This window comes from Heterocephalus glaber, unplaced genomic scaffold, assembly GCF_053883595.1.
Source record: "Heterocephalus glaber isolate CG9 unplaced genomic scaffold, H.glaber_assembly_v1.0 deba00001586, whole genome shotgun sequence".
In the NCBI taxonomy this organism is placed as follows: Eukaryota; Metazoa; Chordata; class Mammalia; order Rodentia; family Bathyergidae; genus Heterocephalus; species Heterocephalus glaber.
In genome coordinates, this window is record NW_028258364.1 from 12,548,632 (window position 1) to 12,620,720 (window position 72,089).

The 72,089-nt window shown below is 33.2% G+C and overlaps 2 pseudogenes; both read left to right on the top strand.

The window, feature by feature from the left end:
• The first annotated feature begins 7,340 nt into the window (after positions 1-7,340).
• On the top strand, positions 7,341-8,354 carry LOC101725571 (dnaJ homolog subfamily A member 1 pseudogene; annotated as a pseudogene).
• A 4,961-nt stretch (positions 8,355-13,315) lies between these two features.
• On the top strand, positions 13,316-26,913 carry LOC101725942 (transmembrane protein 39A pseudogene; annotated as a pseudogene).
• Positions 26,914-72,089: the final 45,176 nt, after the last annotated feature.

Genomic DNA, 72,089 nt, shown 5'->3' on the forward strand with positions numbered 1-72,089 from the left:
TCCCCAAGCTTTGTCCTAAATTTAGTCTTTGCCTGGAATAATCTGCCCCAGATAACTGCAGAGTTCTTTATCTTCTTCAAACCATGCCCAGCATTTCTTACCATAGTGAAGTAAAAAACTTACCACTCATGTACACTTGTAAACCTTTCTTTAGAAATCTCTTTCATGAGTTTTCTCTATTAGTAGAGTTCATCATCTGCTAGCATTGTCTAGAATTTATATATGTGGTACATTTATTATCTGTGATACTTCAACTCATGGTATAAATAAGAAATAAGGTAGTTTTGTGGATTGTCAAAATTGTCTGGCTTCTGTTTTCTATATTGAGTACATATTACTTTTATGGCTTAGATACTCCTACAGTAATCAATGGACAAGTTTTTCAGTTTACTCAGTGTAATATTTTTGGTGAATTGTACATTTGATGATAAAGAGTAATTATTTAATGTATTTGTTAAAATACAAAATTAATTTTTAAAATTTTGCTAAAGAGTTAATGTGAATAGAGGACAAAAAATTGCTGTCAGGTAAATTATTTTAATTTTGAGGTAAAAAATTAATTTAGCTTATTTATTTTAGAAATTAATGCATAAGCTACGCTTAACTAATAAGCATTGGAACATTTCCTCATTTAATGAAAAAAAAAACAAAAAAAACTCAACAGTGAAGGCACCTGAGCACATAATGTCCCCAATCTCAAAAGATTTTTCCAATTGAATTCTTTAATAAGATATAAAACTATACTGATATTCTATTTCCTATAAATTTTGAAAATATTTTCCTTTTCATAAAATTTATCTATTTACTCTCTTATTAAATTTATTAGAATGTTTTAAGAGTTAATTTCAATATCATTTTGATACTTGTAAGATCTTTTCCATGCATATCATCCCTCCCTTACATCACAGGCATAGTTTCTGACTGTTATAGAACTTCCATCTTTTATGTTGTTCAGACTATCTAAAGTTAACTATTTTCATTGATTTTATCAAAGAACCAGTTTGTTTTTTTCTTTTGTCCTTTTGTTATCTTAAAAAAATAACTTTTGGTTTATCTATATATCTGGCATTCTACTTATTGAATTGTAATTTAAATTTTTATTGCTTTTTAAGGCAAAATATGTTTATTTTAGATGCTTTCCTATTTCTAATATATTTCATTTTAATTCTATCCAGATCAAAATACTTTTAAATTTGCTTTTGGTTTACTATTTGACAAAAGAGATTATTTTAAATTGCATTCTTTCCAAAATATATTTCTTTTTTTGTTCTTCTAATTTATTTGTTAGAGAACATATTCTGTCTTACCCATTACTGCTAAATCTATTGAAGGTTTCTTTTCAAAATTTTCTTTGCAGGTGATGAAAATTAATACCCTTGAAAAAATTAATTTCTGCGTCTTCACATGATATAAAGAGCAAGATAGCTCTCCTAGGTCTTGTTTTTATAAGGGGATACTAATTTTGTGCTTTTAGAAAGAAGTTTCAAACTTCTGCTCTTATGACCAAATCACCTCCCTAAAAGCTTCATTTCTTTCTTTCTTTTTTTTTTTTTTTTTTTTGTTACTAGGAATTAAACTCAGGACCTTGCACTTGGCAAGACAGGTACCTTGCCACTGAGCTAAATCCCCAGCCCAAAGCTTCATTTCTTAATACTATCATTTTGTTGTTTAAGGTTTCAAGATAGGAATTTAGAGGGAAAAACTTTTGGCACCCTGTTGACTTTAAAATCTCATAGATACAGTCATTTTTTTCTCAAGCATTCACATGCTAGTATTCGGCCAAAAATGCCATCATCGGGCCAGGGATTTAGCTCAGTGGTTTCTCCGCCTGTTGCGCAAGCGCAAGGACCTGAGTTCGCTTTCCGGTACCAAAAAAAAAAAAAAAATAATAATAATAAAAAATGTCATCATCTATCCTGTGGATCTGGGGAACATTCTCCTACTGTCTCTGTAGATGCCATCTTCAGATATTTAGCTCTACAATTTTTACTCTAACCAGCAGTTTTTCAATAAACAGAAAAATAGACTCCGAGTTACTCTTTCGCTCTTTCACAATATGGAAATCACGACAGAAAGCTACACATATCTTGTACATCTTTATTTGCAATGGCATGGCTGCCTGGAGGTCCTGAATGGATTAAAAATGTTTATCTTCCATGGTCATTTTGACTTTGTGGAAGAACCAGAAATTGCAAGGCGCCAGATCTAATGAATTCAGTGGATAAAGACACACTGTGTTTCCATGAACTTGATTTTCTACTGAATGGCATTCAACAACAGCATTCACTAATTTGAACATGCCTTAAAAAGACATTCACAAAAGTAGATTTCTACAACTGCTTTAGAAAGTGGCAAGAAAAATAGGATGAGTGTATTTCATTGAGGTGGAGTGCATTGAGAGGGATTAATGTCAATGTGTATTTTTTCACTTAAATTTTCAGCATATATTCTATCGATCTACCATCTTATAGTTTTTATGTAATTAGTTTTCTTTATTATTTTTTCCACTTTGATGCTTTATTTTTATTGTTTTGTTTAAAATTTCATTTTATTTCAGCTACTATATTATTAGTTACATGGTTTGGCTATTGGGTGCTCAAGGGCTTAAAGTATATACACAGACTCTTTCAATAATATTAAGAGTATTAATTGTTTTTACCCGAGACCTAAAAAAGGTAAGAATACTCTTTTTGCTAGCTATTGTTGAAACGTGTTTTACAAGTATTGGAAGTGCAATTACTGAAGAAAATGCACCAAATTAGAAAAGTAAAGTTTTTAAAATGACAATATAGCTATGTAGAAAATTTTAAAACGTCTAATAAAAAGCTAAATAATGTATTAAGGTGGATAAGAGGATAAAAGAATTACACAGAAATACATTGCATTCCGATAGATTTACAATTTTCATTCATGCATGTTTAAAAGAAGAATTTCTTAAACATTAAGAAACAGTCAAATGTTAGTTTAACTCTCTTACTATTAAAATTGGAAAAATTGAAGCAATGAAGTAACATAATAATTTATCATATCATAGTGAATGAGACAAAGTTCAAGAGATAATGAGGATTATAAATGAATAAATTAGTGAGAGAAGATAATATTTGTAATAGAATGTCAGCCAATATAAAAAGAAGAGATGGTGATTTACTTTAAAAGTAAGTACCTGATAATCATTATAATAATCTGTCCTTCAGCTAGGAAACATCAGTGGATGTGAAATCTAGTATGTAGCTACATATTTGATGACCAGTGGGATATTTTCACAGCTTCATATATCTCCAAATGCCAAAGTATGCATTCCTTATTATAAATATAGTGCATAAAAGTATTGCAATAATAATATTATTTTTGATAAAACTACCAAGATATACTATTTCTCCTTAAACATATATCTTATGTGTGTATACTATACAATAAAATATTAAATTACTATAAATAATCACTTGAAGGACAAATGAGTGCCACATTTGACCTGGTTAAATTCTGTAGGAAGAGCAGAGTATACCATGTTTGTGATTTTATTTCCAAACATAAAGATCTTATAAATGACTCCAATTGATCATTTTTTATGGCTGAGTAGTACAGGATATTGAAAACATAGTAAGTCAGACATAGAAAGTTAAATATTGCATTTTGCTCTAATATTAGAGATCCAAAATATAAACAATATAAAGACCAAAATGAAACAGACATGTTAAGAAAGAGGAAGATACAATCTCTAGAGTTAGAAAAGCAACTTGGGGAAGGAGAGATAGGAAAGGATGAGGGGGTTATGGGAATAAAAGTCATCCAGTAAAAATGATACATGCACACACATATATATATTTACATTTATATTTATTTATTCATAAAGAGAGATATAAAAATATAGCAATAAGAAAAATTTAGAAAGCAATAACCTTGTAACTGAACCTTGCAATTTCAGATTAATGATTTTATTACAAATCTTACTTTTAAATTTCAAAAACAAAAAATACAGATCTTCATATTTAGCTAATAAAAAGGTAAATTAAAATTGAGATAAATATTAAAAATAATTTTCACTTGCTTTGTAATAAAAAAATCAGGATGTTGCAAAGATCAAGGAATTGTGGAACATTGAATTAAGAAGCCAAAAAGACAAGATCCAGAAAGAATAGTGTTTGCTGGAGTAGATCACTTTGGTATAAAATTTTGAGTTTTTGGAATGGAATGAATTTTTTCCCAGTGAATGTTCCATAGCAGTTCCTTGTATTCTTTAACAAATATTCATTAAGTAGGCATGGTTTCATATAAATGTTAAATTAAGAAAAACCAAGTAATCTCCAATATGTACAAGGTGTCAAACTGGTTTCTTTTTCACAGTTCTCCAGGAAAGGTTTTTTCCTACCATCATCCATAATTAAAAAAAAAACAACAAACAAGTCAATTAGATTAATCTATGCCTTAACTGATGAAAATTACTCTATAATCTTCACTTATTTTCCAGTGATGTTTTGCTGCTTTTGTTTGTATTTCCTTCATTTTTTTCCTTTGGTAAATAAATTTGAAATGGTTACCTTTTTCCAAAACACCAAATAGATTCTAGACATAAATTATGTAGTGTCATATACTTGGCTTTGTTTTAGATTTGAGAGTTGATACATTTTTAGAAGGGGGATTCTATGTGGTTTTCTTAAAATAAAACACATTTAGTTTAAAAAATAATTACCTCATGTGATTTTTTTCTTTCCAAACCTGGCTATGCTCAGTTGTTAGAGATAAAAAATGCCTCTCTTTAAACTTCATATAAGTGAAACTTCATGTTGAGCTTTACAACACAAAATTCCTGAAAATGGGCTCAATATGTGGCTTGTGTAATGCTTCATAAGCAGTTTTCAAATGACCCTGGTTAAGTCAGAGAGAAATCTCCAAATATGCAATTTTGCATCATTTTAAAGCAATAAATTTATTTAAAATATAACTGACATAATATGAAAAAAATTAAAAACTTGTTTCCAAAACTTGAGTTTCCTCACTTGCAAATTACAATTTTAATAAAATGAAGAGATAGTCACTAATCATGTTAGCTTTTCATAGTTATATTGACTCAGTTGAGCTTTATCAAGTGATGTTTTGGTGTAGCTATCATTCTGTTTATGAAGTTAACGGATAACATTATGTTATATGGTATTATCAATTTAATATGTCAATTTAATAGATACAAAAATTATATTTTACATATTAGTACAAGAAGTTTGTAGTAGGTTTTAGCATCCTGCCCAGTGTACAGCACAAGGCTGAAGAAAGACTCCAAGACAGAATTGAAGAAAAAAGTGGATAGCCAGGAGGGCCAGTGCTGGGCAACCAGCAAAGGCCCTGGTCAGCCCAGGCCACTGATTTCTATTGGTAATAAAATTGGGGTAAAGGGGAACTATGTGAGGGGATGTGCAGTTGTGCAGTTGCTATGGATACTAATGCAGGCAAGGCTTGTAAAGGAAAAGACAAAGTATTCTTGAATTAGGAACAGAATAGACAAAAATATAGGTTGTGGTTAATAATTAACTTTCTCTTTTTAGTAAAGAAAGTTTTAACTTTGGGAATGGAATTTGGGTTTGAGTCACTCTGACCTCAGCAAATAAGCTTTGGCCAGACTCACTTCTATGAACAAACCAATTGTGGGGTTAACTCTTTACAGTCTGCACTGCTTACAGCCAGCTTTGAGCATAATCAGTAAGGTGGTTCCCCACATATTATGGTTTATTATAATTTTTTATTGTTTTACATCTGATTAGTCTCAGTAACTTTATGTCTCTAAGAAACATTAGTGATGTGAATTCAATTGAGAAAAATCAACCCCCCAACCCCCATTGTAAAAGACACTTGGTGTAGTCATGACAACAGTTGTGCTGCAAGTTCACCAGAGGGTAACTTACAAAATCCAACCAGAACTTCCTTCCTCCCCGTTAACTGCTTCTCTGATTGTGCTGCTGGCTGTTTCCCTGAGCAACCTGGGCTTCTGTTTCCCTTCCAATTAGCAAAAGCCCCTTGTAAGCAAAAAGTATAAAATGGAAGCAAATCCCTGCTCAATGCTCTGGAACACAAAGAAGTCCCTTCCTGAGCCATCAGCTATTAAAGCTGATTTACTCCTACTTTGTGTCCGAGTGGTCTGTCAGGGTATCCCACCTTTTCTACTGCTTCACAATCAATTATGACCTTGGATTTAAACTTCTCTCAAAAATAAAGCTGGCAAATAATTACATATACTTTAGAGACTCAAATATTTTCCCAGTTTCCTGATAAATTTAGATATCAGGAGTAAATAAAGCGATAAGAACTATTGTCTTCCATAACTATTCTTACATATATTCAATTATTTACAATCTACTTCCCATTTAATATTGTATATTCAAATCAAGGAAAACCATCTCACATGTGCAATTGTCTTAGTCATTTTCTCATCCCTGGGATACAATATCCAGCAAACAAACTTAAAAGAGGAAGGATTTATTTTGGGTCATGATTATAGTCCATGGTCAGCTGACTTCAAAGATTTTTCAAAGCTGGCACTGTTTTAGGATAGAACAGGTAAAATTTTAACAGCAGTATCCAGAACAATAATGAAAGAATGAAGGAAATAGTTTATTAGACATTTTTTTTGAGGAATAATAGTAAAGACTTTAAAGACAGCATTACTTTTTATTGATGTTTTATGAACTTCCTATATTATCTCAAAATTTAATCTTTTCTAAATTTTTTATTATTCATTTTGGACTTTAAATTTCTCTAAACTCTTAAATTTCCACTACTATGAACAAAGAATAATTATTTTATATTCATACTATCTTATATATCAGGCTAAATGTCTAGAAATTCCTTGAAATCATTTCCCCAATTCATAGCCTAGTGTTTTATGCTTAGTGTATATTTCCTGATTTAATAACGATATATATCAGGTAGGATGCTATTCCCTGAAAGCTGAAAAAAGACTTAATATTTCAGTTTCCAAGAATAAGATGCCAAGATGGGGGAACTTTCCAGAATTCTCTGTGAGAGGTGGAGGAGCAATGGGTGCCAAAGCTGCACACAGTAGCTCCTTCCTACTTCCCCCATTCTGGCTCCAACCCATTCACTGACCGAAGAAAATGGTGAAAGAAACCACTTACTGTGACATTTTGGAGGTTAAAACCTGATCCTATCCAAGAAGAATTTAAAGTGGCTTATAGGAAACTGCCTTGAAGTATCACCCTGATAAGAACCCAAATGGAGAAAAGTTTACACAGATTTCTCAAGCTTCCAAAGCTCTCTGATGTCAAGAAAGGGGAATTATATGACAAACAAGAACAGGGAATTAAAGAGGGTGCAATTGGTGGTGGTTTGGGCTCTCTCATGAGTATCTTTGACATGTTTTGGGGGGATGAGGATGCAGAGACAAAGGTAAAAATATGATGCAGCAGCTCTTGGTTATTTTAGAGTTTAAGGCATAGGTGATCTATATAATGGTGCAACAAAAAAACTGGCTCTTCCAAAGATTTGTGATAAGTGTGAAGGCTGAGGTGGTAAGAAAGGACCCACAGAATGCTGTCGCAACTGCTAGAGTACTGGAATGAAAATAAGAATTCATCAGATAAGACTTGGAATATTTCAGCAAATTTAGTCTGTGTATAGGAAGAGTCAGGGCCATGGCAAATGCATCAGTCCTAAAGATAGATGCAAAAGCTTCGATGGGAGGAAGATCATTAGAGAGAAGATGATTCTAGAAGTTTATATTGACAAAGGCATGAAAGATGGCCAGAAGGTAACATTCCATGTTGAAAGAGACCAAGAATCAGGAGTGGATCCAGGGGTTTTCACCCTGTTAGGTTAGAGGGACCATGCTGTCTTTACTTGGTGAGAAAACCTTTTCATGTGTTTAGACATACATCTGGTTGAAGTACTCTGTGACTCAAAAAGTCACGCTCTGGACAATGCAACCGCAGTCGTCACCTCTCATCCATATCAGATTGGCAAGCATGGAGATTATCAAGTGTGGGCTAAATGAAGGCATGCAAATTTATCATGGACCAAAGGAAAAGCATAGCCTAGTCACAGAATTTAAGGTAAACTTTCCTGAAAATGCCCTTCGCTTTCCTGATGAAATTTCTTTGCCAGAAAAACTACCTGAGAGGAAGGAAGTAGATGAGACTGATGAAATGGATCAAGTAGAACTGGTGGTCTTTGTTTCAAATCAAGAAAGATGGCACCATTATAATGGAGAAGCCTATGAGGATAATGGACTTCAACCCAGAGCAGTTGTGCAGTGTCATGCCTCTTAATGGGACCAGCGAATAGCACTCCTGGCTGGCATTTTATGTACAGTAGTGACTGAATGAAGAACTATAATCACATGCTCAATACTTGCTATTGCTTTTCTTTCAACATTGAATTATAATAGTGTTTAACAAATTAAATGAATAATAAATGCAAATATAAAAGCTCTGACTTTGCCATGTATATATGATGTCTTCAGTTTGCAAGATGAAGTTTAATAGTACAAAAAGTAAAAGTTCCTAACCCAGGCATCTGTTAGACCACTGATTTTAGACTGAAATGCCAAATGTATGTACTGATTTCAGTGTATAACCCTTCATTGTTAAACTATGGATTAAAACTGTAGGCAAACAGAAAGAGGAAATAATTTGTAGAGACTTGTTAGTTTGTCCAGGTATTTATACTACGTGGGACTCATGACATTTAGCCTGTGGTACCAGTGATAGAAATGATACCCTTCTAAAGAAGGGCTTTGTCCAAATATGCTGCTGCTTAAGGCCTTGCATTCCTGCAATTGCATTCCCTTCTGCTGTGTCATCTTTTAAAAATATATAAAGGTATGTTGACCAGTTAAGGTTTTGTTTTTTTTTACTTCTCTTTAGACCATAAGCCCTTGAGTGGTGACTTTCAGAGCTGGGAAACTGAAATTAAAGAGAAGAGACTACATGGAAAGGTGATTTACATGTATAATGTAGGAAGGTGTTCCTTCGGTACGTTAATTGCTTAGTTTAATCCATTTAACTTATGTTTCAAAATAACTGTAATTGAATGTTGATAATATAGTAAATTATGATGAGTAACTTTACTTGTATTTATAAAAGTCATTGTATGTTCACATGCAGAAATATGAGTATCAGAATTTAAGCACTTGTTGAAATGTATACATGTCTCCTCAATATACTGATTACAAAAAATTCAGATGCCAAGATGGACTTACAAATGTAAGATTTAATCAGAGGAAGTGGCACTGAAGGATGAAGAGAAGATGGCACAGAAGGAGGGAGAAGAGCCCCACTTCAAGGCTGATACTTACAAGAAATAGAGAGTAAGAAGGGTGATGGAGAATGAGAAACTTGATATAGCTGTAGAGACTCAAGAAACTCTCTCAGGCTGAAAGAGCCTAAGAGCAAATATTGACCTTCACAGAAGTCCATGCTAACTAGAAAATGCCAGCCCATATTAAACCTGTCTTGCTCTGCAATTGTCAGTGATTGACTTAGTGAGAGCATACCATCAGCATTACCACAATAACAGCTCTGAAAAAAGTTGACTAAATGGAGCCCAGCAACAATCCTCCTCCTGGAAGTATATCTTGTATAACATTGTGGGGAAAGCACACCAATGGAGAACATATTTTCATGCGTCCCTCTTATGATGTCATAAGAACATTTCTTCTCATTGGTTTTTATACTGAGTTGAGTCATATCCACTTCTGTTTTTTATCACTGGGAGAAAGAATCAGGATATCGTTGACTCATCTCATCAAGCTTGAATTCAGATATGACACAGTCAACCTTGAGGAGTAATGAAGCATTGAGAGGTTTGGATACACAGATGTTCTGTGTCAAGAACAAAAATAGAGAAAATATATCCTGGAAATTCAACTGTAGCATGTACTACTAATGAAAAACTGGAGAGTCATTTTATTCAATGTTAAGATTTTTCAAAATTATCTTAACTGAAGCTGGCACAGGGGCACACTCCTATAATCCCAGCTACCAGGCGACTTGGCAGACTGAGAAAGAATTGCAAGCTTGAGGCCATCTTGGGCAACTTAGTAAGACCCTCTCTCAATTTTTAAAAAATTTTAAAAAGAATAAGAGTATAGCTCAGTGGTTAGCACTTACCTACTATATGTGGAGCAAAACTCAATACTACCAAAATAATAATAATAAAAATTAATAAAAATTTAAAAGAACCAAACCTGTTACCTGCATACAAAATTTTTCCCATAAAATAAATTTAGACAATATTTATATTAGTCTTTTTCTTTGATGTAAAATATATATATACTAGGCTACAAAATATTCACAGAATACAGATTAATATGATAATTTTTTATGCCTGACTCACAGGAAACTTTAATTCATAATTTTTTTATAGTTATTTTCTTTGCCTTTATGCCTGTCTAAAATCAAAACAATCCATAAAGTCACTCCAAGAGACATGCGCTGAGGTTGGCACCTTCACAAATTGAAAAGAATGTGTCTCTGAATCACCCTGCAGGAAACTAAAATAGCATCTCTATTGTGAAAATGAGTAACTATTTTCTGCTTTCCAGATTTGGAGATTTTTTGTTTCACTATAATTACTATTGCCATTATCACAGGAAATAAACCATGATAAAAAACAAAAGGAACAAAACATATTGACATATATGAAGTGTTTTATTTCCCTACTATCATCTACTCTAAACTTCATTTCTGTGGAAAAAGAATAATTGTTTTCCAAACCTGGCACAAAGGGTGGTGACTTATCCATCTTTACACTCTCTGTACATTCAAATTGTATTTTAATACTGTATATTTAAATTGTTAAATGTAGGAGATTTTAAATTTATACTTGTATTTTCAATAGTCATGTTTCTAGTAAATATATCATTACATTCTTGTGGTTTCCTCAAAATAGTTCTGTATTTTAGGTTTCTATTTTTTAAAAATTTTCTTTGCATTATTCTGCTAGAGATTCACTTTTTCCATTATAGGTAATGCCGTAAAGATTTTATTACCTACATCATAAATATTTACAAATTTAAAATGTGCCTGTAGCATACTCTTGCTCTTCTATATAGACTAGGTTTGTATCCCTTTCTATGTAAGACATTGTTTGGCAGTAGTCAAATAATCATTTTAGTACTTCATGGTATCTTTCATAACATTACCATGTGCAATTTTAGTCGGATAGGGGAAAATAAATAAAACATATTTAATTGAATAAGGTAGAGATACCTTATTAAATTGTAGAACAAATATTGATAATTTTATTTTTATAGTCCCTGAAATGGAGAATCTTAAGCAGTTGATAAGTATTTTGGCTCAGAAACTATAATAGTCATTATTCAACAGAAAGTGTATTTTATTTGAGGCTGATTAATATTTCAGAACTGAAGAATAAGACCACTAAAGTGATTCCACATTTTTAGTCCATCTAAGATCTTATTTAACTTAAATTTCTGAACATCTATCTCAGCAGAAAAACACATCCCCACTCCCAATAAATTACAAAAGGAAACATGACCACAATTAATATACAATTGAGTATTGAATTGTGTTTAAAACTTCAAGATACATTAAAATAAATACCATAATGGCAAATAAAAATATCTTTATGTTCTTGGAAGTTTTAAAATGCTATATTTATAAATAGTATATTGTATGATAAAAGACATCCTTGGATAATGTAACTATTAAAAAGAAGAATTAGGAGCTCTTACCATTGGCAAAGTTTAATTTAACATATGTTTCAGTCATCTTACCAGTAGGCCATTTGCATCCACAGCTCTAAACCATTACTCTGTTCAACTGTAACACATGTACCTCTCTTTTCCACTTTAATAAAATCTAAAAATCATATTACTTTTGAAGTTTGGTGAAATTATTTATTGCTATACATAAAATCTGCACTTATATTTTTAAGGTAAGTACTTGAGCACAAAACTATTTTGAAAACAAAATAAAATTATGGCATTGTTCACATAAAATATAAATGTTCCTTTTAAATATTTCTTTGAGTTATGTGTATATGATTGAAATTTTTAAAAATCTTTAGAAAAAATCTTTAGGAAAACTTTTAGGAAGGAGATATAAAAAAGAAAAATTATAAAAATTCACAAGCCTAACTTATTCCAGTATGTTGCCCTGTGGAACCTAAGATTGTGTGTCATTCCTTTCAGAAACACTACCACTAAGCAGCAATAAGGGAGAGAATTATTAAAGAAGTTATCAGACAGGAATTAGGGAAATTGGTTTTTGGAGAAGACCCATTGACACTTGAGAATACTAACTCTCAAATAGAGACAAAACTTTCAAATTTTATTCTCTTTGTCTTCTCAACGTACATCCTGACCATTTTCTAGACACTTAGCAAACTACAGTCTACATATACCAGTCTCTTTGCACCTTGAGAAAGCACTGTAACTGATGGGATGAATTACGTGTAAGCCTATGTAATATGTGAACCACCCAATTAATGGCATTAAAAGAAATGAGTGCATCGTTTTATCCTTCTTACCACTGTTAAGAATTCATAGGCTGCTTTCATATAACTCATGCAGGAACAGAAAAGAGCTTAGAGATCTAAAAGCTACAAAATAAATCAACACCATGGAGTTATCATAACATTGCTAAAATTCAAACAAATTTGTGCATGAAAAAGATAAATTTTCTTAAGTTGTTCTTGTTTTCCACTGGCTCTAAGATGTCATTTACTATTGCGTTAAATATCTTCAAGAAGCAGCTTTTAAAAGTTTCCAATTAAACTATGCCACATTCCTAAGTATTTTCTAGATGCTTCAGACAGGATTTTTAATTTCAGCAATTATATTTCAGGTACATAAGCACATTTACTGATTTCATATTTCCTAAACTATCATGTGAAATATCATATAAAAATTCATGACTCAATTTATTATTCTTCACATTTAGGTATGCCTTATTTTAATAAAACATTGTTATTATTATAAAAATTGAAAGATTCTTAGGGCTAAAATAATATTTTTTATAATTGGGCACTATTATACCTTCAATTGGAATTCCATTTAGTGTTTTATTAATTGAAATACAATGTGTATTGTGGATATGTGAAAGACACAAATTTGAAACATAGAGCATAATACATTTTCACAATGTAAAATGCAGGTTTTATCATAATCTGTATAAGTATGCATTGACTATAACTAGAATCTGAATTCTCTATTGCAAACCTTCCCTGTCTTTATAATAGGCAACCACTGTTCTTTTATCTTAATGAAATAGATTAGCTTGATTACAATAATGAATTTAATGAAACTATATAACAGATAATAGTTTAGTGTGGTTTAAAGAGCACAATGCACAGTATGGGCTCCCAGACTGCTTCTCAGCTGCACCAAAGGTGCAACAGCAGCAGTGACAACAGGGTCTTCAGCAACATCTTTAAGTTCAGAGCCCAGCATTTCTACAGGACCAGAGCTGCTCAAGTTGGGCTATTGGTTGGTCTAGTCAGAGGCCCAGACTGCTCCACCTTCCCAGATTTGTTCTTTCACTTCAGGGGTGTGGTGGCTTCTTTAATTACCTGCTATCAGGAGTAACTCCAAGGGCTCTTTTTGCTCTTTCAACCTTTCCAACATTTTTGTAAATATCTTCCACATTATATTGTCACTCCTTTGAAAATAGTTCTACTTTCTGAACTAGTATAAAATCCAGTTTCCACCTTTTAGTACAAAACTATTGTATCATCCTCTGATCATGTATCAATATATGCCCACGTTATAGTACTCTACAGTTCTCTCATTTCCAGTAGTGTTTTTACTGTAATTTTCTATTCTTATATTATTATATATCATTATACATATATATATATATTTTAAGCACTTAGGTTTTCACATATAAAAAGGATTTTAATGTCCCTCATCATTTTCTGTATGATTAACTACATGTTTTTTGAATGTTTTAATGTGGCAGTGGTCAGTTTTAACTCTAATGAGTGAGTATTGAACATCTTCTTAATATGATAAACATGAGGCAACACTGTTAAAGATTAATGTTCTAATTCATTCTCACCCATCACCATTTCTATTTGTGTAGACTGTCTACTAACTTCAGTTCCTCAGAGCAAGTTGCTTAACCTCTTATAGCAGAGCCTCACTGTCTCTCTCCTTCCTCCCCTTCCTTTTTCTAGTCTGCCACATAAAAATCATTTTCAGTAGATGCATCAAACAGCCACTTCCTTCTATGATTTTCCTCAATTTGCAAAACTAGCTTATGTTCATGCTTTGCATCTACAATGCTATTCCATCTTCTTATAGTTCACTGGGACATATGCGGTACTGTTCTAAAATTGTGATAGTTAATTGTGGTGTCAGTTTGAATAAAACATGCCTAGTGTATTAGATTAACACAGTGTTGGGTGTATCTGGATGATTGAATTACTAAAGAAGACCCATCCTAGATTTGGATGGCACCAACCAATAGGCTTGTACCCTGGATGAAATAAAAGGGGAAAGAAGGAAGTCTTGATTTTGCTTCTTCAGAGAATCTCTCGTGGTTTCCATAGCCTTTGGACTTCCATGTCCAGGCTTCCAGTGTAGTCTACTCAGCCTTCCAATGCAAACCTTCTAACTTTCCCTTTTGGACTCAAACCATACTCTGAAGTGAGCTGCAGACCTTCAGGTTTTGACCGTATCCTTCAGCTCTCCAGCACACAGATGCCCCCTTTACATTCATCCACCCCAAATCTACAGGCACCCATTGTATGCATACTTCGTAAATCCTTTAGATATAATATATTATGTTAAAACTTGTCCGCTAGTGAATCCAACTGATACAGATTTTGGTAGCAGATGTGGATTAATTTGTATTCCTAAAAGAAAATCTCAGTATCCAGCTCAACAACTGGGGCATGAAGAACATTATTTCCCCATAATTTATACAAAGTACTAAAGTAAAGGAGGAAAAAACAGCCTCCAACCTCTTCCAAAGTTTCAACATGCCTCTCACATTGGTTCCTGGATTGGCATGGTTTGCCTGCTCTGTGACTCCTTCTAGTTGGTGCAGTTCAGGTGAAGAGTCCACAGGTCAGGGCTACCTGCTGCTTTCTCTTCCTCATCCCTGGTACAGGTTGTTATTGGTGGTCCTTTGGCATGAGCATCTCTGAGAAACACAATTAGAGGAAGTTTACTTAAAGCTAATTATAGAATTTGTTTACATAGAAAGATGTATTTCTTTTCTTTGGAGTTTTGCTTAAACACTGCTAATATTTCATGGTAAGACTAGCTTCCTGATTAATAGTTATTTTTATAGACCTTTAAAAATTGTAGTTTCTTCCAGATACCTGAATTCAAAATATTAGCAACTGAAAATGCTAAATTAATAAATAAAATGTTGATCTTTTTGAAAGAGAAAATTTTGTCACCTTAATGTAAAAATCTGTTTTAAACATTATTCTTCCAAGTAGTTTGCCAACAGATTTCTCATGCATACTTTCGTTGAATGGGAATTGAAGTTATTGAAATGCAGAAATGAGTTAGTTTTTAATTATGCTGTGAGTGATGCCCTGGAGCATATTTACTTGATATTTTATCTATTGTTTAATATTATGCTCCATGAATTACTTATAAGAAAGGAAGATCAATATCTTTGAAAGTACTGAAAATAATTATATAATTCAGCTAGAAATTGCCTTGTTCATTTGCCAACATTATTATAAGTTCTTGAAAAGTAAATAGCAAAAATAATTTTCAACTTCTATGCATATGGAATTGTTATTTGTCTCAAATGCCTAAATATTTTCTCAAAAACTTTCTTATTGATTTCATTTTATGTATTAATAATGGATATTCTAAAACAATTATAAATAATACTACTCCCTCACCTTTCAGTCTTCCTAAATATTTGCTGAAAATCTCAATAACTCATGAATAACAGAGGTATTTGGTACTTAATGCCAAAATTATATTTGCTCCTTCAAGCTCAATGCAAAAGAAACTTGGAGAAAACTCATGGCCATCATTGTGTAAAGCTGCCCATATTTGCTTCCCTAAAGAGAATTACTTGCCTGATATTACTTGAATCAGAAATCATTTCCCTCTCATTGAATTTCATAAAGGCAACTGAATATTAGGGGCTCAGAAACCTTTATTAAAACTTGTTGTTATGGCTTGTATCTAGACATCCCCCCAAGCCCTTGTGAGCTCATCAGTGGGGCTTTTGGGAGGTGGGTGGATCATGAGTGTGTGATGCTGGGATTAAGGGTAGGCGATAACTATGTTGGTTTACCATAGTTATGGATTCGTATATTGGAAAGGCTCACCCTGGATGTGGGTGACATCACCCAAAATTCCTATAGCCTGGATGGAATAAAAGGAAGAGGGAGGGTTGCTGATGCTTCTTGCTGCTTTGCTGCTTCTTGTCTACCCTGCCAAGGGCTGTTTCTCATCTGTGATATCCCTTCACCATACTGCCCTGGCTTGGAGCCAGCCAACTATGGACTGAAACCTTCACATACTGTGATCTGAAATAAATCTTTTATCCTCTGACTTGGAAGTGTTGAGTATTGTCTCATCAATGAGAAGAGTAAAAAAGACACTTGTAGATATGTAAACTGAGGTAAAATAAAATTTTGAACTTTATGTCAAACAATTCCTGAACTGAGCAGCTCTGAATCAGAAGTGTTTAGGAGATCCACTATGGAAACACAAATGAGAGGTTTTTGTAGGAGGGACAAAGAAGTAAAGCAAAGAAGATAAATGACTCGGTGTATATTTTTTCTGAGAAGTTTGTTTTAATAGAATTGAATATTTAATTTTCCCCCACAGTAAGCAAAACAAACATCATTATTATTCTTCATATATCAAATTTAATTCTTGGAATGTAATAAAGTCTGCTTTGGAAATATTACATAGAAAAAGGCTGAATTAACAAACAATGCATTGCTTAGTTTTTCTCATGACTACTTGGCATCTACTTATCTGATAGCAGCTCTGTGGGTTTTGAGGTTTTTGTTTTTGTTTTTTTCCTCCTTTTACTAGAGGGAATGCAAAATGGCAATATTATCTTTGGAATAAATAAAGAAGACAGGAAATAGCAAAAGAATAACTTCACATATTCTTAAAGAGACAAATAGGTAAGAATATATTTCTGGAAAAAAGTATACTTCAGATGTGCTTTACTCAAGGTATACTCAATCCCCCCCGCCTCTACTGGGAATTGAACTTAGGACCTTGTGCTTGCCAGGCAGTGGAGTGCCACTGAGCTAAATTCTTGGCCCCTATGTGTTTTTTATTATAGTACCCTTACTGCTTCTTCTAGGAAGAGTAAAGCTTGAGGCTTGTTTTCTCCTACAAATGAATGAGGTGCTATGAAGAGTAAACCTGGGGAAGTCAAACACTGGAGCCAAGAGTGATGCAGCACTTTTGATTAATTTACCAACACATATTCTAGGTAAGAGACTCACCAAATATTTTGTGTCCAATTTTTATACCCCAAATAGGTTCTCTGAGGACTTACCATACTAGCATAGGAAATTTGAAGAAATAACAAATTATGTAACATAAATAGACATGCAATATAGAATGGTATGAAAGATATAGCTTGGTCCTAGATTTTTTTCCCTTAGAGTAATTCCTTCTATAAATAATAACTTAATTTTTACATATAGCCTTACAACTGGGTTTAGATCCCAGAGACAGTTAATAACATAGCTTAATAAAACTAGATTATATATTTTTGTAGTCTTTTTGTCATTCCAGACCACAAGAAAGATGCTCAGGTCAGATTATGATGTTCTTAAATAAACACATTTTCTGAGGCTTAGAATGTAAAGCACACAATTAGGGCAGCAACAGTCTTTTCAAAATGACTAAAACAAATTTTAAATATGAAGTATATATTTTTGTAGTATTATTTGATCTCTCCTTTTGTGACATCACTAGTTCAAAATTATAAATTTGTTTGCTGTCTCTGGTTGTTTAAGCTCTTTTTTAAAATCTAGCATTTGTAAGAAGAATTTTACTCAAGCTAAATTTCACTATGTCTATAAATCAAGCAAGACAGTTCATTTATGAGGCCTAATTTAAGGCATAATAAGCTTTGTCTGCTCAGGGATTTTTCAGAACTACATACCATTTTAACTAAAAATTACTTAGACCATATTTACCTTAAAGTTGGTTTAAATGTGGGATTCATATGTTTTTTATAGAAAAAAAGAAATAGATGCTATAATAATTGTTTGAAACCATTCCATCAGAATGTTTTAAACAGGCTAAGTGGGCAGAATTACCAAACACAAATTTTGAATACACGAGGAAGCAATTTTTAATTCACAGCAAAAATAGTAAGGAGGCCAATAGGATGCATACTTAAAAATTGAGGTCAAAAAACTGAAAAAGAAACTAGAGTCACTACTTAATCTATAAATTAAATCACTTTTGGAAGTATTTATAATCCTGTTCTACATGTGGGTATAGAGAATTAGTTCAGCATGTGCCAGGCCTTGATTTCTATGCAGGGATTAACACACACAAAAGCCATTGTACCTCAAAACTAATTTGTCATAAATCAGCTAATATTAATAAAAATTATAAATTCCAAAACTCTGTACAAAAATGAAGGGCATAATAGAAAGTCAGAAATAAAGCTAGTGGAAAAAATATCTGATTTTGTGGATGTGTGCTTTGGTCAGGAGAACTGAAGATTTCATATGTGACTACCTATGCAGCATTATGATCTTGCCTCATTTAATATTCAGTGCATTTACAAAAATTAAGAGCTAAACTATTAGCTTTAGAAAAAAATGAAATATTAATAAAACAGTATAATAAAATATTATTTTTATTTATTTAGACCAGAAAGAATATTTATAAGACCACTGAGGAAAAGAAAATATAGGAAAACTTTCTTAGCAGTATACTAAAAGTAAGTATACTCAGTGGTCACACAGGTGTGATTCCCAATCTCTTAATCCATATTTTCTATTCATTTACTAACCTACTCAACAAAATTTTAGAACTTGCTTATTTGGTTGTTAACATAGATCTTCATTTTTAAAATAACAAAATGCTGAAACCTATTTATCCAGACATGTGAGCATCTTGGTTCAAACCCTACAATACGACCCCATACACACACACACATACACATAAAGGCTGGGGCTTTCTGGCAGGGGCACTAATGAAGAACTAAAATATACATACATTTTAATACTTTTAAAGTTTTTAAAATGTAGTTTTACAAAACCTTTAAAAATAGCAAACATTTGCCTCTTGTCTTTAAAGTTTTTCCAAAATCCTTGAAATATATCCCATTTTGAATTTTCATTAAGAACTCTAACAATATAACTATTTTCCACAAACCCTTATCTTGATATCTTGACATAACTCAGATATTTTAATTGTTTTACTTTGGATTTAAAAAACATGTGATAATTATATTTTATAATTCTTTGATTATCTACATTTATGTAACTCATTTAAGTGCTAATGATTTTAAAATAACTTTTATTTTCTTTCAAACCACTGGATATATGCATTGGTTATATTAGTAAATGGTATAAACAAATTCAGCTAAAAGATATCACTGATGCCAAATTCTATTTTGAAAAATAAAATGTGACAAATCAAATAAAAGTAAATGAATTATTACTCAGACATCCATTTATGTTTCTGGTATAGATTTTGACAGGATGTATGAGATAAATGTCTCCAAGGGGCTTTACTTCAGGATACAAAATCTCTTTGTTATTTTTCAATAAGCTATTTTTATAAGCATCAACATGATTTTAAAGTCACCATTTATGAATTGGCATGAATGTGTATTGATGTTTGTAAATAAAATTTTAAATAATGAATTTAATATCCAGAATATTTGATTTAGTCACTTTTAAATCATGTAATATTTGACATCTTTGTATAAAATTAGCAAGCATTTATTCCATATATTTATAGGGCTTTACATGATCATAATACTTATACTTTCTGTTTTAAATTTTGTTTTGAAATGTGTTGTTTAAAAATTTCAAGTTTAATCTAAAAGGTCCACTTTAGTTAATATATCTGTGGTGTTGAGCTAAAAACCCTACACATCAATGTTTGAATTATATCAATTTTATTCCAACTACACTTCCACCAGTATAAACAGTTAGATTTGTGTAGGATAAAAAAACCGAGTAAGATGAGCACATATTGCTTTTCAATTAATCAAAGCCTATGAATAAGAAACATCCCCTCAAATGCTGTGAATATTCAATTAGGTGGATAAGACTGTGTGAGCAAAAACTAACAAAGTGTTTGATATCTTGTTAATTGAATTTGCTTTCCTCATGATTGACAGGCTATTGGCTAAATAGCTATAGGGAAATACAATAAGCATTTTCTAGAGTTCAGAAATCCACTTGAAGGCATTTTTTTTGAAATTCTAATTTTTTTTTCCAAATGTCCATACAGAAAAAGAAAATGTTCCTTACTTCAAGGAACATGGCACTTATTGTGTGGAAATTGGAAAGAAATTAAGAGGAAATGAAGTCCTCCATAACATGTGTATAAACTAATTTATCCTACAGAAATGGATTATCAAAATGTATTACTAGGACCTCTTTTCTCAATGTTATTTACTGCCTAAAATAATATTTAAACTGACTAAGCTATACTTTTTCTATCATAAATTATTTTTAGTTGATGTACTTTCAAGTAAAGCTTATGAAGTTTCTTGCTTAAAAATGTTCCTTTTTATGTATTTCAATTGAAATTTTCGTACAATATTAGTTTTATAGTAGATTAAATCATTTATGATAATTTTGAGAACTTCTGAGCTTTTACATATTCTAAAGAGAAAATGACAGAGAAGACAGTTGCAAAGAATATATAGACATTAGTGATTAATTCAACTATACAAGACAAATATCTATCAATACTTTATTTCTTCAAAGTCTAAGTAAATGCAGGTTAAGATGCACAGGAAGCCATGTATACTCATTTTCCCTAAAGTATCTGTCACCCAATAGAAAATAAATGCAGGTCTGGGGATGTAGTTCAGCAGCCTCAGCAACTTCCTGGCAAATGTAAGGTACTGCCTGCTACCAGAAAAAAAAAAAAAGGTAAACACAAATACAGTGAAGTTCTTTTTGGACCAAATACACCATTGAAACTACATCAGCTTACCAAGAAGGAAGAAATGAATGAAGGAAGAAAAGAAGGAAGGGTGGAACAAAGGAAGGAAGGAAGGAAAGAAGAGAAGAAGGAAGGGAGAGGAGGGAGGGGAAGAGAAGAGACAACTAATAAATTAGAACATTATTTAAATACTGTTTTATGATATTTAAGTATTGGTTGTAATTTGGTCTTGCATTACATTTAATTACCTCTTAGGGGAAGAAATAGAAGAATTAATCGAATTCCAGTGTGAATGGAGGGGGCAAAAGAAAAAATAACAAAACAAAACCATAACCAGTTGATAATTAGTTGAAATAGTGAAATTATTTGTAAAAGGCTCTTTATTTGGAGGGCAATTGAGATTTTTTTAAAAAATATGTCCTGTTTTACAGATTTAACTTAAACGCTATCTCAGAACTGACCTCAGGTAAGTTGTAACTACACTAAATGCTAAAATTGGGTAAAATCTACAAGAGAGGCCGAAACAAACAGTTAAATGCATAGAAGAAAAACATAGTTTTTTGAATATTGAATAAAGTTTTAGGTAATCACACTACTTAATAATAGTACTTCACTTCATGCAAAATTAGAAGGCTAACTTAAAACCTTTAACAAGATAATGTCAAAATATTATATAAATGTAATAATTGCTTAAATTTCAGAGTTAAGCTTTGTGTAATGAAATCAAATAGACACAAGAATGCCTAGAAGAAGAATGGTATTCTTTTTTTATTTTTTTTGCTTAAATTATTTTATTGGTACATTTTAGGTTTAAACTCCAAAGGGGTAGGGGAAGTAGGAAGGGAAGGCGAAAGGAAAGAAGGGAAAGGAAAAATTACAAGAAAAGAAAAAAATGGAAACAAAGTCTACATAAATTGGCATGGGTGGAGGGGGTGAAGGGTGAACAAGAATGATATTCTTAGTCTTTTGAGCAGATATGGTGTAGGTTAAGAGAAATAGACACACATAGGATTAGATTTTATGGTAAAAATGCACTTCATGGGGGGCAGGAGATTCAGAAAAATTATTGTAAACTTGGAAATAAGGAAGAGTTGGGATATAGCCCAACAAACATCATACATTCTAGATGCAATTAAGAAAGTAAAGAGATAATTACTAAGGTAATGAATTTTCAATAAGTCATTGAATAAAATTTTTTTTGACATTCAGGAAATTGACAGGTCCTGACAAGTCCTGATAAATCTATACTAGGAATAATACCAATTTAATGACTCTTAAGAAAAACAGATGATTTATCATAAAGAAAAACATAATAAAGCAGTAGAATAGAAAGTTCCAAGTACAGCAGAATAAAAGTCAAGATAAAACAATATACACAGCACTAATAATCAAAAATAGTCATCTCAGGACAAGAAAAGTTTTAAGAAAGTACAACTCTTAAAGAGTCTAAAAACCTCAAAATAGCTCAGGAAAAAATAAAGAGCTAAAATATGAATGTGGGAAGAAAGGAGCAACTGTTAGTAGAAAAGTGATTACATGTGATGGCCAACTGAATGATAACTGAGAATTTTAAAATGACAATACTCCTCTTATTAGTACATATAATAATAACTCATTGTAGAAATAAATAGTAATTTACCATTAATATAATTAAAAAGCATAAGTCACTACAGTTAAAGATTCTTTTCAAGGTCATCCATGATTTCCTTGTTGCTAAAATCAAAGTTGATTTTGTGCTCTCATTTTTTTAAAGTATCAATATCATTAAGTTTAGCATGTCCTTATCTTTAAAACAAAGCAAGTTTTCTTCCTGTTTCACATTATCTATTATACATTTTGACCTTTATTTACACTTTTGGTTTCTCACACCAAAGTAGTCAGTATTTACACATTTGTGTCCTATTTATTTCACTTAAGAGTATCGCCTCAATGTGCATCCATTTAGCTATAAATGTCTCTAATTTCTCACTCTTTATGGTACTAATAAAATAATAAAAAATAAAGCAAACAAAATGACAAAACAAAACATAAGGCTTTCTTCTTTGACATTTAAAGTATATCTTCTCTTGGCTTTCTGCATCTGTTTTTGTGGGCTGTTAGTGTTTGGAACTCTTCAGCACCCACAATCACTCCATTTATAATTTCTTGTTGACTGATAGTTTAAAGTACCCCGTTTATACCAAGAACTTGCAAATATGTGCATCTAGATCTGACTTATTCTCTGAATGCCAGGCTCTTTTGTCTAATTTCCTGCAACATCTTTGGGAGGCAAATAAATATCTCAAAATTGGAATATGGAAATTTTATTTAAGTCTTACAGTTTGCTGAGACCAAAAATCTTGTAATCATTTCTAACTCTTTCCTCTTTCCTATATTTCATTTCAACATTTCCACCAGTCTTATTGCTCTGTTTTCAGAGTATCTGTAATTTAACCATCTCTTTAGCTCTTCTAGAAGCAGAATCTAAAAAAGTATTCAATCACAAGTAACTGGGGATGTAAAATAAAAGAGTTTTTCTACTTAAGACTAATACTCATTTATTCACACATTACTTCTAAAAGGTTATACATTTATTAACTTAATTAAAATTATAATTTACAACTACTAATATATATCCTTCCACACTTTAATAAAATACACACATTTCTGTTACTCAGAAGCACAACTGAAGTTGTATTTCAGAGTTAATGGCTTCCAAAACTCCTGTTCTTATCTTCTGTGTTAAATGTGAGACACTACACATAGACCTGCATAGCCATGGTTGTCTGCCATGAGTCAGTCAGAAAAATATCTGATGAGACAATGGCAAAGATACTGAGATATCTTCCAAAGTGGACACCACTGATTCTATGAGGAAGAAATACTGCCAAAAAAGCACTTTTTAAATTGTTCTGAGAAATATCCATATATGTATGCCATTTTCTCTGAAATTATTTCTGCACAGTAATTTCCATAAATAGACCTTATGGATGAAGCTTATATATTCTGCAAGTCCAGTGTTTCATGGGGAAATTTTTTCCCTGGTTAAGCTTTTTTTTTTTTTTTTTTTTTTTTTTTAATACTAGTGTCACAGTTCAGTGTTGCCATTATAACAAAATACTAATTTATAATTAATTGATATTTATTTCTCACAGTTCTTCAGGCTGCAAGATACAATATTAACATACCAACAGAATCAATTTCTTATGAAGACTTACTACATTAGTAGCATTTTTTTTTTTTTTTTTTTTAGGTACTGGGGATTGAACTCGGGTCCTTGCGCTTGCGCAGCAGGCAGTGAAACCACTGAGCTAAATCCCCAGCCCCTGGTAGCATTTCTTAAAGAAGTCCACCCATATGGTGGAAAAGGCAGAAATGCAAAAGGGACAAATGCTGTATGCTGACATGGTGGGAGATATAGAAGGGCAAAGAAGCAAGCTGAATCCTCCGTTTTTAAAGGCCTTTTAGATACTACAGTTTCTTTTGTCAGGATGATAATTATTAAGTAAATGATTAGGAGATTATGTCTCAATACATAAGACACTTTTAGTATTTCCAAGTTCTTATTGAATATTATCTGCAAAATCACGTAATTATCTACCTTTCAGCTCAGTATGGTGGTTACGAGTGCGTTGTTGCTTATTTACTCTCCCATAATCTAATGTAAATAATAAGTCTATAGAAACAACAGTCAATGGTTACACAAAGCACATTGAGTAGTCAAATATCACCATGTAATAGACATAAAAACATCTTATTAACATTTTTATAACACTCCCAACTGAAATAAACAGACCACTTTCAATTGTAACATCTGGTTCTAAACAATCCTTGTTTGGGTGATAATTTTTTTTTTAAATCCTGGTCATCCTTCATCTACTTTTCATCAAGTAACACCTGTTTCTTTAGAACAAAATGTATGCATGTTGGAAGCGTGACTGATGCTTACTTGTGCTTAGTTCTGTGTGAAAAAGCTTTACATTGGGTGCAATTCAGAGAGACAAATGGCTTCAGATGTTTTGAATGGATGCCACAGCAGTGGTTGGAATGCAGCTTCTTCTGATTTTTAGAATATTTTCAGTCATGATTTTTGCATGCAAAATTTTAAGTCAAATTATAGCTGTATGAAGACATTTTTCTTCAGGAGAGAGTCATTTCTGTTTTCATGTACTCTAGGGCATCTTTATGTTATTCTTTATATCAATCGTTTATCTTCATAAAGAGTTTTGTTGTGAACAATTACTTACTACATCAAAGCATAAAAGAAAGAGATACTGTTCATCTATTCTTGAATGCATTTCCACCAGAGTCCCTTAGGATAATTCTGGTTTCGATTTAAGCTTTTAAAATTTTTGCTGAATTCAAATCACCTCATCATTTTTGGAACATGTGGAAACAAATACCCACAGATGTTTGCCTGAAGGTTTAAGCATATTTAAAAGCAACTTAATTATAAGACACTATGAAATTCTCCCAATTAATTTGGAGGTAAATATTCTGCATCTGCTTAGTCTTTTAAAAAACTTAAAGAAGTATTTACTTTATGGTTGTAAATGTTTAGTTTCTAGATTAAAAATAATATGATATTTTTAAAAACAATGCATGCTTTTGATAGTATTTATCATTAAAATACAAAGCATTTAGCATTAAAATACAAATTATTGAAAATATGCTTTATTTTGTTTTCTATTAATTTGCCAAGGCATTCACATACACTCCTTCACTTCTTTTTATTAAAACTTAGATACAAAATAGACATACACCTAGAATTGGTTAATTTCTACTGACTTTATGTCAATACTTTACATAAAATAAATTATTATACCAAAAGAAATGTAATGCATAGAAAGTGTAACATTTCTGAATATCAGGAAGTATAGCATTATATACAGCAAAATCCCACTTTTGTATAATCAGAGGTGAGCACTGAGTCTAAAGGATGAGATCAGAATGGTGACTGTTTTTTCTCTGTTCTTTCCACTGAGATACCAAAGCTCATCTTCTTCTCACGGACTTCCAGTATGTGGTTCAGCAGCAGGTTGTAGAGGAAAGTGCCTCAACCAAAGCCTTCCTCTCCCATTGCTGGAGTTTAGAAGAACAGTGGACTAATGTCATCCTACCCCACCACAGCTGTGCCCTGTGTCCAGATCTCGTTCCTAATGAAGGAGAATGGTTGAAAGCAGATTTCAACCACAGAATCAAAGAACTCTGGACAACTCTGTCCTCAGCACCTACTATGCCACATGTTGAGTTTCCCCCCATGTGATTTGTGAACAGTATGCAGCACTGTGACATAGGATGGTTCTGTAGGCTCCTTATCATATTGTGAGCCAGTGCTTCTGTCTTGCTCACCACGCAAGTGCTGCTATCCAAATACTCTGCTTTGGTTTATAAATCAGCCGCACACCTAGGTGAATGACAGAAGCAGGAACGTGGGTCCTACAGCCAAGCTCCATAGTACATTTGGTCAGAAAATACAATATGACCACAAGGGGCATCAGTGGCAGCACAGCAGGTGCTTAGATAGAGCCTGATCATGCAGCAGTGACTTCAGATGTATCCCATGCTTATTTTATTTCCTGTTTCATTGTCCTGCTTGTTTGGGCTTCTAAATCTACTTAGCCGAACTGAGGGCAGTGCTGTCTTCTAACAGCTCTATTCCACTCCAAGGTAGGAGAAGCAGAACCATGCACTTTCCATGTCTCTCACCTTCTTCTGCAGCTACTATATTTTATTGAAGCTTCTCCAGGAGAGATTAGTCAGGGCATACTCCTTCCTGCCCGTACAGCAGGTATGAGCTCAAGGCAAAAGGGGCTCCTTATCAACAGAGAGGGAGAATGAAGATGAATTATTTTCACATGTTATAATTTATTCTTGCAATTTTCATAGTATTTAAATATTTTATATTTTTATACCATTATGTTTTGAAAGTCAGAAGGGTAAGGGATATCAAATATATCTGTTAAAAATGTAGGTATCCTCCCAGAATACAGTTTATGTTCTTGATTAGATATTTTTAATAAAAATCTGTCTGGATTACTTTTCCATAATATCATTTAAAAATATTTGTGTTTTTGTTACTGTTCTCTCTCTCTCTCTCTCTCTCTCTCTCTCTCTTCTCTATAATAGATATTCCAAATATTCATTGAGCTTTCAAACTCAGGCCCATGTTTGATCCTTCTGCTATTGGCAGAAGTAACTTGTCTTCTACTTTCCAGAAAAAAAATGCTACTTCTTTTATTTCTATTTTCTTGCATTATTTGCATCGGTTCTTTGCTTTTTCCCCTCCATCTCATAGTGTGTGAAAGCATTTCTCCTCCTCATAAATACTTTACCAACAGAATTATATCCCATCACTTACATTTTTCTTTCCTAAATATTTTAATTTCCCTTCTCTTCCTTCAGCACATGGAACAATTTGAAACGAAAGGAAAAGCATTCACATGACCAGAATCAGATTTTTTAAACCAGAGATAAGCAAACTGTATAGCCAATAAATCAAATCCCAGTAGCTAGCTGTTTTTATAAATAAAATTTTATTAGGGCCCAAGGACTTTCATCCTTTACTTATTGCTTATGACTCTTTAAACACTACAAAGGCAAAGGTGGACTCAAATATTTGCAACACAAACCTACAAGTGGAAAACATCTAATTTTTTGTCCTTTACAGGAGGAGTTTTCTGTCCCTTAGATCCTTCTGCTTAACTAGTAAGGTTTGAAGACTCAGAGCACCTCAGCGGGCCCTCCTCCTGCCCTGTAAGTTAGACATGGCGCAAATCCCAGAAAACACTGACCCACTCTAACTCACGGCACATAATTCACCCCAGTTATTGTTCATCATCTCTCACATTCTTTGAACAGTGGAATCTTCTCAAAACAGAATCTTAAATAATTACTCAGCTTCATATGATGCTATCATTACTTTAGCTGCTTGATAACTTCATGGGGACTTCTGGACTCAGTCATGATTTTGGCTACACATTGGCATTTCTTTAATCTAACTTATAGCTTGTTTCATAAAATGCTATCCTTTTTAAAAGAATATGTAATGCTTTTTAAAATTTTTGACATCAATTTATAAACTATTTGGTTACGTATCAACTTTGATACTAAAATGGAGAAATATTTTGAGGTTTCTGAACTCATTGTTTTACAAAGGGACAGTTCCTTAAAATAGTACAGAGTGATTGGACTGTGAAATTATATTTCACAGAATGTGAAGCTTTACTAGTAAGTTGAAGAACTTAGGCCAGCATTAGGCATAAACAAAGCACAGAATAGTGGTCATCATACACAGTTCTCCCCATCAAGGAGGGTAGATGAGACTTCTAAGAGGTGTGTGGATATTAATCTCGTACATAGAGAGCATTGCCATTATCAAATATATTGATTTTTTCACACAGTAGGATATATAGCATTTTTTAGAGGTCACATTCCATAAACCCATCCGTCCCTGCTTTGTTAAAGAGTGAAAAATTCTAAACAATCAGGCCCATTTTTCTAAAAGTACTTCATAAATAATCACTTTCTTGCTAGAAAAAATTCAGACTCCTTTGGTAGGAATTCTGTCATTAGTATGTGTGCCCATTCACATGAGCACCTGCTTTCTTTGGGTTCTGGGAGGTCATTTCAGTAACTGGAGAGAATGACAGACTTTTGACTTCAAATTCAGCTTCTTGCCTTGGTTAATATTTCAATGCCAAATGTTTCTACTATATCCTTGCTATTGGTTTAGAACATTTTCTGTCATATTTTACTTACTTTAATTAATGTTCTGACCTCAACTGGAATCATTCAACAGAGAATAGGAATTCCCTCGACAAAGTATGTTGCCCACTAATAATAGATAGTTCTATTGATGTTCATTTACCAACTCAATTACTTTTCCCTCCACCATCTTCAATTATTTTCATAATTTTATATGTCTGTGGTAGCATTTAATTGAATATTTAATTTTTCTCAGATAAAATTTTATGAAAAAACAGTTTCAATAAATTTTATTTTAGTCTAGGTTTACTTCACTCTAGTTGTCGTGGGTCCTTCCATAATAGATCCCATCCTTCCTCATCAAAATCACAGAGATGCCAAAAAATTATACTTTAGCCACACAATTCCAACAAATTCCACAACACTGATTTAAAAAAATACCTTTTTATCCACACTACTTCGGCTGATAGAAAACAATGCCACAGGTCAAATGTAACACTCTGCTATAACTTAGGTAAAAATAGTTTTCCCAAAATTTTACTTTTTTACCCTTTTTCTATACATTTATTTCTGCCACTGAATTTTAAAGCTACAGCATTCCATGATGATTAATATCTCTAATAGTTTTTCTTGGATGTAGGTATAATCTTTCTCCTACAGTTAATATTGAGAATGGAAGAATTGTTATTTATTTGGTGCATTTAATTTGAACTTTCTTCCACTCAAAGCAATTTCCAGTAACAGCAAAATCATCTAAAAACCAAGGGGCCCAATTTGAAGTAGCAAGTGGTTTTCATCATGATGTGCCTCCTGGAATACTATTCAATGAGATTCAGTATCTCACAACCAAATCTTATAATTCTTTCAAAATGCCTGGCTCAGAGGGCTAGAACTGATGAGTCTCCCATATAGGTTGCTGGTATTACCTGTTAATTAATGTTTGTAGTTTGAAACAATTATCTGCACCCCCAAATACTGTGCTTCATGAGACTCTCAATTAGGTTTATTCTACCATTAGATACAGTTTCATCTTGTGGCATAAGGCTTCCCCTAAATGTCCTCTGTGTGCCTCTGGAGGGTATTTATCTGTAGTTTTAGATCAACATATCACACCCAAATTCACACTCTCAAGGCTTTCTGCATTGTATTTCTATGTTCTTTATAAAAATTCCATTCACATACAAATTAATACATTCAAAGGAACAGATAAGTTCAAGCTGTGACATGCTAAGCAGACAGCTACTATCTGGTTTCTATCATATCCAGGGAACTGCTTTAGCAATGAATCATTATGATTTATGACTCCATAAAGTACAGAAAGTCTGGTTTATACAGAAAGTACAGAATCGTCTACTGTGTAATTTATTGGTAGTTTCCTGAGGTGGGGGAAGCCCTAAAATGGTAAACAACGCCTAGAAACTAAGAGAACTATACTCAACTACTTATAAGCTGAGTCATCGGGGGCACTTTGTCATCGCCTTTATCCAAATTATACTGGTAGAACATCTAAATCAGTAGGAGTCCAATTCCCCGTGCTGCAGAAAGCAAGTAAAGAAATTCCTATGGATGGCAGCCATTTGTTTCAATGACAATGGCAAAGGATAGTTAAACAGTATATCTTTCCTCTGAGTTGTTTGCATGAAAATATTGTAATAGCTTCCCTCTATGGTAATGTAATCTACTTATAAACACCTTTCCCATCTGCTATGATTTCATCTGATTTCCCAACACTTCCTCTCAACATCAGGCTGTATAACTCATCATACATAATATTTACCCTCATAGCCAATAACAAAACCTTGCTTCCATGCCCAAACAAATGTAAGATTTAACAGGGAACATGTGAAATGTTACCTCTGGTAACAGAGCTAAATTCACCGTTACTCTCAATTGAGCCATATAGAAGGAATACCTTTCAGAATAGGCACAAATTAAATAGCTTGATATCATGACTTGGATACTTACATGTCTTCCTATAATACACATTCCTATGAAGCTGGGCTTGGAACTACCAGGAGCCAAAGCAAGAGTTTTGAAGTGAAAGAGACATGAAGATATATCATTACATCATTCCTTTCTTTCTCATTACCGCCTCATATCCTAGAAAGCTTTTCAGTGGATTTTATAATTTATTTCCCTCATTAACCAGAAGATATAATAATTTAAATCAATCATTAATCAGTTTTGAGGAAAGAGCCATGATTTCCCATTTTCACTGAGTTTAACTAATTGTGCTGTTGGTCCTGATGTTGACATTGGCTACTTCCCATCAAATGTAATGACATGTGTCTTTTAAATGGATATAATAAATAGGTTCTAGAATCAGATTTTGAGTGAAAATTTGGAGCAGTCTGAACTGAAAGGCCCACTTAATTTTTCCCAATGGGCTCTGTTTTAAAAATGTACTAATATCATCTGATCCATTGGGTTGGTTAATAAAGGCCCAAAGCTATTGTTTTTGCTTCCACTTACCATCATACTTCTAATGAGTCTTTGTCTCAGTATACATAGCAAATTAGATAGTGTCTTTCTAAAATATATATTTTGCCCAGAATGACAGAAATTGATCTTATTCAGAAAAGTTCTGGTATATTTAGTTAAAATAAGCTCATATTGAATTTGGGAAATTCTTAAACCCAACAACTGGATATGTCCTAATAAGCGGAGAGGTGACATAGAGAGGATGGTGATGTGAAAAGAGAAGCAGAGTTTGAAGTAATATCTAGAAGTCAAGAAACAAAATAGAAACAGGAGAAGATCAAAAGTGGCAAAGAAGAATTCTTGGTAAAATTTTCAGAACAAGCACAGTCCCTTCACAATTTTATTTTGGTCTTCTTCACCCAGAACTGGGAAATAATATATTTAGGTTGTTTTATGCAAACCTCTTTAGGGTGATTTGTTACAGAAGGCCTAGGATGCTAATTCAGTTGTATTCGCCTCTCAGATTCTTTCCAGTGACTTCTGCAAGAGTAAACAGATTCCTAGATGAGGATTAGTTTTGAAAAATTTCTAATTCTTCACTGGTAGGTTCTATAAGAAATAAAATAGTTATAATTTAAGAAATGTCACTAGCTACTTCTTAACATTTCTCAGGAATTTTATATATTGGGCAATGTTGTTAATCATAACTGGATCCATCATACTGATCCTATTAGCAATTTGGGTAACTCTGGACTTTCAATACTCTCCTACCTCTTCCTCTGAAAAGATATTTCATGATAAGAAATGTATAATTGTTTTTTTTTCTTATTGGTAATTGTGCTTTGTTCTATTATATTCCTATGGCAATGGGTTAAATAAAATTTGTGACAATACGGTAATTGTTTTCTTGATTTGCTATAGTTTCCCTTTGTTCATGTATTCTCTGTCCTGCCATAATATAGGAAAGTGTCATTTCAACAATTTGCAGCTGCTTAATGAGTAGTCAGCAGCCTGAATGGTCCTTTCCACCAGATAATAGATTTGAAATATGTCCCCTGTCATTAATTTGAGCAATCAATGCCAATATTGATTTGCTACTTTTCTGATGGCAAATTTCCAATTCTTTAATAAAATACCCACATTATCCATTCATTACCTGACTTACCCCTTCAGTTCCATGAATAGTTTTTCAAATAATCAACATCTTGAACCATTTTCAAGGGAACATGTCATTTTCTCCAATAAACCAGAGAGCAATATGTTTTTCTAATGAAAAATAAAATCTATTCTTGCAACATCTTCATTTACTGTCATCTCCTCATCTAATAAATTTTGTTTGTTTTAAACTGGATGTGGTGGCTCATTTCTGTCTTCCAAGCATCTAGAAAGCTCAAAGCAGGAGGATCAATTACTAGTTCAAACTCAGCCTGAGCTACAGGCTGCCATGGTGGGAGTTGGTCTTAATTTTTTTTTTTTTTTAATTAAAAAGCTTGACATTTTCACCAGTGTTAACAAAATTCAGGTAAAAGAATTTTCTTTGTACTCTCCTTTGTACCAATGGCAGAGAGCTAACAATTTGTGAATCAAATTCTTAGTGCTCTTTTTCCATTATTTTATAGGAAAAGAAAAATTAATAACTATTGTAATCTGTAAGTCTTCAAAGACAGTCTTACCTAAAGTGCAACTTGAACTCTCAAAAATACATCGGATTGTCAAAATACATTGGTAAAGCAGGAATTTTACTCAGTATTAAGATCTATTAATAATTTCAAAGATATAATAATAAAAACCAGATGAAGTATAGAGAAATTTGGGTTCTTTCTTCTTTAAATCACACAATTTCTAAGTAAAGTGTCCAGGTGCTTTACTTAGAAATAATCATTTTCAGTTATAAAATATCCTCTTTTATGTTAGTGACATAGTTAGAATGACATTTTCTTGGGAATTATTACTTTAAATTTATTAAATTCTGGTTTGTTCTTCATAAGAAATAGTAGAACACCTTGAACAGTCTACTAAAAGAGACTTTACAAATGTTTCTTCTTCTTCCAAAAACTATTACCTTTCTTTCCCAGAAGCCCTACATATGTTATAGAAATATTATACCAGAACACCCATTTCTCTGGTTTTCCCCACACTGGCCTTAACTAGGGGAGAATCTTAATAAAGAGGTGGCATCCTTTTCATTAACACTCTGTACTCACATATGGCTTAACAATATATTTAAGCTTGAAAAACTTATTTTACCCACAGTATAATTCTTATATATCAAAATTGTTTCATACAGTGACTAGAAATCACATATTCCAGTTTAAAGATGAAATGTAATGAAGCTTTAATCCCAGTTAATTCAATCCTATACATTTATTTCACTTCCTCTCTTGTCTATAGTATTGTTGTCACTACGACATTTAAAGACTTCATGAAATCACACCCAAATGGATGAATTTAAAGTACTATCTTCCTTTTTTTAGGCTTCTTTAGATCTTTTGTTCACTGGAGTGCAATTATGTTTATTCTCAAATGATAATTTGATCATGAAAACTATATTCAATATCACCTATTTCATAAATAAAAATCATACTCACAGGTATTTCTTCAAGAAACATTAAGTGATCCATATCTACAAAACAGCTATTTGCTATTTTAAGAATATCCTTCATTATTCACACATGTAGTCTTTTGAATATTTTATTTCACCCTTCACCATCTAGTAAATTCCTATCTTCTTACTATGACTGATGTGGAAATCCCCAAGCCTGGGTTGCATGCATGTCTCCACTAATTCTGCCCATTGACTTAATGTAAGTGAAGAGATCCTTGGTTTCACACATAATTCTCCATGAATTCTGCACTTGCTTTCATACTCCCAGAGAAAAAAAATTATGCTAACTTTTATCACTTAAAACAATGAACTTGAAAATCAAATGTGCCTCAATACTGTCAGACGAGTCCAATATTCTTTCATGAATTCTAACTTTATTTCTCTCATATAAAGTTAATTTACAGATTCTTTTCTCATTCCAAACATCTCCCCTCATTTTTACCCATCTTACTGCCAGCTGATGATCTTGTCACCTGTATCACTGACACATTAATCAGGAGGAGAAGCCCACAGTTTCTTTCTGCCCCATGATCTTGATGCCAGTATCTAAAGTTCCATAACATTCAATCCTCCATATTCTTAGAGAGGAATTTCTCTGATTCTGTTGACATATGGAGATGTATGATGCTTTGTTGGTGTCAGGATTTTTAAGGTCATTTTGTATATGCTAGGATGTTCAGTTATATGCTTGGCTCTCCATTTAATGCAGATATAGCCTTCAGTCACCAGTAGTGACAAAAGAAATGTATCTTTGGGAATGCCAAATATCCCACTAGAGAGCAAAACCATGTCTTGCTGAAAAACACTATTAGAAAGGAAATATCCATGTCCCTAATTGAAAAGCAACCCATTCACTTATTCTTCCACTTTCTCTAGCTACACAGGCTACACACAGATGCCTTTGAGTAAGTAGTCTCTCCTGTCACCTAATCATTTTACTGGATCACTTCATAATCATACAAATATGCTATTATTTCACTCACCTTGGAAAACTGAAGTAGAATATTCTCTAAAAAAAAAAAATACTTTCCACATTTTAAATGCAAATAAAGCCAAGAAATTCAATACATTTTTTTCATCAAACTCCTCATGAGAGTAGCTTATACTCATTGTGTCCATTTTTGCACATTTTATTTTCCACTATCTCCTCCATACAATTTTTTAACCTCAGCATTCTAATTAAATATTCCCACTTTCCTATTTTACATATCAGTAATATTTGATATACAGCATCACTGTCTTTTCATTATTATACATCTTCACTTGACTTCCTAGATTTCGCATTATTTCTTTAACCTTTATTTTTCTCTTTGTGTTCCATTACCTTTCACTGGTTTCCCTTCTTATTAAAACTCTTATTGCCCAAAGACTGGGGGTCAAGTACTTAATTTTTTCCCTCCTCTTTCCTTGTACTGACTTCATTGGTAATCTCATCCAATCTCATGCCTTTACATGCAATCTAAATGCTAATGACGCTCAAATTTAGATTTCCTTGCCATATCTCCATCCTGCATTCCACACTCATGAATTCAATTTCATTTTTGACACTTGTACTTGAAATTTGTGATAATAATGAGTCTATCTTTTCCTCAAATCCATTGCTCACTCTGCCCCACTCAGTTCATGAGATGAAGGACCTGAGGAATATAGGGTGTGATCTCAGAACTTTCTGAATGTTGACTTACAGAAAGGATCACATAATAGGAACTTCTTTTTGATGATGAAATTCCAGAGCAAAGGAACAATCCAGGTTAATCCCATCCTCTCTGTCATCTCTGATTATGGATGTGTTTCTTTTGTGACTCCAGCAGTTTTTACTGTTCCAGTTGCCAATACTCACCTGTCTCCTCTGCTCTAGTAAGGCAGCCTTTTCTTGTCCCTCCATCTGAAGATGGAAGCAATTTCCTGTAACTGCTAAATTCTAAGTAGTTTTTCTGTCTCCAGATTGGCTCTGCTTTTTTTTTTTTTTTTTTTTTTACTATACCTACTGTGAATTACCTGCATTAATTCTCTTTGCTTGATTTCTCGTTGACCTCTATTCTCTTGGTTTGGCTCTTTTATTTCCAATATCTAGTAGACATCTCCAACAAATCTAAAATAATTTCTATCTCCCAGCCTCTGCCAAATGTCTTTAATTCATCTCTTTTGACAGAATCAGTGTCCTTTTCCTTGCTTAAACCCAAAATCTTGACAATATTTATGATCCAAATGCTTCTCAACATTTCCATTGCAGTTTGCATTATTAAAATTTACCTCTTAAGTACATTAAATACATACTTGGAAACATCTCTTAAAATCATCTTGTCACCATCAGTTATTAACATAATACCCACAGGATAAACAGTCAGATCATGTCACTTCTCTAATTAGGCCTCTCCAATATGTTTGCTGTAAAATTCAAAGGTAGTATAAAGTTTAAAGTACCATGACCACCCATACTCTTCTATGTTTCCCATTACTTCCCGTCCTTATATCTGCAGCCACAGCATTTCCATGAACTTCTGCAAAAAGTCACTTGGCCATCTTAGATTTCTGTGCTGTCTTATCTTAGATATCTATGGAATTAATTCCCCAAGAACTTTAAGTTTAGTTTATATAATATCTTTTAAGTGATGCTAAAAATAGCCTTCATATTTAACACTGCAGCCAGCTCTCTGGACCATCATTAAAAAATGAAATCAGACAGATGAACACAATTGATATGTGCCTGCCCTCACTGTATAACAATCTACTGAGTCAAAAAGAAAAAAAAAGTAAACAAATTGGTATTTGAGGTATCTTCAGCACTTTCCTAAAGAAAAACCAAAGCCATACTGTTTGCAATTAGAAACAATCAATATCAGTGAATACATCATGCCACAACTTGATAAGGTAGTACCCATTTAAGCAGTACCCATTTATATTTGGAGTGATATTCCTTATAGTTGATATGTAAACACTCAATTTTAATATTAAGACAGAACTATATCCAACTGTGAATTGTATCAGAAAACTAATTCCAATTCTTTTTAATCTATAACTCTTAGTGTTCTCACTAGAAAAAAGGAGCTAATCATAAAAATACTATCATCTTGAGGTCATTAAAATAATGAATGTTAACAATTGTGATTGGGTATGTAACACACATGGACTTTAGAAAGACAAAAATAGTAGGTAAACAGAAATGACTTGTCTTTGAAACTATGAAATTCTACTGGTTAGATATGTTGAATAGCTCCAGCACCAAAAGAAGGAGATGTTATTTACTAAATTATGCTTTTGCTCCCTGTAAAGAACACGTTGGTCAAGTGTTCTTTATAACCCCAAACTCTATCATTTTGATGGGGAGAATAGGGAATTTATATCATTCTCCATGAGATGTAAATTTATTCATCCACAGTTTCCTCACTGTCAGTATAAGACTACTTCTAACTTTTTGATACAGTATTATGCCATTCCTTCTAACCATTTGGTAACACCGAAGATGGGATATAAGAACAAATGACTGAACATATCCTTGGGTGTCATAGGGAGTTTCAGGAGCCAAATTTAAAAGTGGCTTGTGTAACTTCAATGCTTATTTCATTGTCCAGAACTCACTTGCCCAGCCTGAACATAAGTGCACGTATCAGTGCTCTTACATATTATCCAAGTGAGTTACCAAGACACTATTCCATATTTCTTTGTATTCACTTTTGACTCTACCTCCTCACCAAATAACTTTAACTACCATCTGAGTCTGACTTATTATTGGAGATTTCCATTTTATCATCAGGCTCAAACTTCTCTAGTGCTTTCTTTAAATTCTGGCTGAACTATTTCTTGAAAATTGTCAATCTTATCAAATTATTTCCACAATTAAAACTATTCATAGCATCTATTGTTTCCACCAAAAGCTCATTTCTTTAACTATAAACTTTTATATGAACTGGCTTCTAATCTAGTCTATGTCCTGATTTCTCTCTCTCTCTCTCTCTCTCTTTCATTTGCTTTTTGAGAGAGGGTCTTGCTATGTAGCTCAGGCTGGCCTTGAACTCACTATGTAGCCCATACTGGCCTCAAACTCACAGCGATCTTCCTGCCTCAGCCTCCTGGGTGCTGAGATTACACGTGTGGGCCACTACACCTGGCTTCTGTTCTAATTTCCAATCTCTCGTTTATTACAGTAACTCCTGCCTGATGTTTTAAATTACTTATTTTGGTTTATATAATAAATTACATTATTTTTCTTTCATTTAGTTGGTTACAGCCTCTATAATTTTATGATGTTCATATTTCTTTTTTTCTTTGAGAGTTATACCAGATTTTTTCTTTTATTTCTGCAGCTGTAGAGTCTATTTTATCTTTTCTATCAGGCTTGATCATAAAGGGTATTGAAATGAGTTCAAATACATGCACTTGAGAACAATTATGAGCTCACTCTGAAGGATGTCAGCATCCTAAAATATCATGAGATATTTTAGGAAAAGAGAAATAAGTATTGTCATTTTTCTTTGAGTTGACTGAGTAGGAAAAAATATTCATTAATTATGGCTATGTTGGTTAAGCTTAATTGTTTCAACTTGATTGGCTTGGGAGCATTATAGTGGATAAGTAAAGCACATACACAAACACACATACACACACACAAACACACACTATTCCTCTTTGGCGCCGTTCCCTCGCTTTGCTTCCTAGTTGCCATGAATGAAATACCTTTGCCACAATCTTCCACTATAATATATCTACCTTGGAGCCAGGTCACCACCGACTGAATTCTCTGAAGCCATGAACCAAATTAAACTTCTCCTCCTTTAAATTGTGGATGTCGGGTATCCCTTCTCAGTGACAGGAAAGCTGACTGATACAATGGCTTAACTATCAAGATATTTTCTTCCTAATAATTTTCCCAAGTCTATAATCATGCATGCTAAATATAGATTATTAACAGTATTTTAAATGAGGTACTGAATAAAAAGGCTTTAAATTTCCCCTTTAAAACTGTAGTGTCTGTATTTTCTAGAGACACATTTTTATCTAGGTATAAAATAACATACTGTTATATAATTGTTAAATTTGGCTTTAAAAAGAGCATAAATAAGGTTTGAGGTTGTATCTTAGTAGTAGACCATTTTGAATATTCATGAGACCCTAGGTTCAAGTGCTATCACAAAATAGTAAAGGAGCTGAAATCCATGAATCAAGTACAGAAAATTATGATAACTGGTAAATATTACTGATAGTTGTAATAGATATAATTTATTATTTAGGTGTGGAAATATGAAAATAAGAGTAAAATAGTAAAGAACAAGAAATACATATTCCTTACTGTTTTTTGATGAAAAATTTAATGTCTGTATACACTATCAATCCTGTTTTATTTAAGCCAAGCCAAATGCTTTGTGACATTTAATGAAATAAAGTTAAATCTAGTAGCTTCAGGAACTTCACACATAGCACCAAAGACTCAACAAGAAAATGGCATATTTAGTGATTAATTATGTTGAGTATTGTTTATTTGTATTTTAATTATATATATTCTTTGTTATTTCAATATATTAAGATTTTGCAAATATGATATGAACCCAAATTGCCTATAATTATATAGTGACTTGATTGGAAATTTAAAAAACCCAATGCTATCATTGCTTAACAGAATGAATCGTTCTAGAAGGTAGGTGATTATTTACCTGTAAATTAATTTTTATATCTTCTTAATCATCACTTATTAAAATTTTATAAATAATATTTAAACATAATGTTGATGTAAAATGTCAGTGTGCTTACAAGTAAATAATAGGAATAAAAAATATCCGAAATACTCTAAACTTTACAGGAACTACATATGTCAAATAATCATGCTTTGGAAACAAAACAAATTATATGTGCTTAACTATATTCACTTTTTACAGATCTAAGACTTCCAATTGAAATTATTAAAATGTGATATTATTGGGCTGGGGATTTAGCTCAATGGTGCCTCTGCCTGCCTTGCAAGTGCAAGGTCCCTAGTTCGATCCCCGGTACCAAAAAATTAAACATTAAATGAGATAATATGAATTGGACTGATGGTTACCAGCTGTAAAATTAATTTATTTTATTGTCTTTTTGTGCTTAAGAATGTATGAGTATGTGGTAGCTTGGAATAAAAGGTATATATACATATATATGTATTTCATATAAAAATTTAATCTTGTATTTAAATCTTGTCCGTTTTTAAATTTGTTTTTCATTTCAATGCTTTGTTAGTTACCTAAATATATTGTATTGCTATCATTAAATATTTTTAAAATATCATATCTATGATATATTAATAGAATGAACAGATGTGAGCCTATAATCCAAATTCTGGATAATATTAATAATTCTCAGCTATCTTTTAATCATTATCTAACACAATCAGGCAACTACTCTTCATTTTGTGTTTAGAATTTTCTCTTACTAGGTAGCACAACATTATTAGGTATTGTTGGATCCAGACTGCCTGAGTGTAGATCTTATTTCTCTCTGTGAAGTCCCTTTTGAATCTCTTTCTAAACTTTATTTTTAGCTCTTTTAGTTAACTGTTACTGTGACAAAATAACTGAAAAAATCGACTGTAGAAGGAAAGGTTTATTTGGACTCACGGTTTCAGAGATTTTAGCTCCTGGATATTCAGCAGCATTGCTGTGGGCTTGTGGTGAGGCAGAATATCGTTTGAGGGCAGGTGGACAAGCCAAGCTGTTTACCCCTCGGTCGCTGGGAAGAAGGAGAGAGAAAGCCAGGGGCCAGGATAAAATACAACCTTCTAAAGCACACTCTCAAGCAGCCGGTATCTTTAAGTGTCTTCTACCTCCTCAGTTTCTATCATCTCCTAAAAAGGTACCAAGTTATGGATTCAGTGTTGGATTTATCTATGGATGAGGTGAAGACTTTCGTGTTCCAATCCCTTCCGAGGAGCCTCATCTCTGAGTATTGCAGCATTAGAGATCAAGATGTCAACGGATGATTAGGTGGGGAAAAAATTTCAGGCAATTTTTTTTTATTTTTTGGGGGGGCGGATACCATGGATCAAACTCCTGGCCTTGCACTTGTGAGGCAGGCAGCAGAACCACTGAGCTAAATCCCCAGCTCCAAATTTTCTGATTTAATTAGACTATTTTCTTAAAGAAAATTCAAAATCTTCCAAGTAGGAAGATATCCTTACATTTTAAAAAGATATTTTCTTTCATAAGTTTCTTCATCGGTCTTCTAATAACACCCCAAGTTTATATTATATGGACAGTTTGTGAGACTTTCTAAAAAGTTGATAACATAAAGTTGTAAAACATGCAAAAGATAAAGGAGGAATGCGGATTAAGGACTAAGACTGACAGCAGGATTAGAAAACACAAGGTATATATAAAAACTCAGGTCTATGTATACTTGCTATAAATGAAGAATTGGATATTGAAATTTCAAAGTTATGTAAGAATACAAAGGGCCTAGAAAATTAAAAAGAAAAAGAAAACAGTGTTGGAAGACCTTTAGTCCCTTTCTCCATTCTTTTAAATTCTGTAAAATGTGTAGTAATGTCTTCTAGATCTTGAGAGTGTAATTTTAAAAATGTATAAGTGATATTGTGTAATAGGAAGAAAATGTCTAAAGGAGTAGGGGAAGTGGGAGGGGTAGGGGAAAGGAAAGAAGGGAAAAGAAAAAATATGAGAAAAGTAAAAAAATGGAAACAGTTTTTGTAAATAGGGAAGGGTGGTGGGGGTGAAGGGAGGGCAAGGGAAGGGAAAAAAAAATAAGAACCAAGATACTCATGTAAAGGTGCAAATTTCCAATGGTGAATGTAACTGTATTTTATACCTAATATGTAACAATAAATTTAATGGAAAAAAAAGAGAGATTGACAGCAGATGTTAAAAGAAGTAGCTTTTGGAAGGTGATGCAGGACTGACTGATCTCTCTGAAAGGAGAAGGAAGGAGAATTGAGACAGAAGAGATACAGCTCAAAATGTATATTTTGACCAAGCTGACCAGAATCCCCAATTTTAAGTCTTCGAAGGTTCACATGGTTCCTAACATGGGTTTTCTACTAGTGCTCATAGTACATTCAGTCATTAGCCAAATGTAGCCTGGAAACGTGTGACCTTAGTGCAAACACAGGTGGACACCCAGATTGACATAGCCTGTCATCTGTGCTTACAGAAAAAGAGGCTCTGAAAGGTCACCACAGATACCAAGTATTTCTATGAAATATTTTTATAGAAAAAAAAGCAAAACCAAAACATCAACCAACAAAAGGCTGAAATGATAGTTTTTAGTGCCCTTTCTAGATAATATGAGTGTTATGTTTAATATTTCCTTACATATTTCATTGTCACATCTGTACAATATATGTGGTATACTCATCATTTTATTTTTTAACTAAGAATGATTTAATAATATTAACAATATCTTTCATGTAATCCTGATTTTCTTTTTTATAGTCAATTTAAAAGAAGTTGAAATACTCAGTTTTAATTTTCACCAGTAGATTTTTAATATTTTGTAATCATAATGTTTAATTTGTGCTGTTCTTAGAACCTTAATTATGAAGCTAAATTGTACTAATACCCATTAGGTACTTCTTAATTGAAGGCACATCATATGTCTGATGTGGCAGTACTAATTGGTGTAATTAAATTCTAATATACATCAGTAGCCTAATTTTAAAAAGTGAATAAAAAGCAGATAGAATAATTCAGTTCTTGAACCTACGTGGCCATAAAATACACACATGCATTTGCATTTGTAACACACACATTTATTCAAGGAGAGAATTACTCATTAATTATATTTCACAATAATTTCATCAGGTAATTTGAATTAGAAAGTTAAGATACATTGGTCAGGTAAATATGAAAGTGACATCAAAAAGAACAAGCACAAAGTTCAGCCAGGAGGCCATTGCTTTTCTTTTTTACAGATTTCTATGTAGGTCAAAACCTGTGAGAATCACACATTACTTATGGTGTTGGGCTTTGGGTAAAATAATGATAGGAGTTTGCAAATCATATTAAGAGACTGCATGATCATATGTGCGTCAGTGTTGAGCTCCCACCCTTGCAAAACAGGCACCAAAAGTAGCAAGGTAATATGTTTCAAAAATGTTCCTTCAGTTGGATTTCACATCTTTTTTTTTGTTACGTGTAATACAGGTAATTTAAAAATAAAAAATTTTATTTTGTATTTTATTTTGATCTTCCTAGGGAAGTTAATGATGGAACATTAAATGTATCTTAAGTGTATTCGTTTATATGGATTCAAAATATCAAATTAAATAATAAATTAATTATTTCAGTAATTTTTAGAAAAATCTTGCTTTTTATTATAAAAATGAATTTATATATATGTATTTTAATATATATTATATATATAAATTTATATAAATTCATTTTTAGATCACAAATCCCAATATTATTTCTAATTTAGTTCAGGTATTTTGTGTTCATGCATGTAATATGTTTTGTCTTTTATTCAGTTTAAAAAGTAAGATTTTCTTATTTGTATATGAAATCAGGGCTAGTTGCCTGCTGGTAGGGACTTGTGTAGTCACTCAGGATTTGATGAATATAATATCCTTATACTTGCTTGAATTCTCTGCTGTGGTCATCTTGAAATTCTTTTTTTAACCTTTTCTCTTCAAAAGTTTATTTATCTCAGATATTTTTTACAGTAACTGAAAGATGATTACCATTCTGCTATGCATGTTTCAACAAGATGCATCCTTTATTGTCAGTTTACAATCAGCCATGCATATCAGGGAGCCAGTCCTTTGTAGACCCAATACCTTCTTTCAATTAGAAATTTTAATGTACCCTAGATGAGGAAGACCAATGATAAAAGCTAAAAAGGAAAATTTTAAAGGGCATTTTGATTTTTAAAGATAATACATGTTTTTTAAAAAAGACTAAAAGATGATGCAGCCATTTAACATTGACAGTTTGGGAATATAATGGTTCACGTTCATAGTGTTTTCAATCCTTGGTGATTACACTTTTTTATGCATTTTTTAAAAAAAGTTAGGGAATGTTAAAAGTTATCCTTTTACAGGTATCTGAATGAAATATATTTTTTGATTTGTAAACATTAAAATATTTCTAAACTTTCAATATTTTATATCAATCTCAAGAGCTTGCTAGAATCTTAAAATTATCCAAAACCCCACAAAAATAGCCCTGTTACAGCTTACTGATTGTCAGTGATTGTGATCCTGAAAAAGTAAAACTCAGTTATAAGAACTGAAATATTTAAAAATAGAGAAAACCAAGGAAAATATACTTAATAATGTAATGTTACCAAAAGTTCAGCAAACTATATATCCTACCATACCATAAATACTATAAACAATCAGTACAACTACTACATAGATTTTCTTGCTGGTTGATCACATTAGTTATATTTTATTATTTATACTGTATGCATTTCTTAAATATATGAAGATATGACTCAAAAAGTTAAAAAACATTCGATGAACAAAACAATGTACTAATGTATAACTCATTTGAAATTAGAGCAATGAGAAGGTGGGATCAAAAAATAGGAGAAAGTGAGAGGGAAAAATGACCTTATTCTCAGTATGCTGGAAGATTGATTTGGGTGCAGGCCAAGTTATACCCCAGACTGGGCACTTTAGACACTGAGGGAGAACCTGTATCAAAATGAAAAGAGATAACAGGGTAGGATTTAGCTCAATTTGAAGCTTTATCATTTAAAAATTACGTAACAATTTTCTATCAATAAAACCCTAATTTAAAATAAATTATTCCCATAAGATAAGTGAACTATGTCATAGATATATTTTAGAGGTGGCAATACCAGAATACAGGTTAGAAATACAATAATATTTAAAATAAGCTGAGAGCTGAGGCTCATGTCTTCGAGTAGAATATTTCTTTGAATAGAGCGCACATACCAATTAGATTGAGATTGTCACAATTTTCAAACGTGCTAACATATCTTTAAATCATGTTTAACCTAGAAGCATAAATAAATAAAAGACACAAAATTAGAGTGAATCTTGTTGAAACTAGGTTGGCTCCATAGAGCATAGCTGGGAAATGATTACATTAAGCTGTACATATACAGTATTCCTATAAATTTCAATGCCATAGACAAAAATCTATCAATAATGTAAGAGAAATATTGACATGTTAAGCATAATGTGCACTCATTGACCTTATTTAGGATACTTCCTTGCAGGTAGTTTTGTTATAAAAGTTTTCTTTAAAAATCACTTTCTAAAGCAGTATGTTTCAGTAGAAATAATTAGAGATATAGTAATAATATGAGAAAAAGACCTGTAATCATAACATTCAAGTCTACAGATTTTTTTAATGTAATATTAACACAAGTATGATGTCTTTTTGTTAAGAGAAATCCTTATAAGCACAATACCTTGAGTAGTGTTCCACAGAGTGGCTCTTCTCCAAGTTATTATGAAATTTTTTTAATTACTTGTCCACCAGAAGCAAACCTTTTCTCAATTTCACATTGTAATTGGTCTTTTTGAATGCCTATTCTTGGATTAGGAAACTCTTCTATATTTTCAGTGAAGAGTGGAGCTTCTACTGTGGCTGAAAAATATAACCTTCTTAATAATCATTTAAAAGTTTCTACTTTTTTGTCCACTCTTGTTTCCAATACCTAATTAGCAAAAGTTGCATTTATGGAATTTTGATTTTAATTTGTATCTATCAGGCTATTTATTATAGCTCTTTCCTTCTATAAACAAGCCAGCAAGTGTCATCAATAAACTTTGTTTACTTATGATTCCTGGCAAATGTGTATACCAAACTTTCTAGTTTTAAGTGTTCTTTGGAACCATTTGATTGCCTTCTCCACTCTAACTACTTTAATTTGGGATTTCTGCACTGAAACCCCTGAGATTATTCTCAATTGTTGTTACTTCCAATTGATAATTTCAATATTTACCACATTAGATTTGAACACTACAACTGCAATGCCTTTCATTCTCTATCTCAGGCAGCAACTGTCTCTCACACATATATAAACAGTTTAAAATATCTTCCTCTTAATTACCTCTACCACCCATTTCTTCCATGACTATAGGTGAAGACCCACACTAATACAGGCATTTGACACATATACACAGTGAGGTGTCTACAGATGCTTATAGCAGTTTTGTTGGGATTAACAAAGAAAGTGGGCCTGATATACTGTATATATATCCATTTGAATGAAATACAATAATGCAAGCTCTAGTTAAAATTGAAATACAGTACATTAGTAGTTATAAATGCAAATCAATATTCACAAGCTGCATAACTGTGAATAAAATATAAAGTAGAAAAATAAATTTGTGAAGTTATTTAGAGTCAAAATCAGGCCATAGCATTACATTTATCTTTGGATTAATAATTATGCAGTAGAAGAATACAGAAATACACAGAAAACATAAACATTAAACACATGAATGATAATTGCAACACAGAAAAGAGATTGCTCAGAGCAAGAGAGTAGAAGGGAGAATCATATGAAAGATTTAATTATTTTAAGACTGAAGGTTGTTTGATTATAATTCATTAAATAAGCCTTTATATTATATTTGTTATTGTCTCATATTTTAAACTAAAATACAATAATTTGCATAAATATTTTTAAAATAACAATTGTCATTAGACATCCAAATGTCTAATTTAGGTATGATCTTCATGTTATTTTTTAAGCGAGGATATCTGGCATGTAAGTAGAAATAAATCAGAATACCAGGTAGGAGTTTTAAATCTTTGGACAGCTCTGTAAAGCTATTTGGCAAGTTATAATAACTACCACTTTTAAGTGTTCACTAATGTGCTAGCCATTGCCTTATATACTTTATTACTTCCATCCCACTTAGCATTGCAATCAATATGATGCCTATTTTTCTTATTTTATATAAAAAGTTAATATGTATCAATACCATATATACAAGCAAATACTGTATTGGAAATGCCTGTAAAACCAGACAGAAATATTCCATCCTTTATCCCATTACCTACATCGTACAACTACAGAAACTGATCTAAATACATTTCCAAAATTATGTTGGCTTTCATAATGTTCTCAAGCAAAATGTAGTTTTCATTTTATTTTATTTGCTCGGTTATCTGAGAACATTGCCAGTATTTCCTATGTCAATAATTAATTTTCAAATCAAGTATTTTCAGTTTATCTGAAAAATTCGCACGGCCATGGCATTTGGCACTGAATAGGCTAAGAAGCTGCCATTTACAAGCAATGCCCAGTTTGTCTAACTAATCACAGTACTTACGCTTCTTATTTTTATTATATCTGATCAGTAACATTTGTGTTACTTGCATGACTCTTCTTAGACGGAAAAAAAAGGAAAAAGAAAAAGAATAAAAGGAGAATAAAGGACTAAGTAAATGCCATTCATCAACTAAAAGTTTTCTCAAAAAAATAAAATATTTTCCTTTTTCTTTTCACTCAAATCTTCTTCCAAAATTTGTTAGGGATATCCTTAAGGTGCTTTATCAATGTTTCCATTGTGCATGCTGTGAACAAGCTCTATTTTATTTTTATGTAAGGATCTCCATACATTCAAAAAAATGTTATGTGCTATACTATCCATATAGAAAATATGTGTAAAGATAGCACAATTAATTAAATTTCAACACCTCATAATTATATTAAGATATGTTTCCTCAGAGACTTTTTCTTATAATTTTAAAAATAATTAAATGCTATCATACAAAAGTATTATTATAAAAGTCAATATTGAATACAAAATATTTCATTTATTTCATTTTCTTTTGTTGGAGTAGTAGTATCTGTAATATATATAGCATACAGTATATATTTATTAGAAAATCAATATTGATATGAGTTATATAATTGAATATTCTTGTATAGCCCCATCTTGTGATTTATAATTATATTTGATACATATACTAATGCAATGTTTTCAATAATAAAATATAAGTTTACTGGAATCATATAAATCAGAATACACAAATACAATATTCTGCTAGATTAAATATTATTTACTATCATAAAATATACTATGTTGCTCAGATTAAAAATACTAACTTCTATAAATCTTTAAATGTAAAATAAGTTTCCCTCAGCAAACTAATATGTCAGATAAAGTTTAGGATATTTCAATAATTACAATTTTATTTTAGAAAATGATGTACACAGTTTTCATTATTCATGTTTTCTTTTGTGTTTTGATAATTTTTGGTCTTCTTCAAATGTAGGGAATATAGAAACCATTGTGCTATTCTAGATCTAAGATACAAAAATAAACTTTGGTTTTGCAAACACTTGTGATGTTAGCCTAAGAGATGAGCAAAATATAAAAATTTACAGTAATTTGAAGGGCTCTGAAAGATATCCATTAATAGTGTATTTATCTCATCCTTTTTAAAAGTTAAGTAAACCATTCATTGTTCTCTGTATGAAGTCCAACAAGATAAGCAAGCAACAGGGAGAAACTTTCGTTCCCATGGTGTTCAGTCTCTTGGCTTAAGTACAGCCATAAGGAAAAGTTTTGATTTAGAGAATAAGTAACAGGGATATTATCTTATAATTATGATTTTACTGTCTCTGTATAAAAGGGCTATAAAAATGCAGCAAGTATGTCTCGCAAAAATATTGTGGGTTTGGGTGCAGACATCTTGGGATAAAAATAAACAATAATGAGTACAGACTGATTATGCTTATTTTTTAGGAAAGAGTAACATTCTTTTACTACTGCAGAAATCCTGGAGTTTTGGGAAATACTAAACTGTTAGGTACATTTCAAAAACAGGATGGTCAGGAATTTACTGCTCCAAAAAGAGATGATGAGAAATTACTACCTAGAGAAAAATTAGATCTAACTTTTAAATTAGATTTTTAATGATAGCTTTTGGGAGGTTTTAAGACAATCCCATGCTGCAGAAAATAGAAGTAGACTTTCTATTGCATTAATCTGTTTTACCATTTACTCTACTTCTAAACCTAGGTGAGAGCATTTGGACCCATCCCTTCCCCAAAATGTCTTTGTTCTTTCCATGTGTGCCCTTGCTATGTAAATCACTTCCCTATTGGATCAGTATTAGCTAAGCAGATGTACTTGCAATCCTACAGGTTGACTATAGTTTGGGCCATGTTGTACTCACATTGCACCCACGTTGTGACTTTGCTGTGTAAATTACCCCTGACAAATGGCCTCATTGGTAAGCTACTTCCAGGACCCTTCCTGTCTCTTCAGAGCTATCTATCAACAAACTTTTCCTGTCTTCAAAAAAAAATTTAATTTGGTTTTTCATTCCATTACACATGGTACCACACAGCTGAATGAACTACTTGCCTGTTTTTCTTTTCTTAAAACATGTTTTCCTTATAAGTCAAAATATAGATAGTTGAGATCCCATTTCACTTATCATTATAATATTGTGGGCAATTGCAATACAATTTTCCAATTAATGAATTAATTTATAATGTACAGTAAATACAAAATGAATCTGAAAAAGTTGGACAATCAATATCAATATAATGTCACTGAATATGCTCCACTACTTGTACTATGTACTTTTTCAAGTAAAGAAGTATTTGAATCCCAAATACATTAACAAATTGAACAAATTGAGATAAAATATATATTTCAAAATAGATATAGGTGAAACAGTTTGTTTTTAAATATCTCAAATAAATGGATGTTAATGTCTATTTGTTATTTTCAAAGTTTATTTTTTTAATGATAAGATTCAGATAGGAACTTAACATAATTTAAGAAAATCAAACCATCTGGTCAGGTTACCTTTTCAAAGCTGAAGTGTTGTTTTGTTTTGTTTTGTTTGTTTTTTACTTTTCTACTTTCTTAATCATGAGGAAGCATTATTGGCACATTTTTAAATTCTGCTTTTATCAAAGTATATATTTTTAGTTTTTCAGTCTCTTGTTAAAATAACTAGAATTTGATTTACCCTTGTGAAGACATTTATTTCTTCAAGGCTATGACAAGTTACCTGCATGCAAAATCAACAAATAATAATAATGCCTCTCTTGATGAAATTTTGCTTAATTATTCAATATATTTCTTTCTCTCCAAAGGAGAATGATTAAATGAATTAAACAACAGTTAAACGATTAGATTCAGTTGGAACATTGTGTGTCCTCTGTGCATACTTTTATGTTTTCGAGGTCAATCATTGCATAGAAAAAATCTAATTCTGTCTTTAGAAGATAAAAAGATAGTACTTAATCATGAATAAATTTGTTAATAACTAAGGAACTTTAAATATTAAAGAAGTAAAGCCACATTTTAATGTCCTTACATAATCATCCTTAATATATCACAAAAGGAAAAATAAATTAAAAATAAAACATTGCAAAACCAAATTCAATAACTCAGAGTCCAACAAAACAACAAATTATATCACAATATTCCATCATCTATATTACTTGAAATGAAACAAAAGAGAGCTAGTTTTATGGATTCTTCATAATTAGTTTCTCTGGATGTAATATCTAGAAGTGAAAATAATTTGTCTTGACTTTATTTTAATTTCCAAGTTTCAAATTTAGAACCCAGAATTTTTCATCTTCATATTTTCACCAATCACACACAGAAGAAAAAATCTTTCCATATGCAATTCTTTGGATACCTCGTTTATTTTCATATACTCCCGTGAGTTTATTTTGTTTTCTTACTTTAAAAATATCTTCTCGCCAATTTTTACCTGTAATAAGTAATTATGTTTTAGAATATAATGTATCCCTAGAAATTTGAGGTATAAGAAAGCCAGACTAGGAGGGGCCATCTGCCATGCAAAAGGCAAGTGTTTGTTGTTTGCTGTTATTCACCCTTATGAAGATATAGCATGCTTCTTCAAAGGGAACCACAGGGAATCTCTGGGGGCATCACAAGGCAAAGAACAAATGAATGTTTTATCAACAGACTTTGTTGTGGAATGAAGCAAGTTGAGCAGGTTGAAGGGTGGTTACTTTGAATAATCTCAGTGGGTTCTGGGGCACAGAAATTGTCCCTAGTTATCTGAGAACTGGCCCTGCAGTATTTCAGCCAGCTGTATGTTGATCTAGAAAGTGAGAAACCTCTAAAGGTGGTGTTTGGGCATGACTAGTTTTCCAGTGAAATGTGACTGCCTTGGGAGGAGTCAGAGGTAGAGGGGTTGCAAGAAGAGAGGCAGAGTTTGAACCACACTGACTTAGGCGTATTGTCCATCGTCTAGGGCAAAGCATGTCTAGCATGGACCTGTAGGGTAGATATTAAAGTACCATGCTTAGAGAAGATGAAATGTGGTTAATACAATTATTCTCCATATATTACTTAAACCAATTCATAGTCAATATATGACACAAAACTTCAAATTTTAAAACTGAACGTCTTTCCATCACTCTTTGCTTTCAGTAGATTAGTATGACTCTGATTGAAGGAATAAAGTAATATGAGCATGATGGCATTTTACAACACATAGCTGACAAAGTGCAAAAAATATCTACTTAACTTCATACTCACATATTTCTTAGATAATATACAATATAAAGTATATTCTGAGATAAAATATTGTTCTTAAATCTTTTTTTATTAAATTATTTTATTGGTATATTGTAGGTATACAACACAATTACATTTCTCATTGGGAATTGGACCTTTACATAATGCATCTTGGTTTTTATTTTTTCCCCATTCCTAGCCCTCCCTTCATGCCCTCCACCCTTCCCTATTTACAAAGACTTTATTTCCATTTTTTCCATTTCTCATCATTTTTCCTTTCCCTTCTTTCCTTTCCCCTGCCCCTCCCACTACCCCTACCCCTTTGGACCTTTCCTTCCTATTTTGCATTATCGATTATTCATTCTAAACAATGGTACATTTTAGGTACACAATATAATGACATTCATCATTGGAAATTTGCACCTTTACATAGTCTCTCTTGGTTCTTATTTTTCACCCTTGCCCAGCCCTCCCTTCGACCCCTCCATTCCTCCCTATTTACAAAGATGTTGTTCCTATTTTTCTATTTTCTCATATTAATCCCATTCTCTTTTATCCTTTCCCCTAGCCCTCCCACTTCCTTCCCCTTTGCCCCTTTTCTTCCTCTTTCACATTACCCATTATACATTTAGTCCTTATTTACACTTTCATACTCTCACACCAGAGAAACTTTTCGGTATTTATTCATGTGTATACTATTTATTTCACTTAAGAGTATCGCCTCAATGTGCATCCACTTAGCTATAAATGTCTCTAATTTCTCATTTTATATGGCTGAGTAGTGCTCCATTTTATAAAAAAAAAACATATTTTCTTTATCCAGTCTCCAGTTGATGGGTATTTGGGCTGTTTCCAAGTTTTAGCTATTACAAACTGTGCTGCTATGAACATGGGTGCACATATATCACTGTGGTAGGATTCTTTTAATTCTTTGGGGAAGACTCCCAGCAGTGGAATAGAAGGGTCAAATGGGACTTCCAGTCCTAGTTCTTTGAGGTATCTCCATACTGATTTTCACAGTGGTTGTACCAGTATAGACTCCCACCAGCAGTGGAGCAGGGTTCCTCTTTCCCTGCAGCTCTGCCAGTATTTGTTATTGGTTGATTTCATGATAGCAGCCATTCTTTCTGGAGTGAGGTGGAATCTCAGTGTTGTTTGCATTTGCATTTCTTGAATGACCAGTGATGATGAACATTTTTTCATGCGTTTATTTACTATTTCTACTTCTTTGTCTGAGAAATGTCTATTCATTTCAGGTGCCCATTTTCAGATTGGGTCTTTAAATTTGGGAGGTCTGATCTTTTTGAGTTCTTTATAGATTCAAGATAGTAGACCTTTGTCTGAGGAAGAGTAGGTGAAGATTTTTTCCCACATTGTGGGTTGTCTCTTCACACTGCTGGTGGTTTCTCTTGCTGTGCAGAAGCTTTTTAATAAGAAGAGATCCCATTTGTTGATTGTTTGTGCTAGTTCATGGGCAACTGAGGTTTTATTCATAAAATCTTTTCCTACACTGATGTCTTCAAGGGTTCTACCTAACCTCTGTTCCAACTGGTGCAGAGTTTCTATTTTAATATTTAGATCTTTAATCCATTTTGATTTTAGTTTAGTGCATGGTGAGAGATATAAGTCTAGTTTTAATCTTTGGCAATAGAAGCCCAATTTTTCCAGCACCATTTATTAAAGAGGCTATCTTTCCTCCAGGGAGGGTGTTTGCATCCTTTATCAAAGATGAGATGGCTGAGTGTGTCTGGAGTTGTTTCTGCATCTTCTAATCTGTTCCACTGGTCCTCAAGTCTGTTTCTTGCCAGTACCATGCTGTTTTTATCACAGTAGCTTTGTAGTATAGTTGCAGGTTGGGGATTGTTATAGCCCCTGCCATGTCTCTGTTACCTAGAATTGCTTTTGCTATTCTGGGTGTCTTCTTGCTCCAAATGTATTTCTGGATTGTTTTCTTGAGGTCTATGAAGTATGCTGCTGGGATCTCAATTGGAATTGCATTAAATCTATATAGCAGTTTTGGAAGTATGGCCATTTTCACTCTGTTAATCCTTCCTACCCAGGAGCAGGGGATGTCTGTCCATTTTCTGATATCATCTTCAATCTCTCTTTTCAGAGTGCCATAGTTTTCAGAGAAGAGGTCTTTGATTTCTTTCATTAGGATGATTCCTATGTATTTCACATTTTTAGATGCTATGGTGAAAGGAATTATTTGCCCTATTTCTCTCTCAGTGATTCTGTTATTGATGTAGAGGAAAGCTATTGATTTTTGTGCGTTGACCTTGCAACCGGCTACTTGACTGAATTTGGTTATTAAGTCTAGAAGACTTTTGATGGATTTCTTGGGGTCTTCTATATAGAGTAGAATGTCATCTGCAAATAATGACAATTTGACATCTTCATTACCTATCTTTATTCCTTTTATTTCTTTCTCTTGTCTAATTGCTATGGCTAATGTTTCCAGAACTATATTGAACGAGAGTGGTGATAGTGGACATCCTTGTCTTGTTCCTGATTTTAGTGTGAAGGATTTCAGTTTTTGACCATTTAGTATGATATTGGCTGTTGGTTTTTCATAGTTGGCTTCTATCAGTTTGAGGTAGAGATCATCTATTCCAGTTTTTTGTAGGGTTTTTATCATAAATGCATGTTGGATTTTGTCAAATGCTTTTTCTGTGTCTGTGGAGATAATCATACGTTTTTTGTTCTTGGGTCTATTGATATAGTGTATTACATTGATTGATTTGCACATATTGAACCATCCCTGCATCCCTGGGATGAGTCTCACTTGACCAGGGTGTATGATCTTCTTGACAATCTTCTGCATTCTGTTTACCATTGTCTTATTAAGGATTTTTGCCTCTATGTTCATTAGTGAGATAGGCCTATAGTTCTCTTTTTCAGTTAGGTCTTTCTTTGCTTTGGGGATCAAGGTAATGCTTGCTTCCAGGAATGAATTTGGGAGTATTGCTTCCCTTTCAATTTCATTGAAGAGTTTAAACAGTAGTGGCAATAGTTCCTCTCTAAATGTCTTGTAGAATTCAGCAGTGAAGCCTCAGGGCCCAGACTTTTCTTAGTTGATACAGTGTTAATTACAATTTCAATTTCATTGGTTGATATTGGGTTTTTCAGAATTTTTAGGTCTTCTTCATTCAACTTTGATAATACCTATGTATCTAGGAATCTGTCCATTTCTTCTGTGTTGTCCATCTTATTGGAGTAGAGGTTCTGGAAGTAGGTATTGATGATCCTCTGGATTTCTGTTGGGTCTGTTGTCATTTCACCCTTTTCATTCCTAATTGCATCAATTTGGACCTTTTCTTTCCTTTTTCTGACAAGATTGGCTAAAGGTTTGTCAAGTTTGTTGATTCTTTCGAAGAACCAACTCTTGGCTTCATTGATTTTTTGTATCATTCTCTTAGTCTCCATTGCATTGATTTCTCCTCTGATCTTTATAATTTCTTCCCTTGTATGAGCTTTGGGGTTGTCTTGCTCTTCTTTTTCTAGAAGCTTGAGGTTCAGCATCAGGTTGTTTAATTGGGCTCATTCTGTTTTCCTAATAGGCATATTCACTGCTATGAATTCCCCTCATATGACTCCTTTCATTGTGTCCCATAGATTCCGATATGTTGTATTGTCATTGTCATTTAACTGAAGGAACTGTCTCATGTCTTCTTTAATTTCCTCTGTGACCCATTGGTTATTCAGAAGTGTGTTGTTCAATTTTCATGTGTTTATGAAATTTTTTGTTTCTTTTGCTATGGATCTCCAATTTCATTGCACTATGGTCTGATAATATACAGGGGATAACTTCAATTCCTTTGCACTTACTTAAACATGTTCTATGTGTGAGTATGTGGTCTATTTTGGAGAATGACCCATGTAAAGCTGAGAAGAATGTGTATTCTGATTTTGTGGGGTGGAAGACTCTGTAAACATCTGTTAAATTCATTTGTTCAAGAGTTCGATTGAGTTCTAGTATTTCGTTACTTATTTTTAGTCTAGTTGATCTATCTATTTGTGACAGTGGGGTGTTGAGGTCCCCCACTACAGTTCTATTAGTGCATATATGACTTTTCATGTGTGTTAGTATTTGTTTTATATAGTTGAGTGCACTAGTGTTTGGTGCATAGATATTTATGATTGTCATCTCTTCCTCTTGGATTCTTCCCTTTACAAGGATGTAGTGTCTTTCTTCATCTCTCTTAATCACTGTTGGTTTGAAATCTACTTGATCTGCAAAGAGGATAGCTACTTCTGCTTTTTTTCGGGTTCCTGTCACATGGAGTATTGTTTTCCACCCATTAACTTTCAGTCTATGAGTTTCCTTTTGAATGAAGTGTGTTTCTTGTATGCAGCATATTGTTGGATTTTGCTTCTTGACCCATTCTGCCAGTCTATTTCTTTTGATTGGTGAATTGAGACCATTAACATTGATGGTTATAACTGAAACGTATTGACTTGTCATTGCCATGACTTTTTCTTTTTGTTGGGTTCTCCCCTTTTATATTTAATTTCTTGTCATGCCAGATGGGTTCATTCTGCTTTGCTTCCTGGGATTGTGATCCTCAATATCTGCTCCTAGGTTATTGTGTAAAATTCTTTGGAGTGCTGGTTTGGGATTCACGAAGTTCCTAAGGTGCTCTTTGTCATGAAAGTATCTTATTTCTCCATCAATTTTGAAAGATAGTTTTGCAGGGTACATCAATCTGGGTTGGAGGCTGTTTTAGGGCTTGGAATATGTCACTCCAAGCTCTTCTTGCCTTGATGGTTTGTGTTGAGAAGTCTGCTGTGATTCTGATGGGCTTTCCTTTATATGTGATTTGTTTCTTTTCTCTGACTTCTTGGACAACTTTATTCTTCTGTTGTGTTTCTGGAATCTTAACAATGATGTGCCTATGTGTAGATTTTTTTTGATCAAGGCTATTTGGAGTCCTATATGCCTCACTTATCTGTATGTCAAGCTCTTTTCCCCTGCTTGGGAAGTTTTCTGCCATTATTTCTGTGAAGAGATTTTTTATGTCATCTGAACTCTCTCCTGTTTCTTCATTGAGCCCAATCAGTCTTATGTTATTCTTCTTTGCATCATCTAGCAGCTGCTGGATTGATTTCTCATGTTCCCTTATAATTTGGAAGCAATTTTTCTTTTCCTGGTCACTAATTGCAATCTTATCTTCTATATCTGAAATTCTGTCCTCACATTGGCTCATTCTGCTGTGTAGACTTTCAATGGAGTTTTTCATGTCCTGGAAATCTATTTGTATCTGTTTTATGGATTCCATTTGTTTCTTATGTTGGGATTCCATCATGTTCCTCAGCTCCTCTCTAGATTTATTAATCATGTCTTGCACTAGGGGCACAATTTCTCCTGTTATCTGAGAAATTATTTCTGATTTCATTTTTTCCAGATTCCCCTTTGTTGCCAGTTCAGTGGGTCCAGGTGGTTGAGTATCAGAGTGTTCCATCTCATTTCCCTTTGGGGTTTCTGTAGATGATCTGGAAGTCTGGTTTTGAGACTTATTTATGTGTTTTCTCATTTTGACTGTGGGGGGGGGCTGTTAGCACCTGCATGTATTACCTCCTCTGAGCTGGGAGAGGTGGGATAGGGGCTGGGAGCAGTGGTAGGGATGGTTACCCAAAATCCCTTTCCTATAGGCTGGGAGCAGTGGGAGGGATGGTGGCCAAGAACCCCCTTCCTCTGGGCCAGGAGCAGCAGGACAGAAGGTGGCCCAAAAGCCCTTTCCTCTGGGCTGGGAGCAGTGGGAGTGATGGTGACTGGGAAGCCCCTTCCTCTGGACCAGGAGCAGTGGGACAGCGGCTCAGAAGCCCCTACCTCTGGGCTGGGAGTAGTGGGACTCAGTACCTTGGTCTGGTGGTCTGATGTCCTGTGTGTCTTTGTAGTATGGAACCAGGTGGCTGCCTGTCTGCAGTGGGGTGATTCAGCATCTTCCACATGATTCTGGACCTAGGTAGGGCATGCACAGACCTGCCTGTTGGCAGCAGGCTGATTCAGTGTGTTCCCTGGGACTCAGGACCTCGGTAGGACATGGGCACACCTACCTGTCTGCAGCCGCCTGATTTGGTGTGTTCTGTGCACCTCAGGACCTTGGTAGTGTGTGCACAGACCTGCCTGTCTGCAGCAGGCTGATTCCACATGTTCCCTGGGACTCAGGACCTCGGTAGTGCATGGGCAGACCTGCCTGTCTGCAGCAGGGTGATTCGGCATCTTCCACATGACTCAGGACTATGTAGCCCAGGCTGGTATCCAACTCAAAATGGTCCTCCTGCCTCAGTCTCCATACTCTTGGGACTGCAGATGTGCACCACTAATGCCCAGCATTGCGCATCTAGAGGGCCTCACAGGTCCTTCCCACACAGCCTGCAGCCAGTAGAAATCATAAAGTAGGGTGGTCTACCAGGGTGGGGTGGCTCTCAGCACTGACCTCAGGATCTCTGTTTTTAAAATCTTAATTTTGCTCCCACCCCTCCTGGCCCAGAGGAAGGGGCTTCTGACCTGCTGTCATACCACTCCCGGTACAGAGGAAGGGGCTTCTGAGCTGATATCCCACTGGTCCAAACTCAGAGGAGGTGAGCTGCACTGGTGCCAACAGCAACCCCCACCCAGGTAAAAATGAGAAAACACATAAACAAGTATCAAAATCAGACTACCAGATCACATACAGCAACCCCAAAGGAAAATGAGATGGAACACTCTAATACTCAACCACCTGGACTCCCTGAACTGGCAAAAAAAGGATCTGGAAAAAATGAAATCAGAAATAATTTCTCAGATAACAGCAGAAATTGTGCTCATACTGCAAGACATGATTAATAAATCTAGAGAGGAGCTGAGGAACATGATGGAATCCCAACATAGGAAACAAATGGAATCCATAAAACAGATGCAAATAGATTTCCAGGAGATCAAAAACTCCATTGAAAGTCTACACAGAATATGAGCCAATGTGAGGACAGAACCTCAGATACAGAAGATAAGAATGCAATTAGTGACCAGGAAAAGAAAAATTGCTTCAAAATTGTAAGGTACCACAAGAAATCAATCCAGCAACTGCTAGACAATGCAAAGAATACCATAAGACTGACTGCAGTCAAAGAAGAAGCAGGAGAGAATGTAGATAACATAAAAAAAAAAAAAATTGTTCACAGAAGTAATGGCAGAAAATTTCCCAGGCAGGGGAAAAGAAGTTGACATACAGATAAGTGAGGCATACAGGGCTCCAAATAGTCTTGATCAAAAAAAATCTACACATAGGCATATAATTGTTAAGATTCCAGAAACTCAACAGAAGAACAAAGTTCTACAAGCAGTTAGAGAAACAAAATCACATACAAAGGAAAGCCCATCAGAATCACAGCAGACTTCTCAACACAAACCACCAAGGGAAGAAGAATTAGGAGTGACATATTCCAAGCTCTAAAGGAAAACAGCCTCCAACCCAGATTGATGTACCCTCCAAAACTATCTTTCAAATTTAATGGAGAAATAAGATATTTTCATGACAAAGTGGACCTTAGGAACCTCATAAATACCAAATCAGCATTCTGAAAAATTTGAGAAAATACCCTAGGAACAGACAATGAGGATCACAACCCCAGGAAGCCCAGCAGAATGAATCCATAAGGAGTGACCAAAAATTAAATGTAAAGGGGGAGAATTCAACCAAAAGAAAAAGTCATGTCAATGATAAGTCAATATATATGTTATAACCCTTAATATTAATGGTCTCAATTCACCAATCCAAAGAAATAGACTGGCAGAATGAGTCAAGAAGAAAAATTCAACAATATACTGCATATAAGAAACACATTTAATTCAAAAAGAAACTCATAGACCAAAAGTTAAAGGGTGGAATGCAATACTCCATACAACGAGAACCTGAAAAAAAGCAGGAGTAGCTATCCTCTTTGCAGGTCAAGTAGATTTCAAACCAACACTGATAAAGAGAGACGAAGAATGACATTACATCCTTGAAAAGGGAACAATTCAGTGGGAAGAGTTGACAATCATAAATATCTATGCACCAAACACTAGTGGACCCAACTATATAAAACAAATACTAAGAAACATGAATAGTCATATATGTACAATTGCAGTGGGAGACCTCAACACCCCAGTGTCACAAATACTTTGATCAACTAGACAAAAAATAAGTAATGTAATACTAAAATTCAATGGAACTCTAAAACAAATGAACTTAACAGATGTTTACAGAGTGTTCCACCCCAGAAAATCAGACTACATATTCTTCTCAGGTGCACATGGGTCATTTTTCAAAATAGAGCACATACTCACACATAGAATATGTTTAAGTAAGTGCAAAGGAATTGAAGTTATCCCCTGTATATAATCAGACCATAGTGTGATGAAATTGGAGATCCATAGCAAAAGAAACTCAAAAAATTTCATAATGATGTGGAAATTGAACAAAACACATTCCCGAATAACCAGTGCATCACAGAGGAAATTAAAGAAGAAATCAGACAGTTCCTTCAATTAAATGACAATGTCAATAAAACATATTGGAATCTATGGGAAACAATGAAAGCAGTTTTACGAGGGAAATTCATAGCAGTGAATACTCACATTAGGAGAACAGAACAAGCCCAATTAACCAACCTGATGCTGCACCTCAAGCTTCTAGAAAAAGAAGCACAGGACAACCCTAGAGCTCATATAAGGGAGGAAATTATAAAGATCAGAGGAGAAATCAATGCAATGGAGACTAAGAGAATGATACAAAAAAATCAATGAAGCCAAGAGTTGGTTCTTCGAAAGAATCAACAAAATTGACAAACCCTTAGCCAAACTTATCAGAAAAAGTAAAGAAAAGGCCCAGATCCATGCAATTAAGAATGAAAAGGGTAAAATTACTACAGACCCAGCAGAATCCAGAGGATCATCAATACCTACTTCCAGAACCTCTACTCCAATAATATGGAAAACACAAAAGAAATAGACAGATTCCTAGATACATAGGAATTACCAAAGTTGAATGAAGACCTAAAAAATCTAAACAACCCAATATCAACCAATGAAATTGAAAATGTAAATAAAAATTTACCTACTAAGAAAATCCCAGGTCCTGATGGCTTCACTGCTGAATTCTACAAGACATTTAGAGAGGAACTACTGCCACTCCTGTTTAAACTCTTCAATGAAGTTGAAAGGGAAGCAATACTCCCAAATTCATTCCTGGAAGCAAGCATCACCTTGATCCCTAAAGCAGAGAAAGACCCAACTGAAAAAGAGAACTATAGGCCAATCTCACTAATGAACATAGATGCAAAAATCCTTACTAAGATACTGACAAATAGAATGCACAAGATCATCAAGAAGATCAAACACCCTGACCAAGTGGGATTCATCCCAGGGATGCAGGGATGGTTCAACATATGCAAAACAATCAATGTAATACACTATATCAATATACCCAAGAACAAAATACATATGATTATCTCCACAGACACAGAAAAAGCATTTGACAAAATCCAACATGCATTTACGATAAAAATCCTACAAAAAATTGGAATAGATGGTCTCTACCTCAAACTGATAAAAGCTATCTATGAAAAACCAGCAGCCAGTATCATAGTAAAGGGTCAAAACCTGAAATCCTTCACACTAAAATGAGGAACAATATAAGGATGTCCACTATCACCACTTTTGTTCAGTATAGTTTGGGAAACATTAGCCATAGCAATTAGACAAGAGAAAGAAATAAAAGGAATAAAGATAGGAAATGAAGAAGTCAAATTGTCATTATTTGCACATGACATGATACTCTATATAGAAGACCCCAAGAACTCCATCAAAAGTCTTCTAGACTTAATTACCAAATTTAGTAATTTAGCTGGATACACAGCTAACACACAAAAATCAATAGCTTTCCTCTACACAAACAACAGACTCACTGAGAGAGGAATAAGGCAAATAATTCCTTTCACAATAGCATCCAAAAAACTGAAATACCTAGGAATCAACCTAACGAAAGAAATCAAAGATTTCTTCTCTGAAAACTATAGCACTCTGAAAAGAGTGATTGAAGTTGATATCAGAAAATGGGCAGATATCCCCTGCTCTTGGGTAGGAAGGATCAACATAGTGAAAATTGCCATACTTCCAAAACTGCTATATAGATTCAATGAAATCCCAGCAGCATACTTCATAGACCTTGAGAAAACAATCCAAAAATTAATTTGGAACAAGAAGAGACACAATATAGCAAAAGCAATTCTAGGTAACAGAGACATGGCAGGGGAGATCACAATTCCCAACTTGCAACTATAGTACAAAGCTACTGTGATAAAAACAGCATGGTACTGGCAAAGAAACAGACCTGAGGACCAGTGGAACAGATTAAAAGATGCAGAAACAACTCCAGACACACTCAGCCCTCTCATCTTTGATAAAGGAGCCAAACACTCTCATTGTAGGAAAGATAGCCTCTTTAATAAATGATGCTGAAAAAATTGGGTTTCAACTTGCCAAAGATTAAAACTAGACCTATATCTCTCACCATGCACTAAACAAAAATCTAAGTGGATTAAAGGTCTAAATATTAAAATAGAAACACTGAACTGGCTGGAACAGAGGTTAGGTAGAACTCTTGAAGATATTGGGGTACAAAAAGATTTTATGAACAAAACCTCAGTTTCCCATGAACTAGCAGAAACAATCAACAAGTGGGATCTCTTCTTATTAAAAAAGCTTCTGCACAGCAAGAGAAACCACCAACAGTGTGAAGAGACAACCCACAATGTGGGATAAAATCTTCAACTGCTGTTCCTCAGACAAACGTCTACTACCGCGAATCTATAAAGAACTTAAAAAGATCAGGCCTCCCAAATTTAAAGACCCAATCCAAAAATGGGCATCTGAAATGAACAGGCATTTCTCAGACAAAGAAGTAGAAATAGTAAATAAATACATGAAAAAATGTTCATCATCACTGGTCATTTGAGAGATGCAAATGAAAATAATGCCGAGATTCCACCTCACTCCAGAACAAATTGTTGCTATTGTGTAATCAACCAATAACAAATGCTGGTGGGGATGTGGGGAAGAGGAACCCTGCTCCATTTCTGGTGGGAGTGTAGACTGTTGCAACCACTGTGGAAAGCAGTATGGAGTTACCTCAAAGAACTAGGACTGGATGTCCCATTTGACCCAGCTATTCCCCTGCTAGGTATCTTCCCCAAAGAATTCAAAGAAGCATAGCACAGTGATAAATGTGCACCCATGTTTATAGCAGCACAATTTGTAATAGGTAAAACTTGGAAACAGCCCAAATGCCCAAAAACTGCAGACTGGTAAAGAAAGTGTGGGGTTTTTTTTTAATAAAATGGAGTACTACTCAGCCATACAAAATGAGAAATTAGAGACATTTATAGCTAAATGGATCCACATTGAAGTGATACTCTAAAGTGAAATAAATAGGACACACATGTTTAAATACCAAATAGATTCTCTAGTGTGAGCAACTGAAAGTGTAAATAAGGACTGAAAGGTATAATCGATAATGTGAAAGAGGAAGAAAAGGGGCAACGGGGAAGGGGAATTGGGAGGGGTAGGGGAAAGGAAATAAGGGAATGGAATTAATAGGAGAAAATGGAAAAAGTGAAATAAAATCTTTGTAAATAGGGAGGGATGGAGGGCTTGAAGTGAGGGCAAGGGAAGGGTGAAAAATAAGAACCATGAGAGATTACGTAAAGGTGCATATTTCCTTTGATGAATGTCATTATATTGTATATATAAAATGTACCAATGATTAGAATGAATAATTGATAATGTGAAATAGGAAGAAAAGGCCCAAAGGGGTAGAGGAAGTGTGAGGGGCAGGGGAAAGGAAAGAAGGGAAAGGAAATATTATGAGAAATGGAAAAAATGCAAACAAAGTCTTTGTAAGTAGGGAAGGGTGGAGGGGGTGAATGGAGGGCTAGGAGTGGGGAAAAAATAAGAACCAAGATGCATCATGTAAAGGTACAAGTTCCCAATGAGAAATGTAAATGTGTTGTATAACTAAAATGTACCAATGAAAGAATTTAAATTAAAAAATAAATAAAATAAAACCTTAATTTTTATATCCTTATTCTTGACCACCCAGTATGAGGCAATGAATACTTTCTTTTTTGATTTAAATCATTTTAATTTAATAACTATTAAATTATACATTTTTGATTTTGTATTTTGTAAATAATTAATTTGATGATAGAAAAAAAATTAATCCTTACATTTTATCTTTGCATCCATCAACTTTGTTCTTCAACAATTCTAATTCTAGGCTTTATCTACAATGCATTTTAAGATATACTTTCAAAAAATGATAATTTTATGTATGCTGAATGTTATGAGGTTATAGATTATTGATATTTTCTTTCATTTGAAATTGGTAAACTAATCTCTAGGAGGATTCTAAAACAATTACCTTTAACCATATCTGAGAATTTCTTCACAAAGTAAATAGGAGACTAATCCCTGATATCCCCCATAAGAATTGGTAGTTAGCAAATTCACATAGGTAGGAATTTAATCTCTGATATCAGATATGACAAACTAAGTATGGAACTCAGTACTTAATCTAGAAATTTTAATCATTGGAAGAAACATCACAGAAAATCCACTTAGAATCTCACTGCCTTATTACAAGAAACATCCTCATCCATATGTTGCAACTAAAAAAGTACTTAGAGATTCACACATTTGGGATTAATTGCAAGAGGAATCTTCAATTTCATATCTCAAGAGAACCCCAAGAAGTATCTATCTTTTGGATCCAATCCTTTGGACAAATTTTATCTCTGATCAGTGTTGACAGAGACATTGATATGATGGGACCAATAATCCTGTGTAATTTCTGGTCTTTTTTTTTTTCAATAACATACTCTTCTCATTTTCTGTAGACTCTGTGTTTTCATCCACTTATGTTTTACTTTACATTTTATCTATTACAATTCCACCACTATATTTTTCTAACAGTAGCAGCTGTCCTGAATGTTACTGACTACTGGATTTATCCTTCAGCAGATCCCATGATAAAGCCTGTGAGCAAATCTACATTTTTAATGAAAACCATATGGAATTACAGCTAATCACACCTCCACATTCATCAACATGGAGAAGTGAAGTGAATTTAACTCATATCATCAAATTCACACTGTCAAAAAGTACATAAATAAGCATCAAGATGTAGTGATCAGAACCTAGGAAGTTCTCAAGTTGAAAATCTACAACTTTGTTGTATGATGTAACCTAGAAGAGGTGGATAGAGATCTAATCATGTTACCCAGGCAATTCAAGGCTGAGGTTGGTTCATACCTCATGTGTGACCCTCCCATCATCATGGAAATCCACATCTACTACATACTAAATTGTATCCTGTCTCCATCTCATGTTTCAAATATTTTTTTTCTCCCTGTATTTTCACGAGTCCCTTCTATATTCTGATTTCTTTGTGAATTAGATGCCTGGCCCTGTTTGTTTCAGACTAACAGCTCATGCACTTCAGAAATAGAAACAGTGAGTGAGGCAGTGTGGGAAATTGGTAGGTTTATATTTGAAGAATAATTTTAGTGGGTTCTGTTGTAATTGTTGTCCTTCCTAATACAGGACCTGACTCTGAGCCACTTTTCTTGATGGCTAAAACCTGATTAAATGAAGCTACAGGAAGTATGATTTCATGATTGCTTTTTTTTTTTTGCTTATTGAAAACATGCTTCCTAGCAAAGTTTTTCAGTATTTCTAGAACTTAGTAGTACTGATTGGGGCATCTTCTCCAAGGACCCACAGAACCTCAAGATGTCAAAACATCATCAAATGTACCAAACCAAAGCCATGATTAACATAATAAGGATATAAGCAGACTGTCATGACCTACATGACTGTTTGTTTCTTTGTTATCTCTTTAAAAATCAGACTTCGTAGTTTCTGGTGATAAAGAATTTTACAGTAACTATCAATTGATCTTATTTTTATCATAAGAATCATGAGGTGGAATTGCTACCATTGCATTCTATCCAGAATATTAACTTCATTTTATAGCTGCTCTCTTATCAGAAAATTTTCATTACTATGATGTAACAAAACATTCAAGATTGTCTGATATGATTGAAAATGAAGTGAACTGAACAATGACAAGTAGTGAAGATATGAGTACCTGGATTTCTAGCCTTTCCTAAGTGGGATGATAAATTTCTTATAGCAGGATGATTATAAAATGGCAAAGCTGGCCAGACCATACACAAGAACATTTTCTCATAACTTCTATAGCTATCACTGAGGATGCCAAGCAAGCCTGTGCATAATTCAATTATAACAGTCATGATTTTGAATGACTACAAGTTATACTATTCTTATCCTTGCTACTTACTGAGTGCTAAGTCAAATATGTTCTTGAGTAAATCATGTATGTTCCTTATCAATCACATAGTATGGCCCTCTTGTATTAAGCACATCTCCAGAATTCCTATACTTACAACCACTAATCAAAGCATTTGACTTTCCTGGCTTTACTTTGAGTAAAGATGGTATCTGATTCTCTGTACTTAAAAAAAATGTTTGAATAAAAATTTCAATGTGCTTTCATTCTAATAATCTTCCTTAATTTCCACAACCCACAGAATAAATGTATATCCAGGGAAAGTATTTAAAGAATAATATGGGAAAAATCACCACTAAAACCAGGTACAAAATAAGAATGTCTTTTTGTAACTCAGTTTCAACATATTGCCATGACCCTTAACCATTAAAAACATAAGGAGAAAAGTGAGGAAAGAACATAATGACTGAAGAGAAAAGAAATCTAATACTTGAAAATGACAAGCTATTTTTTATAGTTTATGGGAAAAATGAAAAGAAACTAAAGGAGTTATAGCTACTAAAACAAATAATTGAAATATGCAGCAAACAAGGTTAATTTTTAAAAAGTAAAATGTGCTTGTACTTATTAATAAGGAAGCATTAAAGTATAATAAAATTTTATTTGCTATAAAATAGTCATAATTATAAAATGCCTGAAATGACTATAACCAAATATATGTAATATTTCCATCAGGGAACTATAAAATGTTTGAAAAAAATTAAGAATATCACATTGTATTATTATTAAAATTCTCATTCTCATTCTCTTTAAATTGGTCCACATATTTTCTTCAACCTCAGTAAAAATCATAGTGGATTTTAAAACAAAGTAAAAATAATCAATGTATATTGATATTTATGTCAGAATACAAAGAATTTTGAATAACCAAACAAACTTGGAAAAGAACAAATTTGAAGCTGTAATATTAAATTATATCAAGACATAAAGATGTATATTTAAAATGTGTTTAATGGTATAATGATCAGCAATTATATTTATGGGACACCCATAAATACACTCACAGATAATGTATAATGTGAATTACTTTTTAGAAACTTAAAAGAGAATTACATAAAAAAACAATATTTTCACAACAAAATTGAAACAATTGCATAAATTAATGGAAAGAAAAACATCTAAAATTATTTTACCACATCACCTAGAACTTCAAATTGATCTAATTTTAGATGTAACAGACTTAAATCCAAAAACTTCATAAAAGGATGTCTTTGTATAAATAAAGATATTTTAGAGGAAAAAAATAATGATCATAGCAATAAAGAAAAAAAAAACATTTAGAGTTTCTTCAAAATGCAACTTTCTAGTAATCAAGAGAAAACATTGAGAAAAATTAAAAGGATGCTCAAAAATGAAAGAAAATAATAATGACCACACATATTCACAAATGATTTCTACTCAGAATAAATTAATGTCATATTAACTAAGAATAAAACATCTCCAAAATAGTCTTGCATCTTGAATATTTCACAAAGGGAAATATGCAATGTGCATGTAAGAAATACTGCGCATCATTATTCATAAGGAATATACAAATGCAAACTTCAATGACATACTATTTCACTCCAGAATAACTCCAAAAGAGAAGTTTTAAAAGACTGACTGCAAAACATTGTGGTTATGCAGCATTTCCAAGTCTTTTGTATCTTGAGAATGTAAAATGGGACAAACATTCTGGCAAACAGTTGATAAATTATTTATAAAGTTTAAAGTATTTTCTCTTTGACCCAAGAAAAATTTCCTAATTTACGTGTACAAGAATAGTTAACCACACTCAGACAAAGACTTCAATACTATATTAGACCACTTTGATACTTAATATGCTAAAGCTCAAAAATAACAAAATTATCCCTCAATAGAATAATGAATAAACAAATTGTATATTTTCATATAATTGATCACTACTCAGAATTGACAATGAAACAAATAATCTGATGGCATAAGTGAAAAATATTTGGGCATCTATAACATTATTTTGAAAGAAAGACATCAAGAAAAAAGGATTTCTTAAAATATAGTTCCCTTTATATAACATTCCAGAACAGGTAAAATGAGTCTGTGATTTTGGTAATAACTGAGAATTATTTGTGGGGTGTAGTGCTGGGATATAAGTAGAAACATCATCTTGAGGGTAAAGGCTTAAATGGATGTTGATTATAAATATTTTATTTGTCCAAATATATTGGATTATAAATTTCAGTTTGGTTGATTTCATAGTTTTGAAAATTATACATTAAATTAAATCATAGTGTTGTTTTTATATTCTCAATATTCCTGGTTTATGGAATTTTAAATATTTTTACTGGGCTTGTTAGTTGTGGTAAGAGACAGGACAAGGAGACAGATCTTTTGCAAAAGGGAAGGAGACCAAGAGATGGAAAGACGAGTAGGTGAGGGGATGGAATAAAGAGGATTAAGTTGTGTTATGTATATGTACCATTTCCTCATGCTGAATGTCACCGTTATGTACAGCAAACATGAAGTGAGAAAAAATACATAACAACCTCTCCCACAATGAAGTTTTGATCCTATTAAAATTAATACAAAAATATAGCTGTATGGTGAGAAACTACCACATGTACCCTGATTAAGAAGATATAGATAAGACTTTGATTTGTATTAATGACAATGGAAGAGTCTAATATTTATTTCCAACCCTAGGCATAGGGTTTTATTGTAGAAGCAGAAAAGAATAGGATCTTCCTGTGGAACCTTCTTAGTTTTAATGAAGAGAGGTATATTGATCTGATTGTATTTTAAATTTAGGGAACATTCATAAAATTAATTTAATAATCACCTCTGCTTCATCAATAAATTATTTTGAAGTACAGTATGTACATAACTTAAATGTTGGGTACAATTGCATTGTACTGTATTTTAACATCAGAATATTCACATAGATTTAATTCTGTCAGGTATATGAACTTATGAAGAATTAATTTAAAATGTTTATTTTGTATTTTCATCAGTTTATCTTTCCATAGCCAACCAAAGAAGGTACTTGAATAATTTATTCTTCTACCTTCCTGTATTAGGATGACTATTTATTCATGTGACAAGGGAATTTTGACTTTGTATATTGCTCTCTAATTATGCTTTTCCACAAAAACAGTGTTTCACTGAACCTAATTTTTTGGTTCTCTAATGTTTTAAAATATTCTTAAAGAATAATAATTTTGTCTAACAATAGTGACTTATTCTCCATTAAATGCTTCTAGATTCAATAAAACATACTTTTTATTATTTCCTGAATTTTCTCTTTAATTATTTCTCTGATTCTTAACTGTATTCTAATATATTAACTATATTGCTATATATTAGCAATATTATTTTACTGTCTGTATGTTTCCAACATTTTTCTATTCTTTTATCTGAATGAATCTAGCAAGCTATTCTGTTGCCAGAGCACAATATCTGATCGCTTTAATTTAAAGGAGAGGTTTAACTTAGCTCATGTTTTGGGGGAGTTCAGTACGTGATCAGTTGGTTCCAAAGCAAGAATATTACATCAGAAGGATGAGGCAGAACAAAGCTGCTAAGTTCGTGGCACCAGATAGCAGAGAAAGAGAGCGCTCACCACCAGAGAGGAAAGGATAAGACATCTGATGTAGACTTCAAGAGGAGACTTCAATGAGAGACACACACACATACACACACACACACACACACACACACAAACACGTGTGTGCACACCAGTCTCCAAAGCAGATCCCAAAGGCAATAAAGTTGATAATCCAGTGCAAATTTTACATTCTAACCCTTGGTAAATTAATACCCAAACATATCTCCTCAAACTATACTAGTTATCCAAATAAAGGCAATAGTAGGTTCATAATTCGCCATCACATAATACAGCTATCCTGCATACAACCAGAAATGCAAGAGCCCCTACTGCAAGGTCTTATCGGTACCAGCAGTTTTGAAAAGTTCAAGTCAAAGTCTGTTCTCAGACTCAAGGCTAACTCTTAATTATGAACTTCACTAAAAATAAACAACACGTTACATAATCCCAAGGTACAATTATATAGGATAAATGTTGCCATTACAAAAGGAGGAAGAGGACCAAAGCAAGTCCAAAACCCAGCAGAGCAGACCTTAAATTCTGTAGCTCCATTTCCATCATATGGAACTCATAGTGGTAAAATGTGCTCCAGAACATTCGTGTGGTCCTACCATTACAGCTTTGCTGGTTTCAGCCCCAATGGTCTCTTTCTTGGGCTGGCTCTACCCATGGCCTGCAGTTTTCCTCTGCAAATGTTGCACTTTTCTGTCATCTCCAAATCCTGTTGTCTTCACTGAATCTATGGTTTCCTTCTGATATCTTCATGGTGTGCCTTCTCAAGAGCTTCTGGCCTGGTCTCCAAGTCCTTGCATTGAAATCTGTATGGAAGTCTCCCTGACTCCAAAATTCCTGCATTCTTCTTGCTCATAAAATGAGTATCACAATGTCTGCTATCAGTGAGCATAATAGCAAGGCTTCCTTGAGCCTTGGCTGCAACATCCTCTATTGCCTAAATGGCTAAGCACAGTAAAGTGAATTCTGTAGGAGGTCCTTGCTGACCAAGGCTTACAAGAACAGTCTTCCAAAATGAAAGTTTTACACTTTTCAGACTGGAACCAGGGACAAGTATGAGTCTTCTGATTTCTGAGATGCCTTCAAGGTTTCCTTGTCATGTTATTCTAGGAAGTACATCATTTCTTTTTAATGGCACTGATCTCTGTAGCAGTCATACCTCCTTTGACCCCAGGTTTACAAATAATTCCTTCTGAGTTAAAATTTAAGCATTTCAAATTTTTCTGCCCTGCTGTATGTCCACAATTCTAACTATAAATTTGCTAAAAGCAGGAAGCAGTACTCATGCCATGGCCTGAATGTTGGGCTGCCTTTGAGTTTACTTAGCTGGATCAATTTATGCACTCCCCTTAATCTCAGTCTCCTTCAAAGTCTCAGGACATGGGCACAATGTAGACAATTGTTTTTCCCAGAGTGTAGAACTCATGGGTTCTAGTCCAAAGGCCATCATAGTCCTCTTTCCTGACTGAAATCCCCTCTCCTTTGTCTTTACTGTCTGTGTGCATTCGTATTAACATTCTGACCATCTGAGCTCTGACCAGAATCAACCATCAGGCTATGTTTATATCATTCCAGAGCTTCTGCATCTCCAATCCTTTTCAAACTCCTCCAAACCAGTTTCAAATTTACAGTCACATCAGTGATTTCCACTTCTCTATTACAAGTTTTCTGTATTATTCATCTTTCCTGTTTCTGGAACACAATATTGATTATCCACAGCTTAAAGGAAGACAGGTATTTTAGCTCACAGTTTCAGGGGATTTAGTACATGAACACATGGTCCCTAAGCAGAATCATCATAGCAGAAGGGTACAGCAGAACAAAGCTGCTAAGTTCACTGTGATCAGAAAGCAGAGCAGTGGACCAACACCAGAGAGTAAGGGGCAGGGACAACACAAAGAAATATGCTCCATCAATTCCCCAGGCAAAATCCAGAGCCAAGTGAGCTGACAGTCCACACTCCCCACCACAAAAAATCTTCAGTATACAGCTATATTTGATTTTTACATATTTTTTAAATTGGAGCATTAACAACTTAATTTTTAAGCAATTTGTTATAATCTTTTTGAGTCATTATTTATCAGGCAATCTGCTATTATTTTCTCTGAGAATTTACTGATATCTTGACTCTGTGCTAGAAAATTCTTTGCACAGCATGCTTCTCGACAATCCCTGTTGTATTATAAATGTTATATCAAAATTTAGGAAGAATAATTAAGAAGAAACATGGAAGCAATATTATAGAAATGGGGCAACTATTAAGTAAAACCTTGTCATGTAAAAAAGAGCATATCTCTATTCTAATGAAACATACATTAAGAAAGTGTTTTATCTATTAAATGATATATATTTGTATGTATATATAACAAATTATTTTTGTTTTTGTAGTGATGCCTTCTATTTCCAGTGAAATAAGTTGAGTAAACTACAAATGAAAGTTAAAAGAAAACATTATCTGATAGTCAATAAACATTTAGATAATTAAGAAATGTAATTATAATCAATAATAGAAACATCTGAATAATAAAGCTAAATTGCCCTGAACAATATTTCCTTTGATGACTTTTTAAATGAGTGCTAAAAGCAATTTATCTGATAGTTGTGAATGACACAACCATATTTGTTGTTTAAAGTATTTATTACATGTATTATTAACAAAGAGTATTTATTACATGCTTTGGTTTTTGGTAAGAAAGAAAACCTATCACAATAGGTTGTTTTGTTCTATTTTCATTACTTTGGAATATTTTTGCATGCTTAAATAATGTCAAGGGAAAGATTGTGTTTGAAAGACTGATATTTTGGAGAGATAAAATGTTTTATTTTCATCTATATATCTTGAAAATTTATGCATGATTAAAAATTGTCTTGCTATTTTCTGAATATTTAGTTTTATCATGTACATAATATAA